Below are 72,089 nucleotides of genomic sequence, written 5' to 3'. Positions count from 1 at the left end.
AGTAAGTGAGGATTATTACCTCAGATGATGATGATGAAGTGTTTCCTGGCCTATCTCAACCACAGCCACAAACACAAGACTCCCCCTCTCCTAAGCATCCTACAAAGTCTAAACCTATGAAGAAATTGACTCCTAAAAAGATGAAGACACCAAAAAATGCTCTCCCAAAACGAACTGAAACCACATCCACCCCAAAAACAACAACACAAACACCTCCACCCCCTCCTGAGTCAAAACAACAAACTGTTAGGTTATGATACATATGACAAAACATAAATCATGCGGAAAAACCTTAATGCCAGGAAACATATTATTTACACATAATCATTTAGCATAATTTAGGAGCATACACTTTGTAGCGTGCCCTCCCTAGCTGCGCCCGAACCGAACAAGAACAAGCCTTTAGGACTCCAAATGTCGTCCCTCCGTAGATAGTCCACAGTACGTCCGGATCCGCCTCAAGTTAGACCAACTAGAATCGCCCTTAAGGTTACTAGGAAATTCGGTTAAGTGTTTGCAAGTGTTTGGCTTATTTTTCTTTCAAAACTTACCCTTAGAATACTTCAATCCCATGTCCATAAATTATGACCCTAAGCCCTTATTTATAGAGGTTTGGAAAGGGAATTGGAATCCTAGTAGGATACGATTTAATTAAACTTAGAATCCTACAAGGACTCTAATTAATTAAATAATCCTTTTAGGAATAGGAATTTTAATCATACACCAAATCCTAATAGATTTAGGAATTGTGCATGGACACAAACACACACACGCACGGAGCCACGAGGGCGCCCACGCGTGCGCGCGCTTGGCCCACGCTACGCAGCCCACGCTACGCAGCCACGCCTTGGCGCGCTGGGCCTGCCTTGCGGTGGGCCTGGCGCTGCCATGGGCTGTGCGTGTTGGCGTGCGTCTTGCTTGCTGGGCGATGGCCCGGCTTCGTGCTGGGCCTTCGTCCGGCAGGCCTCGTCCGATGCTAATTCGTACGATACGCTTCCGATTAAATTCCCGGTTCCGGAATTCATTTCCGATATGAACAATATTTAATATTTCTGATTCCGTAATTAATTTCCGTTTCGAACAAATATTTAATATTTCCGTTTCCGGAATTATTTTCCGATTCCGATAATATTTCTGATTCTGACAATATTTCCGTTTCCGGCAATATTTCCGATTCCGGCAATATTTCCATTTCCGATAATATTTTCCGATACGTACCATGTTTCCGTTTCCGGCAACATCTACGACTTGGATAATATTTATATTTTCGATGCGATCCATATTTCCGTTTCCGGCAATATCATCGTTTCCGGAGTATTCACTTGCTTGTGACGATCTCAGCTCCCACTGAAACCAAGATCCGTCGATTCCGAATATCCATAGATAGAGTATTTAATACCATTAAATACTTGATCCGTTTACGTACTATTTGTGTGACCCTACGGGTCCAGTCAAGAGTAAGCTGTGGATTAATATCATTAATTCCACTTGAACTGCAGCGGCCTCTAGCTAGGCATTCAGCTCACTTGATCTCACTGAATTATTAACTTGTTAATTAATACTGAACCGCATTTATTAGACTTAATATTATATTCATACTTGGACCAAGGGCATTATTTCCTTCACAAACACCTCCACCCCCTCATGAGTCAAGACAACAAACACCTCCATCTCCTCCTCAGTCAACACAACAAACACCTCCACCCCCTCCTCAGTCAACACAACAAACATCTGACCCCCAAACTGAGTCAACACAACAAGAACCTACACAAACTGAAAGTGCAACACCAAATGAACCACAAGCAACAATACCTGAACTTGGTGTTCCATCCAAACCAAAAAAGACAGGGAGAGCTAGACCTAAGGGGTTTAGGGTGGGAAAACCAACACTGGTGAAACTGGGAACATATGTTCCTAAAACCAATGCTAGTAAGGTTAAGAGAGGGATAGGAAGGGCATGTAAAGGCAAGGGTATTGTTGTGTTATCTGATGGTGAGGATGATGAAGACAGTGAGGATGATGATTTTGAGGGGGCTGTGAGTGATGATGATAGTGAGGAAGAAAGTGACACAGGGGATTTCATTATTGACGAGGAAGGGTTAGAGGAATTACAGGATGATATCCCTGAGGAGACATTTGAGGATTGTCTTGATGGTAGTTCTAGGATGGACAGAAATTACAAAAATGGCAAGGTGTATGTTGAGAAACCATTTGGTTCTATTAGGCTAGATCCCTGGATAATGTTTAAAGATAGGGAGTCCTTTATGAATGTCCTTATGGACTACTGCATTCATGAGGGGTTCGACTTGAGTATGGAGAAGTCAGACAACCAAAGATACACTGTTGTTTGTGCAATTGAGGGCTGTGATTAGAGGATTCATGCCTCAAATATGGTAGATAAGTGCAGTTGGGCAATCAAGTTTATGAGTGGTGAGCACAAACTGTGTGGTAGGCTTGAGTTCAACCCAATAGTGACCACCAATTGGTTGGTGAGGAAGTTGTTGTCAGACATTGAGGCAAACTTAGAAATACTTGTGGTCACACTTCAGAGGTATGCTCAGGAGAGGTTCCAAATTGAGGTGAAGAAGAGGCTTTTCTATAAGGTGAAAGCAGTGGATAAGGAGATCATCCATGGTAGTTTTAGTCAGTCATATGCACTCTTACCTAGCTATGCAGGGATGATCAAGGAGACTAACACTACACCATAATAACCTTTCAATAGCGCTTTTTTCAATAAATTACAGCGCTTATTAAGCGCTGTTAATTATAGGCGCTATTAAAAGAATCATAGAGCTTTTAATAAGCGTTGTTAATGTTACCTTATTTAGCAGCATTCAATATATAAGCGCTGTAGATACTCAATGCAAGGGAGGAGGCATTGCGACTCCAAATTAGTGACTTATTTAGTATAAGAAACACCAATGTAATGATTTTATAAGAGACTAGTTATTGATTTAATTTTTTGTTTAACAATTAATACAAACATTTGCAATTTGAAATAAATATCTAATAATAATAATAATAATACAATATTCATATCCCAATTACAATTCTGTATAAACAACAAAAACCATTTCATAGCTCAATTACATCAAACAAACATCTCATATCTTTTAACCACGTACAATATTCATTTGTCACAAATTGGGAAAAAAATACTACACATAAAGCACAAAAGAAAAACATGACACGCCCTGTGAGTCCTCAATTGGCCTTGATCATTACACCATTATTTGAACCTATACATATTCATGAATATGGGTATGCTTGTAATCATGATCTCCTTTCCTGAATCCAGTGCCATACAATCCAAAATCAATGCCATTTTGCCGAGAGGCTCGAGAGCACTATGAAATTAAAAAAAAAGGTCAATTAATAATCAGTTTTTTAAAAAAATACACAAAGCTATTACATTTATATCTGAAGTAGCCAACAATTATTCGAAAGATCAAGTATGGGAAAGACAAGTATGGGATTGAGGTATTTTCTTTCTGATTACCCAAATGTTGAACTAGCAAATACATAATCTGCTGACTACTAACCTGGTCATCATCTTAGAACAAGGACGAAAGCCTAGAGTGAATTGACATCCTATTTTCTGGTCATCTTCTCAGCTGCAATTCACTCTTAGAAAATGCCTTCTGATCACGATCTGCCCTGAACTTTCCTAACTTGACACCACTTCCAGCCCATATTAATCATCCAGCTTTAGGTATGAACTTTCCATTTTCTGTCCAAACAAAAACAATCAGTTATCATAATCTATATTCGGCTCAATTAAAACTAAAGCAATTGGAAGCAAGAGATAATGAGTATCCAACCTGGTGACACCACGGTGCATAGAAGACAAACCTTATGACTCTTCTGTCCTCCAATGTCCCCATGTTTTGTGACTCGATTAGTTCAGCAACCTCCCAATTCTATGCACTACCATTCTGGTTTTGGAATAATCATATTATTTCAAGTTAAGGAACATGAAAATCAAAGCACTCTACTAGAATTTTAGTTATTTTATTGTTTTGAAAGATGTACTTTATGTTGTTTTACCACACTATTAAAGCCTTATATACTCCATATCAAATTAGATCACCAAGTCTTACTCGATATAGAAATGAGACAGAGATCAGAAAACGCGCATAATAAACTGCGAGTAAAAGCTCATAATACACAAAGGCTTATCATCCTAATCAGTTGGCAGATGAATCACTCAGTAAAGTACATAACCCTTTTGTAATGCTACATTCAAATAGCCCAGTCATAATACATAACAGGGGTTCTGATTTTAGAATAAATCAAACCTATAAAATCCATTAACTTCAAATTAGGCCACCAGTAGCATAGTTTTTGGTGTTGACATAAGCATCATAATGATTAAACAATAGAGGCAATACATTTTCTTCAATTTTTCTTTGTTGATTACAACATAATTTCATAAAATATTTAGCAAGTACAGAATACCTGTTACTCTGTTAGAATATCATCTTGCCTTGCTCAGTAGACACATAATTTTACATTTGGCCAAATCTTTTGGTGGCAACGATGGCTAACACCAGATGACCACAAGTCCATAACGCAGTAAACCCGAACCAAAATGTCTCGTCCAGAAAACCATAGTTAAACAGCAGAGTGTTGATTGCAGCGTGAAGCACTTGATCCAGTTATGAAGTGGTAGCTTCCATGCCCACTAAAAACAACTCAAATCTCACAGCATCAACTATAAACAACTTTAGAAATTTAATAGTTTAATATTTAACTCCAAAATACTTTTATTTCACCATGTCTGCATTGATTCATAAGGTTTTGACTCAATTTGGGGAGAAACACAATAGATTGAGAGGAAATGGAAGCCTTTCGGCTTATAGACGAATGAAACACCTGGGTATAACTTGGAGTCATTGTATATCTGCATTCATTCAGTTTTCACTAAATTTCTTATACTTCAAATTAGAATTAAAATCAATAATTACCCGCACGACTATTTTCTATAAACAACGGTTTCATTAGTTATCTTTTTCTCTAACTAATACTGATTACATAAGTTAAACGACAAAAGAAGATTATTGCTGTTACTTGTTAAAAATGTGTTAATAATGCTAAAAGTTACAGGTGTTACAGACTTACAGGTGGTAGTTATTTGTTTGTCGTTATATAACAAAATTCTAATAGTGAACTCCAATCTCACAGCAGATATTTTCAAACCAATATCCAGAAAATAATAATCAGTTTATCATCAATTTCCCCTTCCCTTTTTCTTTAGCTAACTAGAGTAAAGAAACACTAGATGCAACTTTTTCCCCTACACAAGAAGAGAAATACAGGACACAATCATAAACTCACAAGAGTTCACCATGCACCATGAAGAACGCATTCAACAAGTTTTTTATTAATCAAACAAGGAGAGAAACCTCCAAATTGAATATCTAATACACAAGCACTTTTTGTCCTATATTTTTTAAGTTCTCTATGAACTAGCAACTGCTTTGTAATTGTATAACCATCGAAGTATGCAACAACCAACAAGAAAAGAGCTTTAAAACTCAAGGACTATATGTGAGATGCGAGTATATATATCAGCTGCATAGAAGGTAAAAAGATTGGGTAATTAGAACTTGGAAAATATTTGGTGAATTGGAAAGACGTTGGTGTTTTGAAATGTATTGGATTAACACTCTACTTGTTAGTGAAAATCATACATCGAGTGTGATACACCATCAGGATAGTCTGTATATATTGGCAACCATCAGACTCAATTTTAAACATTAGATGCAATTTTCGGAGCATCAAATGGTGCGTGGTAAACTAGTTAATAGCATTAAAGCTACACCAAAACCAAACCACCCAATCTCTCTAAGCAACAAATACGAGTTCATACTTCACTAAACCTTAAGGTGGAGAACACCAGAAAAGTAATTTATTATAAATTTAGTCATTATATATCGGAAAATCCTCAGCAATGCAGGAACGTATCTATTGAAAAATTTAACCAAACAAAGGATGTATATAAAATCATAATCTAATTCAGAATATCAATAATAACGCAATTCAACAATATTAGAATCAAATTATACCGGCATTCAGGAAGATCCTCTTGGAAGACATCCAATTAAAACCTAAAAGATCGATAAAAATTCACTAAATCAAGTCATATCTTCACCTAAAATTATGGAATTAAACTTATCAGAATCACTAAATTTCGGAAAAACATCAAATTCAATAACAGATCTTAAATAAACAACAATTCACATGTGCAAACTTGCAAATCTCAATTGATAAACCTGTAAAACGCAATTAAATTGAAAATTAAAAAGACATGCATACTCACTTAAAAATCGTAATTCATAGTAGGTTTCATCACAAATTAAGAAGAAGAAGAAGTAGGCCTGGCTGATTTCATCACAACCGTCGATAAAGGCTTGTCGGAGAATAAGCCAAATCGCAAATAACTTGGATAAATTTCGAATTGAAGGAATTTGCTCGAAAATATTTGGATTGTTGAAATTTGGGATTCCGTAGAACTGGGATTCAGGGATTGGGAATGAAAACTTTACCGACCTCCAAATCGCAAATGATTGTTTGTTTCCGGTAGAAATTGGGATTGAGGGATTAGGATTGGGATTGAGGTCAATTTGGGATTGGAAATTTTAGTCGATCTTTTAAGCAAATGGGAACGAAGAACTGCAGTATTTCGAAGGGGTAAGAGGGAAAACCGTTCAGGGTTTTCTACTTTTTTTTAGTTGATTTTTTTTATTTAAGTGTAAAGAATTTCCGGATGTTTTGGCAGCACTTTAAGAGTAAACGCTGTATTATCAAAGTGTATTGCAACATTTAAACGTTGTTATTTGGTCATAACGACAGCGTTTTTTCATAAACGCTATTAATTAGGTGTTATTGATATTAATGACAGCGTTTATTAAAAAACGCTATCAACGAGGTGTTGTTAATTGCTTATTTTGGTGTAGTGTAACCCTGGGAGTTATGCACTGATCACATGGCATAGTGATTCTGGGAATGTGCAACCAAGGTTCAAGGCCTGTTTTTTTCTCATTTGCTGCACATTTTAGGGGATTTCTGAAGGGGTGTAGACCCATAGTTGAAATTGATGGATCTCACCTAAGTGGGTATTTCAAGGGGATTCTTCTGGCTGCCTTGGGGATTGATGGAAACAATGAGATATTCCTGCTAGCTTATGGGGTCGTGGACACTGAAAGCTAAGAGAGCTGGAACTACTTCATGAGGATCCTAAGGGCAGTGTTTCAGCAAGAAGGCTGCAACAGGGATGATTGAACCTTCATCAGTGACAGAATGAGGGTAAGTTATTTCACCAAATACCCTTTTACATAAATAATTTTCACCAAATACCCTCATAACATAATTTAATTTCACCAAATACCCCTACACTAAGTATGTTATTTTCACCTAATACCCTTTTATTTCACCGACTTTGTTGTTTCATTCACTGATTAAGGGGTGGATTTAGCTGTACATGAGAACTTCCCAAGGGCCACTAGAAGGTGTTGTAGTCAACATCTGTACATGAACTCCAAGAATGGTGGTTGGAGTGGAGAACTGTTCCACAAGTTGTTCTGGATAACTGCAAATGCTTTCAACCCCTATGTTTTCAACAAGGCAATAGAGAAAATAAATGGCTTTGATCCAAATGCAACAAAGTACTTGGACACATGTACTGAGCAGTGGTCCAGACATCAGTTTGACATAGAGGTGTGTTATGATCATAACACAACTAACTGTTTGGATAAGTAAATCAAAACAAAGCATCACTAGCAACTATAACTGTAATAGCTTGTTTTTAAAGCAGCTCTTAATTAATTGATAATAATATTTATTAGTTTAACTATATAGCTTAAATATGTGTCTTAAAGAATTTGAGAAAATGGGTTTAAGGAATATAAATTTAAGATAAATATTTATTAGTGTTTTAAAGATATTTGGTATTTTATTAAATCTTATTATTTTGGGTTAATGCAAAAGACTAATTTAGCCTTGAGTCTTAGTCATCCTTCCTCCCTCCTCTTGCATATGTGTCAACCAAAGAGGAAGACACACAAACCTTATTGTTGTCAACTCCTCCATGTTCCATTTTTTTTAAGGAGTGAGTTCCTTCATTTGTGAACCCAATTAGAAGACCAAAAAAAAAAAAAACCCATCTCATCTTCTCCTTCTCGAACGTCGTTCTTGTTTGATGAAATTAATCCATCTTTCGCTCATGTTTAGCAAATTCTTTCTGCATGAAAGTTGTAGCCCTTGAAAAACTATCCAGTTTAGGTTCAAGAATCAATCAATTTGGAGCATTATTGTAGGAGATAACCCCTCTTCTTGTCGCTGCTACTGCAGTTGTTGCTTTCAGCACCAGCTTCTATTTTCCATGTTTTGAAGATCTTGTGCTTATTTTCCGCTTCTTGTTTCTGAATAGAAGTTGTAGATCTCTTTTCGTAGATGAATTTAGGCACAAAAATCACTCAATTTGGATCCGTATTCTAGGGTTTTTTTTTATGAGAATTGAAGAATTGAAAACAATATTGGGAACTCTGATATTGACACTTGGGGTAATACGGTAATTCCCGAAAAACACATTCAAGCACCTAATTAATGAAATTAATTTTAATGGGAACTATTTGGGGAATACATGTGACATATTAGGGTATTAATCAAGGTATTCTATCCTCCTAATCACCCATTAAGTAAAGCTTAAACATAGATACTTCCAGCAGTATTCTGCAGCAGACCCACCTTGGGAAATGACCAAATTGACCCCCCTAAGAATGAGAAATTACAAAACTACCTACACCCACCCTTCCTATAAATACAGAGAAACCTCTCATAGTTTTCTCCACCCCAGAAAAGTCCAGAAACCCTCTGCCCAGAGCTCTTCCCTCCTCTCCTTCTGTCTCGCCAGTTCTGGCGTGTTCCAGGTGAGGTTTCACCTCCAATTTTCGTCCCTTTTCCTTCTGAATTTTTGCATGAAACTTTAGGAAATTGTTCTTTACCTATTTGTGCAGATTGGGTAAGCAATCGTTTGTGGAAAAACCAAGGGAAACCAAGCCAACCGAAGCCAAACCCACCAGCTAAGGTAAATCTGCTAGGGCTGTAACTTGGGTTGAATTAGTACCTTATTCTTGGGATATTTCTTGTCAAATTCTTATATTATGTTGGTATTAAATTAAGGGAAAGTGTTAGTGAAGAAATCTCTGATTCGTGAGCCATAGTTGAGGAGATATCACCCCACAATTAAGGTACACATTGTCCATCCACTTTGATGAAAATTTATGGCTTGTGCTAATTATCTTTACTTTAAGAATGTGATTTACGTATAACAATATGAATTTTGATTTAAGTTTTACTTATACTATTGTGATTTGGAAAGCCCAAATATGATGTGAATATGAACATTTTTAGAATTTAAGTGAGTTTAATAATTTGTGTTTTTAATTTATATATCCCAATTGATTTAAACATGTGGATTGTGAAATCTCGATTTTTGAGACTTGAAATTTTGATTGTGAGGTATTTTGATAGATTTGAACATGAGACTTGTGCCAATTCGATTGTGAGACTTGTGAAGATTTGGTAGCAAGATTTATTAAAATTTGGTTACGTATTTGGAGAATGTGACCAATGTGAGATTTGTAAAGATACATATACTTGTTAAGAATGAAATGGGTTGTATTGTGATCGGAATTCCATACTCTAAGTCGGCTTATGTTAGCTTCCTTATATTTAGTACATTTCGAGAAATACAATTGAATATCATTCTGGGTAATCAAGTTATAGATATGACAAATTTTGAAATAAGGTACGGAGTACAGAGAACTATGAGTGTGACTCATATATATATTAACCTTTGTTTGGATTAATAAGGTTTAGCAAGAACTATCGTTTGAATCGTAAGCAACAGACATATTTCCTTTGTATTCTTTTGTTTTTCTTGAACTATTATTTGAGCGATATAATTTTATAATAAGATCTATAAATTATCTTTATGAAATAATTACTTTCTTTATGTTATAGTTAACGTTATCACTAAACGGTAGTTTTACCAACATACTAGTTATTGTATAATTTTAACTCGGATATGACGATAAGGATTGGTTACAACGGAAAAGGGCTTTTTGAAATAAGTTTTATGAATTGGGTAACCATGAAAATAAACTAATTTATTCTTCTAAAAATCAAGTTTTGAGCAACTCAACATATAATGTATTTTGATTTTCCGAATTATGATTTATGGCCTATATTTACCAAGTTATCCTTTATCGAGTTGTGAAGCTCGTCGTTTATTAAATTATTTTATTTGAGATCTTTATATGGTTTCTGTAAAGAGTATGTTTGAATTTAAAAGACCAAGATTATTCTTTGACTAAGATGAAATAATATAAATGATATATATTTTGATACGATTAGAATGTGTATTTATACATCATTTTATACTTTATTCTTAATGAGAATTAATTTTAAGATCTAAATTACAGTGTTGGGTCTGTAACCACGTACGATCAAGAGAAAATTAAGTTCACTAGTCTTAATTGAGCTATTAAGCTAACTTGGGTATAACCTATATGCATCTGGAGTTACTTATAAGGGAGATTTTGGGTTATTATACTTGGAGTTATGAAGGTTACGCATTAAAAGGATATGAGCTTATTATGCTATTGTGATTATAAGCTAATGGTTTGGAGGTGTGATCTTTGTGTCACATATCAAATTGAATGCGCAATTGTGTAATTCAGATTAAGGATTTCGATGGATTAATAGTGAATTGGAAATTTGAGCTGGAGAATATGATTTATGATAAGCTTAAGAAATACGATTTGCCTTGAAGTATCTGTATTCGAGAGTGTCGTTAAGAATATAAACCTTATATATATACTATGTTAAAATTGTTTTTCAAGAATCGTGTGTACGGAATTTGTGAAAAGCTATGAGTAATACATTATGATCTTTAAGCAAATATTTTGGACAAATTTATCACTTTGTATAAGTATGGTTTGTGCCAAGATTTTCAATTGTGTTTATGATTTCAGATGAGGTTTTGTTGTGACACACGACTTTGAGTAAGTGTGATTATATATATTTCCTAAATTTATTGGATAAGTTTTCAAATGTGTTTTAGTGGGGAAGAAGCCGTTAACAACGGCCATGAACAACATTTGTGTATTTGTGTGTGATCTGTGTATATGCACATTTGTGCATCTGTGTAAATGTACATATGTACATCTGTGTGGGGACATGTCCTAAAAGTCTTGCAAGCATATGTAAAAAGGTGGGTGACGACCCCTAAAAGTTTGGAGACAGTGGTTATTCAACCCGTCTCTATTCGTGTTCTCTTCCCCGATTTATATATATGTTTAAAAGATAAAATATGTTTGATTATGCTTTATGCTAGAAGTAGCAAATAATGTGAGACTTGTCATTGTGTGTGATTTGATAATGTAAATGATTTTCTAGGGAAAGCAAATATCTCTTAAATCTTTGCTTTTGTGCAAGCTTTGGATTATCAAGGATTTCTAAGAAATACATTTTTGATATTACTATTTGACTTTATTTCCAAAATATATGATCGAGAGCAAATCGTATTTGAGTTTATTATTTCCAAAGGAATGTATATGTGTGATTTGGATGTGAGGCTCACAACCACAGATTTTCTTCATGTTATATCGAGAAGCGGAGACTTAGTCTTAGTTAAGTTGTGTTAGTTGTTTAAGCTCAGGTAGACTCTGAGATACGAGTTGAGAATTTGTGATGGATTCATTTTCAAAGCATATGAGATTAGTTACGTTGAAAAATGGATTTGAGGACTTCTGAAAATATAAATCTTACGATCTTTGGGAATCACCTGGTGATTAAGTCCAAGCCCTTGCTTGATTTATTTATTAGTTATGAACATCAAAGTTTTGTTCAATGTTTCAAGTCCTTTAAATTATTGCAATTTGATTACTGAGCTTAATTTGAATATGATTTGATTCGTATTGAATCGGTTTTATCTTTGGAATAAATAACTCACGAAATTATGTTTTAAGCCAGTAAAATGAGTTTCTGGTTGGGCAATGTGTACTCAATTTCCCTGACTTTGTTCTTTGAACCTGTCCTGGTGGGGGCAGATTCCTATTCGTGATTTTGCAGGGTTAGTTAATGCTGGAAGTTGAATCAGGGATCGCGAATGCAAAAAGAGATATATGCTAGCTGAATTTCATATAGAAGGTTGTAATAGTTTTTGTGTGAATATTATTAAAGTTAAATATGAAGAGTTATTGAATATTATGGATTAATTCCTTGTGGGTTAAGAGCTAAGTTTGATTAATGCTATTAAGTAATTCTAATTAGCAGCTCGTTAAGAGCGGGCTGTTATAATAACAGTGGAAGTAAAAGCACTTATTGCCTGAGAAGCAATAAAACAGAGTTGTTTATGTCAAAGAGTTATTCACTGAACTTGGGTAGATCACATGTCTTCTGACTTGATGGTTCTTCATTGCAAAATGCGTAGAACCACTATTGAAGCAAGAAAGACTAGATCACAAAATAAACATACTCAAAATATCTTATCATCATATCTCGAAAGACATTCGATGAAAAAGGATATTAAGATTGGCAAAGCATGATAACTAAACCTATGCAATAAATGAAATACAAGACTCACATTGTGGCACTGGCAGTCAAACATAGTTTTGAATTCCATTAATTGTTTTAAATATGAGTTCGAGGCCCATGGCTGTAAAACACTGGGTTGAACATTTATCATATATGAAATGTATTTTCATATTCCATTTAATCTTGGTTTAGTATTAAATGATGAGTCCTTACAATTTGACAATATATTCAAGATAGACTGTCATGACCATTCCTTTGACTAAGAAATGTCTATCAAGTGAACTTGAATGTCAAAAGTTGAAAATGATCCCTGGTCGGAAGTTTTCTACAAAGGTGGACGCATAGAAAACGCTAGACGACTAGAATGCAAGATGACTAGTAGTTCTGTTTCTTGAACTATGTGGACATGGCAATGTCGCAATCATTTGCATAGATACTTACTTGAGAAGATTAGTATCGGAAAGACCTATGAAACTTTACTGTAAGAGATGAAAATCTGTCATAAGTAAATTTCATTACATTATTAGACACTAATCCTCAATACATGAGTGATTTGAGATTACTTGTTTGAGAACTGGTTACTTTGACGGTCAAGCGTCGCACCGTAAAAGGAGCCTATAACGGCAACGCTCAAGAAATCACCTATTAAACGAAGTCTAACCTCAAGATCACAAGATTGAGATTGTCCTCCCATAACGGTTAGAGAGATATTTCCTGAACGGCGGAAGTATGATTTTTTTTAATTAAAAAGTTATTTTAAATAAATTAGTCAGATTAGAGAAAACAAATTATTTAGTCTCATCCGAGCGTTGCACAGGACCTAACCTAGTCTTAAAATTATATATCAGTCAAAATGTATCTCTTTTTTAAATACGGAAAGTATATACGGGAAAATGGGGAAAAAATTACCAAAAGGTGAAAACAGAACAGGCTGAATTCTACGTTTTTCCCCTATTTCTTAAAAGCCCAATGAAAGAAGGCCCGATAAAATAAAGAAGCGTTTAGGGTTTTTTTCTCTGAACTTTGGTAGTCACAGTCGCACATACAAGTAGAGAGGGAGAGAGCGCGCAGCCGAAATCTCAAACCTTCACTCATTCACCATGGCCGTCGGGTATCCTGTCGCTTCTTGTTCTTTCTCCTACATTTCCTCTATCGTTGTACTGAAGCTCACTCTGATAATCTGGTTGTTGATTGTTTTTGCAGGAAGAACAAGAGGATTTCCAAAGGAAAGAAGGGAGGCAAGAAGAAGGCGTAAGTTCAACAAACCCTAATTTTTCAATTCGTCCTCTTTCGATTTTAGATTTTATGTATTTTCGAAATACGATGAATTTTGATTTGGGTATTTTTCTGATATAGGTCCGATCCATTTGCCAAGAAGGATTGGTATGACGTCAAGGCACCTTCAATCTTCAACACCAGGAGTGTTTGCAAAACCCTAGTTACCCGTACTCAGGGTACCAAGGTTCGCCCTTTCTCTCTCTTCCTGTTGCAATATAATATTGATTAGGTATTAAAAGTTAATTAATTTGTAATTAGCAATGACGATGCTTGACCATTCTAAATGAACAATGATATATCTGTTAGGTATCTGTTTTTCTATGTCGAGTTGTTTGCTTAAGTTCAATTTGTTGTATGATTGTGAGCGCCGAAAATATGTAAAGGTAGTTTATTATAAAATATATTATATGTAGCTAACCCAGTGGGCTGTAATTGGAATGATTTTTTACCTTGTAATCGATGCTGTTGGTAACTATAGTTTCAATTTAGATTATTAATCAGTTTCAATGTAGTACAACACTGAGTTATTCAAATACTCAAATTCACATTAAGTCTTTGATTGGCTCGGTTCTTCATGTGTTATTATGTAATTCCAATGTCAAAACTAATATAGGGTTAATTTGATTTGGTGTATAAATTTAGGGTTAATTTGATTTTGTGTATAAATTTAGGGTAAGGAATGTTGGTTAACATATGTTAATTGATAATTTATTTGCATCAGTTGTACTTTGTCATATGGGGAGATAATAATAATTTTGTTTTTTCTGCTTTTATTTGTGTTTGGTACATTGTGTGAGATGCGGTGTAGAATTCTGTCACATATGTATATGTTATCTGGGTTGTTCAGTGACAATGCTTTTCTAGTTGTATAGGTTTGTAGGTAGTAGTGTATTGATTTTATGGTGAACTAACTGTTTTTGTTTGTTGGTAGTATTTGATTGATTTTGTGATGAATTAACTGTGATTTTTGTAATTTTAGATTGCATCTGAGGGACTTAAGCATAGAGTTTTTGAGATCTCATTGGCTGATCTTCAAAACGACGAGGATCAATTCTTCAGGAAGATCCGTCTGAGAGCAGAGGATGTTCAGGGCCGTAATGTGCTCACTAACTTCTGGGTATGTTTGTACCATCTAATTCTGTTAACCTGTAAATTTATTTTTATTGTAGCGGATGCTAATGTGAAATGATTACTTTGTTATTTAGGGTATGGACTTCACAACCGATAAGTTGAGGTCCTTGGTTAGAAAGTGGCAGACTTTGATCGAAGCTCATGTTGACGTCAAGACCACTGACAACTTTACCCTACGTATGTTTTGCATTGCATTCACCAAGAGGCGTCCCAACCAGGTGAAGAGGACCACCTATGCTCAGTCGAGCCAGATCCGCCAGGTTTGTGCTCCTCTCTGATTGTGGCACCATTTTGTACAATTCTGTTATTTAGCTGGAGATTCAAGAACGGAGTTGTGCATTCTTCTTCGCAGATCCGCCGTAAGATGCGTGAGATCATGGTCAACCAGGCTAGCTCTTGTGATCTTAAGGAACTTGTTGCAAAGTTCATCCCGGAATCTATTGGAAAGGAGATTGAGAAGGCCACCATGGGCATCTACCCACTTCAAAATGTGTACATCAGGAAGGTCAAGATCCTCAAGGCACCGAAGTTTGATCTTGGAAAATTGATGGAGGTAAATTATTGGAGTAATGGTTTTATCTGTCTACTTAGTCAAGTTAATCATTGGTTTGTATTTAGGTTGGTTACTTTAATTCTCATTCCAAAATTGATTCGTCTGATTTCCTTAATGTAGGTTCACGGTGACTACTCTGAGGATGTAGGTGTAAAATTAGACAGGCCAGCTGAGGAAGCCGTTGTTGAGGGTGAGGCCACAGAAGTTGTTGGTGCCTAAGCAAAATCTGCTTCATGTTGTCAGTGTTCTAGTTAAATATACTCTGTTTAGCAAACTTTTTTTGATGTTGAGATTGAATTAATAGCAGTTTTGCAGTGATTACTTTCTGTTAAAAGGAGTTGTAAGTTGATATTTTGCTGGAGAAACTTAATTGTGTCTGATTGCTTTCTTTTCCTACTGATATCATCCCACCACTATCTCAAATATTTACTGAAATTGATTTCCCCTGATAATTTCTTGTTATTATAAATTTATTAGTTATTAATTATTGATAAACTTTTATTAATTATTAGTATTATTTTACTATTGATGAGCAATCCTAGGGATATCAGTGTAGTTTAAATCCATTATTTAGAATTAGACCTGAGAGAGAAGTTGAGGGTTTCATGTTGGCAAAAGAAACAGAAGAATTGAGTTTAGTGGGCTGTTGGTAGGTCTGAAGGCGTAGAATACTGTCAGATATGAGCCAAATGAGTCATAGTCCGGCCCTCGGTCGATCTCATGATCTCATTCTTTTATTACTCTTTTGTTTTTGTAAACATGTAATATTCCCAAAGGGTTATTCTCATTTATCATAATTAGCCTAAAATCCTCTTGGACTTTGCTATTCAAATCATATACTACACTTACAAGTTTCAGTCTCAGTACACTTAATTGGTAGCTGATTTTGAACCTAATGTTATGAACTTACGATTGATGTGAATGTGATTGTCTAGCATCCGTTTAGTAGATAACTCCAATTCCCTTAGACGTATACCTGCCTTTCTGATTAAGCATTTGTATCAGATTAATGACTAGCTTAATGTCTCATCACATGTTTTGATCATGTTAATTAATTGTCTCATGTAGATAGCTTTTGTAATTAGTTTCACGCAGTTATCTCATATACTTGCATGAAGCCATGAAGTTATGTTGTTAATACCCCTTTCCATAACAAATATGTCTGCAAGTTAGCTTTAGATCATGTTCTTTATGATATACTGGTTACACTTTTTCATTTCCTTCAACTGTAGCTTTGATCTGTTAAAAGATAATCTCGGTCATTATAGGATAAAAATTGGAAACTGCATTTACAAAATGTGTTTACGTATCATATATTGTTAAACTTCTTATGTCCCTTTACCTTGGTGTAACCTTTTAAGAGATGGAATTTTCACTGAGTAAAACTATCGAATATTTCAGCATGTCTGTTATTAAATTTTGGAGTTCTTTTTAAAGTTGGCCTTAGTATGATGTTGAAGTTATCTGAGCTGCTCACGTAACAACAACCCAACCCCTGGAACATACTACAACCCCAGGTGGCGAAAAGCCGACATCGAGGTGTCAAACCTTCCCGTCGATGTGAACTCTTGGAAAAGATCAGCCTGTTATCCCTAGAGTAACTTTTATCCGTTGAGTGACGACCCTTCTACTCGGCACCGTCGGATCTCTAAGGTTGACTTTCGTCCCTGCTCGACGGGTGGGTTTTGCAGTCAAGCTCCCTTCTGCCTTTGCACTCGAGGGCCAATCTTCACCCGACCCGAGAAAACCTTTGCACGCCTCCGGCCCGAGGAAACCTTTGCGTACAGTGACCACTTAAATGACATGAAGGATTATAATGGTGGTGGCTTTTTTTTTTTTTTTAATTTGTATTAGTTAAGGTGGTTGATTTTAAAACGTGTTGATAATGCTTTGTAGATATATTTGATATACTAGATTTTCTTTGCACATTATCGGTGATTATTTGAGTGGAAATCAAGAAATCAACAAGTTATCTTGAAGCATGTGCTATTTGTATGTAGTTAGTAAGTTGTTTTTATTTTTGTTTTGGACTATCTTATACTCCTTCAGTCCCGGAATACTCGCAACGGTTTGACCGGACACGCTTGCCAATGCACAACTTTGACCATCAATATCTTCAACTATATATTATAAAAACTTATAAAATATTAATATTATGAAAATATATATTAAGATGAAGCCAACAATATATTATATGCTAACACTTATTTTCATATACTATTAATAAAATAGGGTCAAAGTGAATTATGTGAATAGTGCAAATAGTCAAACCGTTGCGAGTATTCCGGGACAGAGGGAGTACACAAATGATGCTAGAAAATTGTTTTTGTTTTAAAATATTGTTTTTATTTCAGTTGGATTAGAAAATGCAAATTAATGTACATGATAATGTAGTAAATTAATAATTAATGTACATGACGATTTATGTTAGCCGACCCCAAATCATTTTGGGACTAGAGTTTGTTGTTGTTGTTGTGATAATGTAGTAAATTAATATTTAAATTTGATTGTGATCATCTATGCTTATATACTGTATATTTTTAGAGACGGTTCATGGTTTTAGATTAATTACAATATTATTTTATACAAAAAATGAAAAAAAAAATTACTGTGAAATATTTGTGACGCCCAAAATGTCTAAATTTGTTTGGCGGTCGAAAGTAGCTGGAAAAGTGCATGAAATCGAGTAAATAGTGACGTTATAAAACGTCAAAATATTTCAACTACATACAACGTCTTTATATGACGACAATTTTGACCCACAACTCGTGCGCAACAAAGCGTCAGCATATATCGGCTATGCTAATAGCGACGCTTTCCTCGACGCTTTATTGCATCGATATCTTACCAAAAACGCGCCACTTAGTGTCGTTTTTTTTGTAGTGTCCTATTCTATTTCCCTTCTTTGCTTGTTTTATACGGTGAGCTATTTTTAGGCCAAGCCAAAACGACACAAGGAATATGTATGTCACGAGGAACATATGTAGCTTCTTGGCCTCCTCATTTCTCCACCTCGTCACCATTATTAAACACTCACATGAAGGAAGAGGAGTAAGAGCAAAAAGCTTCCACCAAGTTGAGTATAAGGGCTAAGTAATCTATTTATGCACAGTAGAAGAGAAGAAGAGAAGTGGAGTATTTAGGGGCACATTCCACGCCAGACCGTGCAACCCGTGTACCCCCGTGTCACCAGCAACTTTGGAGAGCATTTGCACGGACTGTGTGAAATTGGCACGGACAGTGCAACTGATCACTTGCATGGTGCGCCGCACAGACCGTGCAACCAATGCTCTCCAACATACGCAAAGCAGCACGACCTACCCACATGGACCGTGCAGACCTGCTAAGGCTTCGTGCATACTTAACGGTTACCCCAACTTCTTAGGCACATGTTTCCCCTTGTATTGATAGAATGTTACCCTATAACCAACATGTGTAGAGTCTACTTTTCCGACTTTTGGATAATCCTAGGTTTCTAAGGGTTTCTCTGGCTATCACCACTTTAAATTTCTTTCGTAGTTCAACTAAAAAGCTTTAGCTTAGCTTAATTTGCTTTCTAGTTATTTCAATTCTGAATTTTTGGAGCAAGATATTCACTTTCAGTTCAATTCAAGTCAAGTATATTTCTTTAACTTTATCTCTATATAGCTTTCATATATTATTTTATTAGTATTTTCTGGATTTTTAATTCATGATTTGTTGTTGATTTATTTTTACCCAAATTGATAAGTTCTAAGTGTTTATCTTCAAGTTCATCCTCTAGGTTGAGTTTCTTCACCCGAAATAGAAAGTCATGTTTTCATGTATGTTTTTCTTAGATCTTCTAGGTTTAAGTTCTACCATGTGTTAGTAGCAATGAAAGATATAGGAATTTCGAGACTTGGGTGCGAAATTACTAACAAATACAACTTCGAATATACTCGTAACCAAAAAAAATTGTGGCCACATTTAATTTAAATCAAAATTTGGCACCAAATTTAATATAATCAGAAATTCATCCATTACTGTATTAATCATGGATGTACACAAATATTTGATATTGATGTCTAGGGTTGTACGAAGAAATAGTAACCTTTTTGTGTTATGATCCATTTTTTAGATTTTTTTAGATTGATCAACCAAATTGTTACGTTGAAACATTTTAATTGATTTTACCCGCTCGATAATTAATGATTACACTTTTTACAATAACTTTGCAAGTTATTGTTGTACATATACACTACTACGTACGAAATAAACATATCCACAATCCATGAGTCACAAAACATAGTCTCTTTATGTATTACTAGATTTAAAGCCCGTGCGATGCACGGGTTAAATTTATTTATTTTTGCTTGTGAGATTTTTTTTTTCCAACTTTACCCAGATGAATTTATATGAGAATTAAATACGTGTAGCATTTTAATCACAATAAATAACTTAACATATGATTGATTTGATAACTAGATTTTGGGCTCGGGCGATGCCCCGAAAGCCGAGTCATCAACTCATCACTTGAATAATTGTAACTATGCCTATTTTTCTGTAAAAAAAATAAAAACAAATCATAATTAACTCCTATTTTTATTAAAATCAATTTTCTTTCTTTACTATCACTTTATTATACATCGTTTGCAAAATATAACACGTAAATTTGCATAGCCAAGTGGATAAGTCATTAGTGGTTTCAATCACCACGTCATGGGTTCGAATCTTGTATTTGTAATTTTTGAATAGTATTGGATGACACGTAATGACATGTGTCAAATTGAAAGAGGGGGGAGCCACATGGCATTGTATACTTTCTTACAAACGCCTTTTAATATATTAGTATAGATATATGTAATTCTATTTTATTATTTTAAACGGGATAAGTAACTTTTTCTCTTATTGTGCTGGTGTCTTTCTACATGTAGGCTTAACGTTTATAATTGTATATTTTATGTTGGTTTAATTTTTAGTCTTCTATAATTTGTTGCATCAGTCTCAGTGAATTGAAGTTTATGCTTCACTTTTTCTTGTGCAACGTATATGTGTAATACTCCACTATAACTTCAGCAAGATGAAGTCAAGCATAATGAAGCACAACAAAAATTTAAATACAAATATATCAATATTCAGTATCTTGAGATTGTTTAATCATTGAGAATGTTTAATCATTGAGATTGTTTAATCTAGTAAATAATAAAAAAGATAAGAAAAGGAGTAATTCTAGACCCTTCCTTTTTTTCTCCAAAATCACCAAGATCATCGCAGCATCAACGACCCCAAAACCTTCCTTCCCACCCTCCTTCTCAATCATCACCGTCCAAAAACACTGGAATATTAAAAAAAATCCCTCATATATATATATATATATATATATATATATATATATATATATATATATATATATATATATATATATATATATATATATATATATATATATATATATATATATATATATATATATATATATATATATATATATATATATATATATATATATATATATATATAAAATTCTAAATTTACAGGTTCTCTACAAAATTGAGCACTCGTTCATTCTATGTTGATACAAACAATGTCAACAACTAATATTTGAAATTCTCAAGAAACTTGTTTGAATTGCAACTCCTCAAAGGCTGAAGCATATACTTGTTAAATTCCTGGAATTGCCCAAGAAATGTCAAAATGATTAGCAAAGAGTATTACAACTTCAGCTTATCCTTATAAATAATGGCTTCTTTAGGAAGATAGAGATCGAGTACAAAAAGAATCCAAGTGATCTTAAAGAACAAAAAATAACCAAGTGTTGTTTGCATTCAAGAGTGAGGAAAATGGAAAACGGAGGAAATAGGCCTGTAAAGAAAGATGATATACCAGATTCGTCAAAGCTTACGCCAAATAAGGCATTGGATAAGGCATTGAAGACTATATTCACCGGAACATAGATATCTCCATCAGCAGGAAGTCAGGGGGGTTCTTCAAATGGTGCAAGAGTTGACTTGAGTAATTTCAATAACTTGTAATACGGAGTATACTGGAATGAAAGAAGACAATCAATCAGCAAAAGTTTTACAAAGCTCAATACCGTAATATATAATCAGGGAGTTGAAATATGAGAAAATTTAAACAATTAAAAGAAGCAAAAGAACGTCTAATTAATTTTGTGTGGAGGGATTTGAAGTTGTTTTTATAGGGGTAAAAACATTTTTTCCTTTTGCTTAAAAACGATAAAATTCATCTTTAAATATGATAAAAATTTCAAAGTCTATTTGCATGATGATAAACTTATAATGTTTTATCTTTGGAAGAAGTTATACTTTATGCGGCTACTGTTTTTTTTTTAAAAAAAGAATAATAAGTTATCATCTATATTTTAAAATAAAACTAAAATATTAGTTATACTCGATGACGTGGAAATCTTACATGGCGCTCCGAAATCTCTTGAAAAAACTCCCCTTTATATATATATATACATATATATATATATATATATATATATATATATATATATATATATATTAGATTTTCAAAATTGGTGAATCAAGAATCAACAAAATTTTAAATATCTTATTTTATCTATACTCATTAGGCGAACCTAAATTTTTGAAAACTATAACAAATTAAAATTGACAAAAATAATAATAATAGAAGTATAACCCATGTAGGCATGTAGCCAAAGAATGATTAAAAATAAAGTTAAAATAAAAGTACAAATATACTCCACAAACCAGTGAACCACAACTCCTAGTAAAGCAAAAAAGAAACACAAGTAACAGAGTTAAACCTTCGAGCTTCCCAGCCTTGGAAAACATAAGGTTTCCCTTCAGTTGCCACTGAGACAAAAACATTAATAAGTGATTCATTTTGACAAATTTAGCTTTTATATATAATTATGTCAATGACCTGTTTTTTTTCTTCCTCTTTCTCTGATGGGGATCCCAGGAATGGGGTATCCCCTGTCCCGCCCTTGGATCCGCCACTGGTGAGTAGTTAGGCATTCCGACACTTAATCTTACTGAATATAATTAACTATGTAATTAATCTGAAACACATTTATTAGTCTTACATATAAATATTAAACGCGTACTTGGATCAATAACATATTTCCTTCACCACATTCCCCAAGAGTAATGTTTTTTTTTAACGCAAAAGAGAAGATTAATATTATAGATAGATTAGTAGTTCGTTACATGTTAATTTCAAAATAAATCACCTTAGGAAATAAACTAGGGTTAAAAGATCATGAGTACACCCAAAACCTTCATTTTGAACCCGTCAAGAACTGATTCGTTTCGCACAAAACATCCAAAACCTAGTGATAAACATCAAGCAGAAGAAGTAGAGAGAAAGTGTATATCAATATCCAAAGCCACTTTCGTACATGGAGGAATTAACGTTAAAATGAGTTTTCTGACCAACAACCATGATAGAACATAACTAGCCAACTGATGATCCCAAGAGTAATGTTAAACAACTACTTTAAAGATTATCAACCAATTTCCTCGATAAAAAGAACAACTAATTTTTAAACACAAACACTTTAGAGCATCAATAGTGAGAAATTTCTCATCTATTAGCCCCCTCTTAAATTTTACTCCGTAGAAAATAAAAGGGAGTTTAGGTGGAGGTATGTGCATGCTTATTTATTTAATTTTTTTTAAAGCATGAAAAGTATTTAAGAGTCCATTTGTAGTTTTTTTTTTTTTTTTTTTTTTTTTTTTTTTTTTTTTTTTTTTTATAATAAGAAACTCTTATTAAGAGATGGTAATGTGTGGGTGAGGAGAGAGAATAAGAAATAAGAGTTAACACCACTGTTGAACTAAATTAGCACTACTGGTAGCACTCGTACTTCTGTCTAAATTTAATGGTCACACGTAGACCTGTTAAAAGGGTAAGTCGGGTCGGGTTATAAAAAATTACTTTCAGGTTCAGATTAATTCAAGTCGGCCACTTTCAGGTTCGGGTTTACAAATGTTTGTTTAATACCCAAGACCTTTGAATTCGTGTCGACCCAACGGTTCAGAGATTTTAAAACGAGTATTATATTTTCATTATTTTGGGTAATAAATATACAAAATATGCGCACAAATTAACAAATCTTCATACACAAGTTTATATTTAGGCAAATTCAATAATAAAATGACGCATAATTCAAATCGAAATCATGTTACACCCAACAATAGTAACAACAACGTGTGTATTGTGCTTAAAATTCTTCATAACTTAATTTATTATTATAAATATAACAATTTTCAATCGGTCGGGTAAAAAAATGGGTTCCATCGAATTTTGACCAATTAATGTTTGTGTTGTTCGGGTTCAGATAAAGTTGGATTACGACGGGTCACAAAATCTTGTTCAAGACCCTATTTTTCCGGGTCGTGTAAATTTTTGAGTTGTAGTGACGCGGGGCTCACGCCCCATCTGACACTAGTGAAGAAAACACTAGACCGCAAGAGTTAGTGTTGCCGATGAGGCGGTATGTTTTGCTTAGATTGAAAGAGATCTAAGATTGTAGTACAAACAATTTGAAAAAGCACCCAAAAACATCTGAGTGATGACAGCCTCTCTTTGGTCTTTCACTCTCACAGGTTTCTTGTTGCATTTTTTTGGGTCTTCCCCCGCTTTGCTTTTACTCTTTTGCACTTATGAGAATTGAAATTATACACAACATTTTCAACTATTTCTCGTGATTCCTCTCCATTTTAACCTTCAACCTTCACATTTTTCTCTCTCATATTTCACATCTTCTTTAATTCAACTCTTTCAATACCTTTTCTTTCATTTCTTATAAACCCTAATTTCCCTGTTTCTTCAACTCCCATCTATAAATAAAGATTTCTACTTTCTGTTGTTGGGGTCTGTATATCTGGCGATTTTTGATGTTGGGTAAGTTTTATTTTACTATTTTTATGCTGATTTTTGGTGTTTTTTTTGTTTTGAATTATTATTGCTAGCTCTGTTCTTTCAGTAGAGCTTAAATGGTGTGATTTTGACTTGGATTTTCTCTTCGTGGTGTTAATTGATTAATTTTTGGTCCTATTTTTCGGGGAATTTAATCTAATGTCAATTTATGCTGAACAGTGAATAGTTTGCTTGAAAACTACTCTTTTCCAATTCACTTTTTGCTTATTTTGTTGTGATGCTTAGTTTCAACATTTATTTACCAATTTTGGAACTTGGAAGGTGCTTTGTTACAAGAAAAAAGCTTGTGTTTTGGAATAAAACACTAGATAGTGGAGCTTACATTTGAATGACCCACTAAAACATGATCTTAATGTTTAATATGTTGGTGGAAATCAATTTTTGAACTTTATAAGTGAGTGTTAGGCTCGCTGCTGAAGCCATTTAGCTTCATTTATATCAGATTATGTGTGTTATTATTCCTAGAGTAGACGTTCGACATCAGATGGTTCCTTCTGGTGCTTTTGAGTGTGCAGGAATGGCGGTTTTGGTTGTATTTGAGGGTTCATCGGGGTTGGGTTGCATATCCGACTCTTGTTTGTTGTTTGTTTGACCTTTATCATTTGGGGATCCCATCTATTTTGGTGTAGTTGTTGGCTTACTAAATGTGTAGCTTAGATTGATTACTTTTCCAGAGTTTATGTTTCTGTTTTCCCTTGCATAGTTTATTTATAATGGGAAGATGGAGGCCAAAAGTTTCTGTTAAGTATATTATGTGCAAGGTAAAACTTTGAAGGTGCAAATTATTAATTGCTTCTTGTTAGATTGCCTCTTGTTTGACATAATGGAATATTTGAAATGGAAACAATAGCGTTATTGATCAAAAGTTATTGCTTTAGATCTTGGCTTTTTGTTGATTTTAACATGGGATGGATGAGAACAGTGTTCAGGATTAAGAAACAAGTAATATGAGTCTGACAGTCTGCAATACTTGCAGGTTCGTATACATGTTCCTGAACCGCTGGATGTTCCCTGTGTCTCCGTTTGAATTGATAGAATTAGCTGTTGTTGCAGTTCTATCTAAGAGACACAGCTATTTGTTCTAGCAATCCTGAGTTCAATATGATGGAAGAACTTGCTGGATTTCATTTTGCATTACTCTTGCTTCTTGTACCTAGTTATCTTCAAGGTACTTCATCTGAGCTGGGTTAGTTTTGAGAAATCTTGCTGTAGTTTCTTGCCATTTTTGTAGACGTGGATGATTGCATCAAAGATGGATACTTTGGCTGGCAATTGCGAAATTGTAGAGGTCGAGGAAGAATTTAATTTGAATGACAAAGTGAAAAAGCATTACATGTCTAGGCAAGGACGTGTTTATTCCATTGAAGATGACATCAATCAGCTATTCGACTCTGTCAATATTAAGACTTCAATAAAAGGGAAAGCTTTACAAAGGAGTTCTATGAAACGGCCCATGAGGACTAATTCTCCGCAAGCATTGGGTATTGGAATTTCAGAAACAGTAAATCTGAAGAAGGCACTGAGAGGATTAAGTCTCTCACAAGCATCGGAGATGGCTGCCTTGAAAAAACGGACTCAGAAACCAAGAGGTTCATCTGGGATTTCAGATGTGGGACAAAGTAACCGGTTACATAAGACAGTAGTAGTCCAAGCAAAGGAATCTAGTCTACCAACAAGCGAAGGCAAAAGAAGTCTTGTCGAGATCTCTTTTCCTGGTAAAGTTATGGCCAATCTCTCTGAGACAATACCTGAATTCGTCGAAGTAACTTCTCCGGGTTCATCAAATCAGACTCGCAACCCTTCCACTCTGTTTACTCAGACAGAAGTGACAAAGATGAAGATGGTCAAAGTACCATCACAGGATAAGATTGTTCCTTTGGCATCAGAAGCCATAAGTGAAAAGTCTAGTACAGAGCAGGTTCAGAAAAATAAGCCTAAGTTGCTGGGATCTTTACAGGGAATGCGTACTATTAAGAATGTTTTAGAGGTAGATGAATTAGGTATTGCTGGTTCAGATAAGGATCAGAGTCAGACAGACGTGTTGGATAGAGAGTCGTGTCGAGGTAGTGGTGGCATTGGTGAGAAATTTAAGAATACAAGAAGTAGCAGACCGCGATTAAAGCAAGTATTTTGGAACAAGACTTTAGTTAAGAGGAAAGTAAAGGCAGAATCTGAATTTATCTCTTGCAAATCTCATGCAACTACAGGAATTGTTAATACAGACGACCCCAGGACTAGGGAGCTGATTGGTAAAGCAAGCAACATTTGTTTGAAGGATGAGGCTAAAACAAATGTGAAAATAACTCCAGCGTCTAATAGTGAAAGTGGTCTTGATACAAGAGTGAATCAGGTATTTGTTGCAAAAGTTAATGACGTTCCGGGTGATGAAATTGGTAAAGCTGGTGGAAGATCAAGATCCGGGGAGAAGGGGGAGTTCTCTCAAAGTTCGAAAAGTAGTATCGGTGAGTTTAGCAGTAGCACAAGTGAAGAGAGCAGTACAAGCGGGTCTAGCCGTTGTTGTAGCAGGCCACATATGTCAAAAGACACAAGATGGGAAGCTGTTCACTGTGTCCAGAAGCAGCATGGATTCTTGAGTTTGAGACATTTTAAGCTGCTGAAGCGGCTTGGTTCTGGGGACATTGGAACTGTCTATCTTGCAGAGCTAGTGGGCACAAAGTGCCTGTTTGCTTTGAAAGTGATGGATAATGAATTTTTATCTCGGAGGAAAAAGTTGGTTCGAGCCGAAACAGAAAGAGATATCCTGCAAATGTTGGATCACCCTTTTCTTCCTACATTGTATGCCCATTTTACAACAGATAAGCTTTCATGCTTGGTTATTGAGTATTGTTCTGGTGGGGATTTACATGCTATCCGGCAGAAGCAACAGAAGAGGTGTTTCTCAGAACATGCGGCTAGGTATATCTTCTTGTTTATTCTAACTGTCTTTAAGATGATGTTTCTGTTTTTAATTTATTTTAGCAAAGTGAAAATGTGATACTTGGAACCAGTAATTCACACCCAAATTGGGTTTGTTTACTTTTGTAGAGACTGTTTAGCTAATCCTATGATAAACTTCACAGTTCACACATACTGACATATATATCCTTGATTCATGTCCTGGTTGTGTCATTTATGCTGCATTTTTCTCCTACATTCATATTAACTCAAACATATCTCCTGTCATTTGTTGGAATATAGTCACCTATTTTTGTTCCTCGTGTTTATTATTTAGTTTTATTCACTAGTTTTGTCTCATATTGTCAAATCATGACCAGGTTTTATGTCGCGGAAGTTCTCCTGGCATTGGAGTACCTTCACATGCTTGGAATTGTGTATCGGGACTTAAAGCCTGAAAATATCCTGGTTCGAGAAGATGGGCATATAATGCTATCTGATTTTGACTTGTCTCTCAGATGTGTTGTCAACCCAATGCTCTTCAAATCCTCTTCACCCATTATTGAGCCTGCAAAGAAGATATCTTCGGGTATGTGCTCTGAATCTAGCTGCATTGATCCATTTTGCCTCCAACCATCTTGGCAGATGTCATGCTTTACCCCGAGGCTTTTAACTGCTACATCTAAAACCCGGAAGCTCAAATCCGACCAAGCTCTTCAGTTTAGTCCATTGCCACAGCTTGTAGCAGAACCAACTGAAGCTCGCTCCAATTCCTTTGTTGGGACTCATGAATACTTGGCTCCCGAGATTGTCAAAGGAGATGGTCATGGGAGTGCTGTTGATTGGTGGACATATGGGATATTCTTATACGAGCTTTTATACGGTAAGACACCATTCAAAGGATCAAGTAATGAAGAGACGTTAGCCCATGTGGTATCACAGCCCCTCAAATTCCCAGACACCCCTTTAGTTAGCTTCCATGCCAAGGATTTGATTAGAGGGCTGTTAAATAAACAACCACAGAATCGTCTGGGATTTGTCAGAGGGGCTGCTGAAATAAAGCAACACCCTTTTTTCGAAGGCTTAAACTGGGCTTTGATACGCTGTGCTGTACCACCAGAACGACCTAGGTTCCGTGATGTTGGTAAGGGTCTCTTTTCAAGCAAGAAAGATTCTAAAAACTCTTTGGGAGTTGAGAGCAGCGAGCTTATTGAGTTTGAGCTATTTTAGCTATTATCCTACTGTGAGGTAGTTAGGTATCTCATATATGTAACACATGCATAGCTCCTAATGTAAATGTAAGAAATTAGCTTAAAATGATCTTCCTTGTTTCATGCACATCAGCGGATACAAAAAGCTCATCATATTGATTAGCCGGCATACTCGAAGATGTTTCTTTCATCATAAGTTATTAGGTGAATAAACTAATTATGGTAGGTAATTTAGGGGCTAAATAATAATGTTGAAAGTATAATTAGGATAGGCATGAGCATCTCATGATGCAAGGCGTCGGGCTGCGTTAAAGCGTTCACAAAAAAGCAGAACATATAGTCAAGAATGGCAAGCTTAAGGGGTGGTTTTGAAAGAATGGTCTTGCTTTATGCAAATGATGGCAACGCTTAACAACTAAAAAAGGGCTGAATTGTGATGATGGACAAACTTTTCCTGTATCACAAGTTTCCTTTGCCCTTTTTACTGCTATTTGTAGATGAATTGTCGTTCAAATTTAAAATGGTAAACCTCACAAGTCACAATTCACCACAATTTCTAAAGCAAGATTTAAGGCAAATGTCATTTTTCTTCGTGATAGAGTATAAAACTAATCTTGGAGCTTCAACCATCACATTAAGCTTTTGATGGAGTTGGGTTAAAGCCCCAAGATTAGTTTTATACTCTATCACTTCGGATCATGAAATAACTTAGGGAGTTGGGAGCTGGGACTAGGGGTGTTAATGTGACGAGGCGAGATCGAGAATTCCTAAGCTTAGCTCAAGCTTGATAATGAGCTTGAGCTCGTCGAGCTTGGAAAACTAAGGTCGAGTTCGACAACGATGACTTCCTATTGATTTCAAGCACTACGTTTTTTTTGTTCTTCAAATTAGACGTTGTTATGTTAGTTTTTAATGAGTATCAGATTATTTTAACTTCATTTAGACTTGGTAAATACTAAACACATAAGAAGAAACAAAAGTGGGATATGCATTTGTTTACAACTAGACAAAGGGTTTCAATGTTGTAATTGATGGCGGGCCACTTTATACTAAAGTTAGATAACAAGCAAATATTTTTAAATGTTTATGGAGTATCAATTATTTTTTGAGAAAATACTCATAATTCGAAAATATTTAAGTTTGGTCACGAGCTTTTGATTCAAGTCAAGGATAGTTTGGACTTGGTTCGTTAAGATCTCGAGTTCGAATTTAGCCCGTTCGAACCAAGTTTTGACCAAGCTTAAGCGAGTCGAGTATCGATAGTTAACGAGTAGGCTCGGTTCATTAACACCTCTAAGTCTTGGGACATTGCGATCCTTTTGGAGACATATTTGGTTGGCGACATTAGTTGGGCAAAGTTTCTAATACAACAATGAAAAAAAAGTAAATTGGTTAATTTAATTGACAATCAATGTTTTTCTTATTACTTGATAAGGGAGTATGTGATAAGATAGTGTGAGCTTAACTAGTAGTTATGCCATGTTCTTTAGAGCTGAACTGATTTGAACTGAATTGAATGTTCTTGAATTTAACTGAACTGAACTAAACTATATTGAATGCTCCTTAACTTAACTGAACTTAATATTACTGATTAGAAATAATTAATTAATAATTAATAATTACTCCCTCCGTCCCATATTTGTAGGCATGTTTGACCAAAAACACGGGTTTTAAGAAAAATAGAATATAGTACATGGAAAAGTGGAATAAAGGACAAATGATAATTGAGTTGCATGGAAAAGTGGAATAAAGTACACGGGAAAGATAATATAGTGCATAGGAAAGTGGAACATAGTACATGGGTGGAGTTTTCAATGCATTTTTAATTAATATAGTACATGAGAAAATGAGGACCTTAATAGCCAAAATTAAAAAACATGACTATAATTTTGGGACGAGGAAATAATAATTAATAATTAATTGCTAAATAATAATAATAAATGATAAATAATAAATTAATAATAAATAATAAGTTACATAATAATAATAATAATAATAATAATAATAATAATAATAATAAATTGAAGTGAATTGGATTAAATTAAACTTAACTGAATTTAACTGAACTGCAATTAATCCAAAAAGAACAAGGTCTTAGCTCACTTGACTTATGTTTAGGAGATGTTTGAATACGGCGTAGTCAACTTTTGTTGATTATGTTTTAAATAACCAACTTTTGAGAAAACCCATATAACAATGAGAAAGAACCATACAAGTTTTTTTTTTTGGCTTGTAGGATCAAAGAATTCAATTGAATTGAGTATAACTGGCAGTTTGCTATGCCTATAATAAGACAACTTTAGTTAGAATTCAATTGAATTGGGTATAATTGAATTCAGTTTACATGAGGTTTTAATGAAACTTTTTTTTTAAAAACCAAAAACTCCAAATTTTCCTTCTTTGACTACAAGAAAAGGTTCAGTCCACTTATTAGTCCGATGAAAATTTCACAATAAAACAAATTAGTAACAATGAGAGTAACTCCTCGCGTTTATAACTTGTATGTTCTCTCATCTTTCTCAAGCGTGGGACAACTCAATGTAGATCATATCGGATTTCAACATGAATCAAGTAGTTGCATAATAAGTTAACATATACGAAGTATATTCTAGCCAACTTTTACCGTTCAAGTCATGAGTTGAGCTCGAACTTGTGTCAAACCAACTCGAGCTGATGACCCAACCAAATCTAACAAACATAAAACAAACCAAAGTATAAGATGGTGATATACCATCGTGTTTTGAGTACCACTATATTGACTTTACCGACTAAACTAGTTGACATTCTTAGTAATTCTACATTCCTACACGACTATACGACCAGTATAAAAATATGTTCCATTGAACCAATTGTAGTGTTAATTACTTCATTATTATGGGTACTATTGATTAATGAGCATCATATCCCTGGCCAGACTCGATAACTCAACTCAAACCCGACCTGAAGTTATTGAGAGAAATTCAAACCCGACATAAATTGAACCTGAACAACATGCATTTACCCAATTTGACCAATTTATCGTATTTCGTACTAATATCAAATTTTACTCTATTTCTGATATATTTAAACACAGCTCGAAATGGGCCTGAAACAAATCCAAATCTAACCCATTGACCCAATTGCCGCCCCATTCCTCCTCCAACTATATACACAAACCCTTTCTTAAACCCAAGATTGTAAGAACAAGGAAAAGCCCAATGCAATCACTACTTCTTCCATGTTTTTGGCTCGGCTTCGAACTTCCAATAATTCCATTCTTAAAGATTCATATATTATGCTAAATATTCTCTCCTAAACCTAAAAAGTTGATTATATGTTATTTAATTGAAAAAATATCCATGTCATTATATTATTTTGACTTAGCAGAATATTATGCAAAATATATGGACATATATTTATGCACGTAATAAGAGGCTTAGCTAAGTAATGCACGAATGTTTCGATAATCTACGCTATTATATAATAAATTATGGCAAATTAACATGCAAAGATGAAAATGCTAATATGTTTCTTGATTATTTAAGGCATGAAATTGAAGTTTACATAATTTATATACTCCGTGTATATATATTATCATGAATGTCACAATCAAAGAGTTTTTATATTGGCGGACAATTTTTTTATTAATGTCGTTTATCATACTCCAATATTATAAGATAAAGGAATTGTCTCCAGTATAATTAATAAAAGTGATACGGGTGCAATATTAGAAGTATGTCATAGTCATATATACATAGTAGCTTTTCGGTGTAGTATTCGTATATGGCGAATTATGATTAAAGTTAATCATCTACTATTGACCATCTAAGTATGCATATTCAGAAAGACATTTATACGGGTAATTTGCAATCACGACATATATTACTAATAATTAATATTTTTTTTACATAATCTAAGTGTGTAATTAATATCAAACTATATAAAAAGTAATATATGTTCAAAAATGATAATTCATATTGCCGTCAATAATCATGATCATCTTAAAGTATTTGAACGACTATTTTCTAAAATCTGCTTAGCTTGCCCATATAACTGTCTAAAGATATTTGAATTACCAAATATTACTTATCTACAACATTTAACAAAATCACCAAATATGACCTCTATTCTATAAGGGAAGATGGGATGATTTGATGTCCATGTAAAAAGATTAAAAATGTACTCATTAAGTAATACATATCACATTCAATATAATATTCATTTCAAACAAAATCATATTGTTAAGAAAGTAATTATTTATTTAAGGAATAGACTTAAATTAAGCAAAGTAAATAAGCTGAGTTAAAAATTTAGAAAAATAGGAAAGGAAGGAAATTATCAATAAATATAACTTATGTTAATTTTTTTAAAAAAAATTTAAATTAAAATTAATGTTGAGATTCCTCTGAAACTAAAAGAAAAATTAGTCAAAATTGTGCAACTACTAAAAAACGTTGGTAGTATTATAAAATTATTATATTATTAATATGTTTCCAACAACATAAATATTTTAAATATGTTAATGCAAAGGATTGTCATATAACTTATATATAAACTTTCATGCAAATTTAACCTTTTGATATGTAAACCGTGCATCACACTTTATGATCGAACGAGTTTGGTTTTAGGTTGGGATGACGAAGAAGATAGACATAGATACATGAATGACTAATATTCACTTATCTAACAAATTATGAATATTTTAAATTTTTTTTACTACTAATCTACATAAGATAATGTTTGGTATATTTACTTGATTACTTTAATCTAACAAATTGACAAATACTCTAGAATAGAGTTTTAAAATTAAAAATTCTCTTACCATAAAAATCGGGTCTAGGCAACGATGGGTCCAAACAAATATTGTAGTGTATAAAAATTAAACAAAAAACCTTGGTTTTAGTGGGTGAAAATAGCCAAAACTGATTTTATTATTGAAAACCTACAAATTTTTGGATTTTATAAAAAAATTAGGGAAATTCTATTTGATAGCATTATACTTTTACAAATTCTCATTGGTAACAAAATTTTTATCACTTATTCTCAAATAGCATTAGTAATCTAAGTTTTCTGTAATATAACATTATTCCACTAATATTAACCTAATTAACCAATGTTCTCCTAACTATGGTTACGTATTAGTAAAAGTACTAAATTAATCTTTGTTTACTATATTAAATTCGATCTCCCAAGTCCCAACCAACCTTCACTGATCATTCATTTCATTGAAAAACCATGGACCTTCAATAATTTGTGACTCCTTATTCCTTAAAATAAATGGACCTAATAATGCCGAAAGAAAAAAGTTATTTTACATCAGTAGCCTTCGATCTGTTGCATCAATTATAAGAGACTATGTTCATCAAATCTACTTTAAACTTTTGTTTGCATAATTGTACTAGAAGAAGTTTCCACCATGATAAATTTTGGGACATATAGAGGTGGCGCAACGATGGTCTTCAATCTTCGGATCAATGTGCGTCCCTTTCTGTTGCAGATCAATGGAACACTGAGGACAACTCTAAATGGTCAGGGATGGCGACGACGCCAAGAGACCAAACATAAGACGACAGCGTGAACCTCTCGCCAGAGATGAATGCGAAAATCAGAGCAAGCTAGAGTGGTGATAAATGTTAATTCAATCTCAAATTGTATTTCGTATTGCTCAATATAGAAATTGAATTTGTCCAGAACCAATGAAAAACGTTTTGAATTGAACGAAATTGAATACAAAATAAAACTCAGGAAAAACTTAGATGAATATGCGGAAGGAGATGAAGGGGGTGAAAGGGAAAACACGAAAAAGATAAAGGGGAAATGAGTTAACTATGGTTAATTATAATTATATTAATTAGGTCGAAATTAGTGAAATCTAATCTAATCTAATCTAATCTAATCTAATCTAATCTAATTACATATATAAAGAAGGCATATTTGCTAAATTATTAGAGCGCCACCTAGGATTACTAATGGTTCCGGCCAATGAAAAATAAGATTTCTAATTTATTTTTGAATTAAAAAAATCAAGTGCCACATAGATAAATAATTAGGTGTCAAGTAGATATTTTAATTAATTGATAATATATACAATTCCATCCAAAATCAAATATTCTAATAATTAAAATAAATCTATAATAAAATTTAATCCAAAATCTACAATAAAAATTTGTCCAACGTAAACACTAAATAATAATAAAATGTAAATTACATTATAATTAATAGTAATACTTATATAATAAATAAAGTAGATCATTAAAGAATAAAAATGAACACAATGTCGTTCTTGTGATTGAATCGAATGGAGCTGGAAAACTTTTGGTTCGGGTTTGGTCATACCAACTATCGGGATCTATACGTACTTAGGCTATACGAAGGGGAAAAGTACCCAAAGCAAAGAACTTAAACCCAATATATTAAGGTTATAAATAAGTGGGAGTATCTCATTATTGTTATTCACATCAAATAAAATCATGACAAATATCTCAATAATAACTAGAGTTATACTTTTCTAATATTGTCTATTTTCTAATACGAAGTATACTATACATGCTATAGTGTTTACAATATAATGCTCTAAATAAAGCGTTAATTAAGCACACCAATAATAATAGTACTCCGTAGTTGATTAAAACTTCACTGAATAAGTAAAAATCAATCATGATAAATAATTGACTATGATATGCTAAAGTACAAACAGACTTCCCAATTTTTATCTTATTACTGGCTAATTGCATAGTAAATAAGCCGTAGGAGATTTTACTAATTACTCTACTACTAGAATTATGAATAGATACATTCTTCATAGTTACATTCCTTTTCATACTAAAATACATACTCTACTAATAAACAATCATCTCCGATTGTAATTATTAGGAAAATTTGTAAATATTAATCCAACATTTGCCCGATTTTCTTTAATTAAGCCAACCTATGCAATATTTCTGAATAATCCAACATTTATGACCCAAATACTATTATTAAGCCTGTGTGACCGGTTACCTGTTACAAAGTCAACATTAAAAACGTTGACAACCTGAAGTTGATTTTCCTCCTAAAATTTTGGACACGTCACATCACGTGCCACCTAAACAGGATTTTCTATTTTTTTTTCCAAAAAACCCTTAACCTTCTCTCCTCTTAACCCTTAACCCTTAACCCCGATCCAACAGTTGATTGGTTTAACCCAGTCATAGCAATTGCTGATTATTTTTGACGAACTTCGAATGGAGAGGTATGAGGGATCAACAATGGTGGAGAAGAGGTAGAAGAGAAATGATGAACAGAGGAGAGAGGAACGAAAATTGCAGAGATGAAGCAATTAAATCGCAGAGGAGAGAGGAACGAACATTAGAATAACAATTAAAAAAAAGGAGGGAAAAAAAATTGTAACGGTTATATTGCCACGTAAGGGTGAATACCGGTTACAGCAGGTTATTAACTTGCTAGGCTTAATAATAGTAGTTGGGTCATAAAGGTTGGATTATTTAGAAATATTGCATAGGTAGGCTTAATTAAAGAAAATCGGGCAAAGGTTGGATTAATAATTACAAATTTTCCTAATTATTATAAGTTACCAAATATTTAAATAATAAATCAGTCTTATATTAGAAAAAAATGTTTCCAATTTAAAATATATTATAATTTAATATTTTACCTTTTAAGTAAAATTCCTCACCGACTGCGTAGAGTTTTCGTAGAACTCAACCTCTCATTCCAACCTAAATACTAATTTAATCTATTATATAAAATATAGCAGTTATAATAGGAGTTTTATTTTAACTTAACGATTTAACAAAATCCGTGCATCGCACGGGCTAAAATTTAGTATATATATATAAAGGGGAGTTTTTTCAAGAGATTTCGGAGCGTCCACGTAGGATTTTCACGTCATCGCATATAATTAAATTATTAACTAATTAAATAAATAATATTAGATAAATATATTAGAGTCTTCACATAATTGACTACTTAATATGATAAACATAGATTTCACAAACTTCTACCCTTTTGTATATATATATATATATATATATATATATATATATATATATATATATATATATATATATATATATATATATATATATATATATATATATATATATATATATATATATATATATATATATATATATATATATATATATAAACTTCACGAAACAAAATAAAATAATTCCGGTGTGATAGGTAGTCTTCGAATTTTTTATATTACGCTAATATTTCGCTGTTGTTAGCATGTACGGAGTACTATAATTTCATTGAATTTGGCTGCTTTGTTTAATTGTTTGTTAATCAATTGATATGTGATTATGATTAGTATGAGGATTAGTATTGATGCAGTTGCTATTTGGTATTCTCTTATATGATATGATACCGGTTTGGATGATGATTGTGAATATTGTTTGTTTTCCTAACTTGGAATGGTACGTCGTTAACTTTTATCCGATGTTAACGACGTATACCACGTTTATACCATTTCGAAAATTGAGCAGGGCTGATGATGGATTGTTTCGAGCCCGTATATCTTCAAGATCTGTATGTGGCTATGCCATGTTTGGATCATCAGACCAAGCAGTATGTACACGTCAACAAGGCTACTAACGATTCTATTTTCATTGACGATTACACTTCTTATTGTAAGATGATGAAGATGATGATGGAGAAAGAGGCCACGAAACAAGAACTGAATAATAATGCTGTAATTAGGGTTAATGATCATGATGATGATCATGCCGATGAAAGCGATCAGCTGGATTTATATTACGACGACAATATTGATGATGATGATATTCGATATGGATGCGAAGATTATTGCCAATTAAGACGAGGAAAAACAAGCTCGGTTACAAAGAAGAATAGGATGATTCGCAAGAATTATAGGGCCCGGAAATATTGAAAGAACAACCTCAATACTACATGTTATAAGACGAGCGAGGAATTGAGATCAATGGAAGTCAAACGATGAACTATTGAACTAATTAGGCAGATTCAAGTCAATTATGATCTTATTTGGTTTAATAATTAAGTTGATGTTTTATTACAACTTTGTTTTATGTTTCCTCTCAATACCCATGACAAACATGTACATTTAGTATATAAAACCTTTTACCAAACTTTGATTTAGAGATAGATCATAAAACCAAAACAAAAACCCTACAATTAATTAATATGAAAGCAATAATGCAATCGTTGCAAGCTAAAGATGGTGAACGAGTTTCTTGGATAGTCTAATTCGTAGTGATCCCTAAACAACACTAAATAATACTTCGCTTCTAATGTTCTATGTTTCATTAAAAAAAATTGTGGAATAAAAAAAAAATTGATTTTCGAAATTAGTAATGAAATGTCATCGTATATAATTAAATTATTAACTAATTAAATAAATAATATTAGAGTCGACATGATTGACTACTTAATGATAAACATAGATTCCACAAATTAACATAGAATTATTATTATCTTTAAAACACTCCATACATATATAGATTTTAACGTAAATTTATCCTACTTTTACTTTTCTCATATTAAGATAAATATTTTAAAAAATGATAACGAATAAAAAAATAGAAGATTTCAACGTAAATTTATCATACTTTTACTTTTCCCATATTTTGTACATATCGTTTTCATTATGCGATAAGGATTAAGGGCCATGGGTTTAATTGCTACAAAATAACATGGAATGATGGAAAATATCAATACGTACACAAAAAGATCCTTGAGATTGTTATACTCCGTACCAAATAGTCAAACACATTATTCTAATTTATTTTATTCTTTTTTGCAAATTTTTACTGAAATATATAGTAGATTTTATTTCATTAAACCTTTGATATTTGGATTAATTTATATTATTAATAGAATTCTACTTGCATTATTTCATATTCTATATCTTCCATGTTTTATAATCTATAATATATTACCCATAATGATAAAATAAATTTTTAAAAAGATGATAATTAACATAGAATTATTATTACTTTAAAACACTCCATACGAATATCTCTACCATGTTTTATACTCCGTGTATATTACACATAGTGATAAGATAAATATTTAAAAAGCTGATAACAAATAAAAAGATAGTAGATTTCAACGTAAATTTATCCTACTTTTACTTTTTCCATATTTTTTTAACGTTATATTAAAGGAAACTTAATACAAAGTAAATGGGGTTTATAGGGTAAATTTAATACAGCATACAAAAATGAAGCAATCGAATGGACTAAACAGAATATGGGGCGACAAATATAAGGACAGAGTGAGTCTATACGACTATACTTATACAAAGTATATGTAATAATTTTGTAGAGAACACATGAATAACTAACTCGAGTTTTACCATTATTGAACTAACCATTTGATTTGTATTATACGTATGCTTTATAAAACAACTATTTGTATACGATGATATAATAAGACAAATATGTACGAAAATTGATAAACCCGTGCATCGCACGGGCTTCAATACTAGTAATGTTATATTTGAGAGAATTTAGATGACTAATGTTATTATGGAGAAATCGTCGAAAGTTTTGTTTACAATGAGAATTTACAAAAGTATAATGTTACCATAGAGAATTTTCCAAAAATTTATCATACATCTACATTCAAGTGGGGTCAAATGACCTCACATCCTAAACACTAGCTCCGCCCCTAGGTCTAAAGGGGTACACAGATGGTAATGAAACGGGGATAACATTATTTTTCACCCGCGGGGCGGGGATTAGAACGGATGAGTACTGTACCTATTGTGGTAGCGGCAGGGGATGCGAATTTTAGGCAGGTATAGGTGTTAGGGACCAGCCCCACCCCGATTGGAAGTTATCTTTGGCTAACTAAAGTACATGGTGGAGTTAGGTGTCAAATGATCGTGTAATGACGTAGATGGTGGGGGAGTATTAAGTAGGTATTACCAATGAAATAAAGAGCGGGTGAGAATAACTTTATGTTTGAAACATGTGATGAAAGGGGAAGAAAGTAAATTTATTGGAAAATTTGTGATTATTAATCCAACCTTTGCCCGATTTTCTTTTATTAAGCCTACCTATGTGATATTTCTAAATAATCCAACCTTTATGACCCAACTACTATTATTAAGCCTAACAAGTTACTAACCTGCTATAGGCGGTATTCACCCTTACGTGGCATATAACAATTATAATTTTTTTTCCCCTTATTTTCTTTATTTGCTATTTTAATTTTCGTTCCTCTCTCCTCTGCTATTTTCTGCTTCATCTCTACACTCCTCTCCATTATTTCTCTTCTACCTCTTTTCCACCGTTATCGATCCCTCATACCTCTCCATTCGAAGTTCATCAAAAATAATCAGCAATTGCTATGGTAGGGGTAAAGCAATTGCCTGTTGGATCTGGATCTTCTTCAAATTCAAGGTTCTTTTTTTCTTTCTAAAATTTTCAACAAGACCACAATAACCAACATCTCACAACATAAAAAAAAAAAAACTATATTATTGCAACAGCTCGGGTTTTTACGAACCGACCATCAAGGAAGCCCAAAATTCAAAATTTACCAAAAAAGGAACAAAAACGCTAAGGTTCGTAAGTTCACCTTCAATTGTACGATTTTGGAGACGAAATTTGAATGCGCGTGGATGAAATCACCTATTTCCACAAGAAAATCGCTGATGATGTCATGAACCAGTACAATTGTGGTTGAAGCAGCAGTAATAGAGGAGAGAGGAATTGAAACACGGTACAGAGAAGAGAAGGGTTAAGGGTTTTTTGAAAAAAAATAAATGAAATCCTTGTTTAGGTGGCAAGTGATGATGACGTGTCCAATATTTTAGGAGGGAAACCAACTTTAGGTTGTCAACGTTTTTAACGTTGACTTTGTAGCAGGTAACCGGTCATCCAGGCTTAATAATAGTAGTTGGGTCATAAAAGTTGGATTATTTAGAAATATCGCATAGGTAGGATTAATTAAAGCAAATCGGGCAAAGGTTGGATTAATAATTACAAATTTTCCTTGACTTTGTAGCAGGTAACCGGTCATCCAGGCTTAATAATAGTAGTTGGGTCATAAAGGTTGGATTATTTAGAAATATTGCATAGGTAGGCTTAATTAAAGAATACCGGGCAAAGGTTGGATTAATAATTACAAATTTTCCAAATTTATTTTCATACCCTTATTTTTTTCTCAAACTTTTAAATAAATAACGCGTGGAATGGGGCAGTAACATATCTATTCATTATTAATTTTAATAAGAAGATTATTTATAAGCTATATGTTAATGATAAGTTCTATAACTGTAATTTAAATATGCAGTTTTAATATTCATATCATAAACTGTGCATCGCACGGGTACTATACTAGTTTTACTCTATTTCTGATATATTTCAACACAGCTCGAAATGGGCCTGAAACAAATCCAAACCTAACCCATTGACCCAATTGCCGCCTCATTCCTCCTCCAACTATATACACAAACCTAATCGCTAACTGTTGTACCCGGGTACAGCCAGCTCTGGTTGTACCCCAAAAACGACGCGCTCATATTGTTTGTTCATTCTTGTCGACTGTTTGTTCTTTTTTATTGTACTGTTTGTTCATTCTTATTGTACTGTTTGTTAATTTTTATTGTACTGTTTGTTCTTTCTTGTTGTATTGTTTGTTCTTTCATTTTGTTTTTTAAATTCATCATCAAATTTTCATAATTGTTGTATTTTTTGTTATTTCTTCTGGAATTTTATGTTCTTTTTTATATTGTTTGTTCTTTCTTGTTTATTTGTTTGTTTATAATAATCATATGATTAATGTTCATAATTAAATTCTTCATTAATCTTTTATTCTTTCTTTTTGTATTGTTTGTTCTTTCTTGTTGTACTGTTTGTTCTTTCTTGTTGTTTTTTAAATTCATTCATCAAACTTATTGTTGTATTGTTTGTTCTTTCATGTTGGCTTTAAAATTCATCATAAAATTGTTCATAATTGTTGTATTGTTTGTTCTTTTTTTTTTCTGGAATTTTATGTTCTTTTTTATATTGTTTGTTCTTTTTTGTTGAATTATGTGATCTTTCTTGTTTATTTGTTTGTTCACAATAAATATACGGTTAATTTTCATAATGAAATTGTTGACTTCATTGGTCTTTTATGTTTTTACAAGCGCCTATATTGTTTATTTCCAAATAAATACATAAATTTTCATATCCAAAATAGTAAATGTTCATTCCAAATAAATAAATAAATGTTCATTTTCGAAATAGTAATTGCTCATTTTTGTAGTTTATTTCCAAATAAATAAATAAATGTTCATTTCCAAAATAGTAAATGTTCATTCCAAATAAATAAATAAATGTTCATTTTCGAAATAGTAAATGTTCATTTTTGTACCAGTATATTAATGTTCATTTTAAACAACACAAAACGACATCATTTTGGATGGGGGTACAACCAACTTTGACTGTACCCGGGTATAGCCAAAAATTTGCGCACAAACCCTTTCTTAAACCCAAGATTGTAAGAACAAGGAAAAGCCCAATGCAATCAACATTGTATTAGTCAATTGTCAAATACTCATATTGAGTGGTCCCACAAATCAATCCACAAGCCACAAGCCACAAAGTAAACCTCAAAACCCCAAAAAGATCATCAAATTAAACCAACACCATTTTCCAAACCCAGAAAAAATGCAGGCCTTGTACAGTAACACAAGAGTACCATTAGCACCAACTGTAAATTCCCATCTTTGCCATTCCACTCATTTTCTCTCTCCTAAACAAAACTACCCTTTTGCACAAACTTCATTCCCATCTCCATTTTCTCCTCAAAATCTCAACTTTACCAAAAATTCTTCACTTAGAATTGTAATACCCATAATCAAAGCTTCTTCTTCAGCATCTTCACCAATGGCGTCCTCTGCAACTCCTTCATCGCCAGAAACCAAGCCATTCTCTGTCCTCTTTGTTTGTTTGGGGAATATTTGCAGAAGCCCAGCTGCTGAAGGGGTTTTCAGAGATTTGATTAAGAAAAGAGGGCTTGATTCTGATTTCAACATTGATTCTGCTGGTACAATTGGTTATCATGAGGTAATTTTGATGATTATTTATGGGGTTTTTTCCAGAAACTTTGTGGGTTTTTGTGTTTGATTTTTTGGGTTGTTGTTTGTGAATGTGAAGGGTAATCCAGCTGACTCAAGAATGCGGTCAACTGCAAAGAGGCGTGGGATTGAGATTACTTCAATATCTAGGCCGATTCGGCCTTCTGATTTTAGGGATTTTGATCTTATTCTTGCAATGGATAAGTCTAATAGAGGTGTGTATTATTACTACTTACTGGTACTACCTAGGTTCGAATTTAGTTGTCACATTATGAGTTCAATTACACTATCCACTCGACAATTTAGGATGGAGGGAGTATTTATTTGATTGATGTTTTTTGTGTGTTCGATGATGGTTTAATTGGTTTATGTGTGATTTTATTGATGATTGTTTTAGCTGACATACTGGAGGCACTTGATAAATGGAAACAAAGGAATAACCTCCCACCCGATGCTGATAAAAAGGTTGAATGTTTGTTGGTCATAAACTCATAATTGATGTTTCTGAATGATTTAGCACAAATGTTACTATATAATGAATGCTTAAATTTTGGAATTTGTGTTTTTATGGCAATGTAGGTTAAGCTAATGTGCTCTTATTGCAAGAAACACGACGAAACAGAAGTTCCGGACCCCTATTATGGTGGACAGCAAGGCTTTGAAAAGGTTATGCTTGCTCACTTTACTTCTAGTTTGATAATGCATTATAATTTCATGTTTGCCGGTTTTCTGAATGTTTAAACTGTAACATTGAAGTGACTTTGAAAATTAGAACTCCTGTTTCTGAAACAATGGCTGTACAAGACAGGGAAAATCATAACCTATGATCAATGATGATTGAATATGAACTTGCGGTATATAAATTGTTTTATTTAGTGTATGCCCTTTGCAATCTACTGTGCTGGATAGTGAGCCAGGTTATGGAGAAATTGCTCTAGCAAGTTTGCTAATCTTCTTTCTCAGAACTGTAACTTAACCCTTGCGCCTTAGCCTCTTACTTTGATCATACTTGATGAGAATTTCAGTTTGCAGCGTCTTCTGACTTTTTAACTGCATTTCCCTTCATCTTGGTGTCTTGTATGCGTTTCATTGTGGTATATCGTATTTTCTTCAATTTAACAAACCGAGCTTCAGAAAAGTACTTTATGTTATGAGTACATTTCTGTTTTTATTCATCCAAAAATAACGGACTACTTTCTCTAATTAGTAAATTAAACTTTGAACAGTCCTCTATGGTTAATGATATTCGTAACTAAATTCCAAAGATTCACTACATTGGTGGTGAAGGTATGAAATTTTCAATTGTTAAAGGTAGCTATGAAATTTTAATTCTTTGCTTCTTAAAACTGATCCGAATCAAAAGTGGTGTATCATTTAGGGACGGAAGGGTTAGCCATTAATGTCACCAAGTGTAGAAAGAATGGCAGGACAAAGTTTGGAGCGTGTAGTAGCCAAGATATTATCTAACTTTACTCGTGGGAGAGTCTTAGGATTGTTAGAACTGCTAGATTTGATGATTCTTGGTGTGGATGGTTGTGGCCTTGAAACCATCCACGTGTAAGAGTTTTCATATGAATTTCGCTGCCTTGATGAGGCTAGCCTCAGTTTACTACTCCTATCTTGGTCCTTGGATCTAGTGCTTATTGAGATCACAAATCCCTGACTGACAGCCACACCTGTATTTAAAATTGATTGCTACCTTGTGTTTGAGTTACAATTTCTAAATTGCGAAGCTATAATTTGTTCTTTATAGACTTTATAGCCTTCATTTAGTTTCCTTGCAACTCCCTTATCATGTGAAGTTGCATGCGAATGGCCATATGCGGTATAAATCGCAGGACCATGCTTCCTCTCTCTCACAGCACCACCTCAGCTTCCCTTTTCAATCTTAACCCATTTTTGAGTCAAGATATTGATTTAAGTAGACACATCTCACTCTAGTAGAAATTTCACTGATCATGAGCAACTCTTGTGATTGAAGATCAAGAAGTGACTTATTCATGTAAACATTCTTCTCAATTGGAATATTCCGGAGGATTAAAGTGGGAAATTTTTTCTTATCACCCCAACTCCTGATTATTGGTTGGAAGATGTTGCCTCTAATACACATAAAATTCGGAAGAGTTTGATTGGCTGATGTACTAATGATCATTTGCCAATTTTTACCCACTTCTGCAGGTTATAGATCTTCTTGAAGATGCTTGCGAGTCCCTGTTGGAAACCATACTAACAGAGAGCCGCCCGGCTTGATAATCTATTTCCTGCCTTTCGCCTGATTATACTTCTGTGAATTCAAACGAGAATGAATCGTAATATTTATTACCCCCTTCATGTTCACAGCCCACGTGATGTGCAAGGAGCTTATTGTCAAGGGTTTGAGTATGTCTGTGTATTCAATTAGGAACTATGTATATGGAAAATGAACTTGTAAATCATTCGGATTTGGAGATTGTAAAGATATTGATAGTAGACATCTGATTCGGACATGAATGAAATGTTAAAACTTCCTGACCGAGCTCCTGCTGCCACTCGATCGTAAAGTCACCTCTAGAGGTTTCGGTAGAGTTATGGTCTGCATTAGTATAGACGGGAACAAATACCTGCCACTCATAAGTCATAATGCAATATCCTATTCCTAGGTTGAAAAGGTTTTAAGCTTTAATTAACCTTATACTGTTACTAACACGGCTTGATGCCAGTATGCCACAGTTGTAAGATATTGTAACTTGTAAGTTTGTGACTTTTTTTCTTTTTCTCTGAAATGTATGTGCCGTGGAATAAACGACTTGAAACTGACGTACAAGGATGTTGTATCTTGGAGCTGGTGGATTCAGGGAATCGAAATGCTAGAATGTGTCAATTATGCTGGTAATGCATCCTACACCTGGATATGCTTTTCGCTCTATCCCTTTACTGATTTGGAGTCTCGCTTTCCTCCGCAAAGCAGGTTAAGGCTCCGTTTGGTAGGGTGTAAAACGTTTTCATGGAAAACGATTTTTCCATTTTTAATCATTTTACGTTGTTTGGTTGGGTAAGAGATGTAAAACAATTTTCCATTGCTCTCTCAAATATGGAAAACCCTTTTCCATTTGAAAGGGAGGGAAACCACTTTTCCTTCTTTCCTCCTTACCTCCCTCTCCTTTCTTCCCCTCAATCTTCGCCATCTTCTCCCATTTTCCTTTAAGTTACCAAACAAAAGAAAACTAGTTTGAAATTGTGTTTTCCCTTGAAAACTGTTTTCCATGGAAAATCGTTTTACAATGAAAACGTTTTACACCTTACCAAACGGAGCTGTTAGACTAAGGCAATAAAAGGTTAGTTAATGCCAGTAGTAGCTGTTAGACTAAGGCAACAACTTTATAGAATTTTAAGGGGGAAATGTTAGAGACTAATTTAGTGTATCCTTGTTTTGCAGCATTATACTATAAATAAGAAACAAAATCTGCCTTAAAAAATACTCGGAATGTCAAGTTTGGTATTCTGAAATCTTGTTGCATTCCTCTCCCTCGAAACCTGATAAATAAACGCAAGTCTGTAAACTTGGTGTCTAACATCATTTCCATTAGCATGAGACAAAATGTATTGAAACTCCGTTTTCCAACCACCATGAGTTCTAACTTCTAACATAGCCCATCAAGCGCAACATCTCCCAAATACGTGCACAGAAACTACAGGTAAAGAATAAATGTTCCGAATTCTCCAAACTCAGACAGACTGCAAAAGATCAGGGATATATCCATTCATGTCCTGCAGTCCCTTTTTAGAGGAACTTGCTTCATATCTGACGGTTTACGCTCAATACACAGCTTTATGACTAATTTCTTGTGCCAGCTTTTTGGACTTTAATTTGGAGAGAAAAATGTTCAGAATTTGTTGTATTCGTGGTTAGGTTGAGTTGAACTTAATGAGGAAGTAACACAATTAGGTAAGAAAGACCTAACTGTGCTAATGATTGTACATACGATGATTTTTTTAAATTACTACTCCTTACGTATTATTTTTATGGATCAAGTAAGAAAGACGCGACTATTACTAACTTGTATGAGTACTTAGTATTATTTTTGAACAAAATCTTGACCAGAGAAATTTGAAACATCAACTGGTTTTCTTTTGTTTGGGTCTAAGTTGGGAAATATATCGGCACTTTTATTACAACTACAGGGATTTCCGATTTCGAGTTCTGCCACCTACATTGTATATACAACAGAGGCATGAATCTGTAAGAGTGAGTTGAACCGACTGGTAGATGGCTACTTAATAGAGTGAAAGGTGTCTTGAATTGCAACTCAGATAATGTAACTCTTTTTAAATCCTTTTCTGGATCGTTTCCTACCCCGTGAGTTAGCACTAAGAGAAGAGAACGCATCAACAAGCTCCGAGTCCTCTTCATTGATTAGGATCTTTGCCTTGTTAGGTTGGTCAAGGAGTAGTTTGGCCACCAGATAACCTGCTATAGACCATGTCTGAAACAATCGTGCCTGTTTACCTATAAATCTTGCTCCCTTTGTGTCGTAATATTCAGGCCATCTGTCTCTTGATATACGTTGCTCTGCAATTTTCACTGCTTTCTCTGCAATCTCCGGTCTGTCCATCTTTATGCATGCCACTGTCAGCTGAAACAACATTCTACTACAATTAGCTGTTTCTCTTATTACAACATTCCTAAGTTACTTTATAGTGTTTAACTAACCTGCCAGAGCAACGTAGGCCATGAACCTGCATTGTGATATGACCAAGGACTGCAAGAGAAACAATATGAAAGTAAGAAGAAGCCAAATTGTAAAAATAAATTCAGGAAATAATAAGAGCACATTACGTGTTCTTTGGATCACCGCCTGTTACAATTCGCCACTCTTGGTCTTCAAGGGCAGGGTAACAAATTTTGAAGGGCATATCTGCCACTAAATCAACCCACTTTGCTTCAATAAAATCTAAAATGGCATGTGATTCATTTGATGTTGCCAGACTGCTTACTATAGACCACAAGTTTCCGAGTGAGAAGAATCTGAAATCCATGTGAGCAGGTTGCAGGTTTCCTATCAGATACCCACCTTTTTCAGGCATCCACTCTGCTAACCACGGTGGTATTTGATCAGGGTAGATATTAAACTTGTTTACTGCATCAAAGGAATACTCTTCCGTTTTGTAACGGTAAATTTCATTCAGTTTCCTCATATCAATCCAGTAGTACTCCCTGATGTGGAATGATAGCGCAAACAGCCTACTGTTAAGCGCTCTTACAAGGTCAGCTGATCCATCTTCAGTAGTCAGCATCTCACGTGCACCCAGCAATGCTGAATAAAACAGTGCCTACAAATACAGGTACATCATTAAAGCTTATCAACACTGGTGGACTAATCCAAATGACTGAGTGAAAAATGAAATCCACCTGAATTTCAAGGGGGTGGCCGTGAATTCCCATACGACGATCTATCATGCATGAGCCATCAGTGACCAGTAGAGTTGGAAACATGTCAAAACCATCAGCAAGACATAGTTTCAAAATCATTTTCATCCCAGTCTGAACATCAACCCTTTCTTGTAATGAAAGATCTCCGGAGCATTTCCCATACGCTCGCAACAGTATAATCCACCAAAGTCCTGATTGGAAGTCACAGCAATAAACATACAAGTAAGAACCAGCTCATAAACCAGCCCTAGCTTACTTTAAAAAAAATGGAGTATTAGTTTTGGAGAACCAGAGTCAACTGGAGCAACACGGCCAATTGCTGCCTCGCCAAAATCAGGATCTAGTACTTCTTCAGTTGCAGAATCATCGCTATCCAGGATAATAGTTCGCACTTTAAAGCTGGCCGGCATCAACCCTTGTCCTGGACTGTGGCAATCAATGGTTTTCTCCCAGCTCTCGGATCACACAAGTCACAAATATCTCACATCAATAAGCCAATACAAGGAAACATCAAAACTCACTAATAAGCATATTTGTCACAGATTTACAAGATATTCCTTATAAATTTGCTGGAGATCCAGGCTCTCCTATCTTCATCATACATAATGCCAAATCAACGAATCATGACATGAATTATCATTGAGGTCGGATCATTTTGTGGCAAAAACATGTCGTGTCTAACACTTGTAGCAGAGTTTGGGTAACATAGTCCACATATATTCAGCAAAAAGAAGGAGCAAGGCAATGCCTGAACAATCTTCCGAATACTTCTCATGATATGTTTCCAATAGATGTAAGAAATCCCCAAAAGACCAAGCATGCCAAGAGTTTTGGTTGCTTACTTTATTGATGACAGAACATAAGAACTTTTTCTTTAAAAACCATAATAAACAAGTTTGTCCCTTTCATTAGACAACAAATTTCATAGGAGATGTATAAAACTATTAAGATGAACCATGTAAGATATCCAAAGGAAATAGTATATTAGTATAATGGCAGAAATACCATACATACCTGCAATTGAAGGGTGTGAAGGATGAAGTTTCGAACAATCTCAAACTCGCCTTTCAAAAGGAATGCTATTGCAGAAGGTACAAAATCACGGATGAAGACATGGTCATAGTTCAGAATACTAGTGGAGGTCGGATCATTAGCGGCAATTGTTCCCACTGGGGTACCACAATAGTAAACAATAGACTCTCTAAGCAACTCCCACGCTTCATCCTCTAGTGAATCCGCTTTAACCCTCAAAACTTTCTCACTTTTTGCTGATGCAGCAGCCAATTTTTCACTGGATATGAATTCACTAGCATGTGGAATGGCATTTATATCAGCCAAATTTGGTTTTAACTTATCACCCTCACCGGAAAACAAGGGTCCATTTAAACCATCCGAGCTCAAACAATTAACATTACAACTTCTCCTAGGAGGAACATTAACATAGTTTATCCTCCTATAATAACCGTCCATTTCCCATAGATTTCTCTTCCCCCTTAAACCCTTTAACCTTTTAGTACATGCTGAATAGCTCAAATGGGGTTTAAGAACAAAATCAGATTGAAGAGTAGGATGCCAAAGTGTTGGCCCAGAAAGTAGATGCAGAAACCCTTCTGCAGTACCCATTCCTGATCTTGTTCACTCAATTTGTACTTCTAACAAATACTTACCTACAAAAACAAATCCCATTACCACATAAAAACCCCATATGCAATAATTCCAAGTAAATGGAACCAAAAAACTATCAAAACTAAAGAGATTAAAGTTTATAAAAATTGAAAAATAAAGCCTCACTTCGGATGAACATAATTGCAAATGTTAAAGAAACCCAACTTATATATAATATACAGACACAAGTCTTCTAATCACGTCTACACGGCTATTGATACAACAACAACAACAACAACAACAACAACAACAAAAATACTTCGTATACATATCCTCCGTTTTTATATTATTGCAGCTTTTGATGCTCACATTCAAAAGTTTAGCCATTAATATCTCTTGCCTTAGCTAAAATTATTAAATTATCGAAATGAATCTAACAAGATCAGTGCGTTCTCCGTAATTCTTTATGTATAAATTCACAAAAATCGATAAAGGAGTGAGGGTGTGAATAATGTAAAATTGCAAAGGAGGCAATAATAAAAAATAAAAAAAGGGAGGAAGTAATTTGCAGAAATCACAGATAATGAACCATATATTATGGAAAATGAGAGATTAAACAGTGACCCCAATGCAAAAATTGGACATCATCGCATAAAATAAAGCATGTAATTTCCCCAATACATTAAATCACTAATAAAGTTTCAAAATTTTACAAATAAAATCACGAATCCTCCCCCCTTTTCCCCTAAAAATGGTAATACATCCATGGAAATTTTTGATATTAATGAATTACATTAAAATTACCTGAATCATTAGTGGTAAAAAAAAAAAAGAGATTTTGATAATCTTTCTCGATTTGTATATGTGTATGAAGAATTTGTAGAGGTTAAAAATGTGTAGTGCAGCGAAATAGAGTATTTTTAGAGATTGGAATTTGTAAAAATGGCGGTCATGCCCTCTGGACTCTGGTTCGTTACTTGGTTTGCACTTTGCAGGAAAAAGTGAGGAGAAACAGAGAGACTACTAGAATATTGCCACGACGTCTTTATGTCGTTCTTTTTTAATGCAAACGTTAGATAATGATATTACTAATCTTATACTCCCTCCAAACCTAAATGTTATTCTCGTTTGTCATTTTACGCGGATATTAAGGAAAAAGAAACATTATAGGATTAACTATTATTAATGTAGTTTTATGGGGAATTGTTGCTTTTTTATTCCATTTTCACAAGAAAACAAAATAGTTGAACCAATAGAATTTAAGGAATAAAAATGCCAACTCATTAATCCATCCAAACTTAAACCAACCAATGAGACTACAAGGTTTTTTTATTGATAAACCAATAGAATTACAAAGTTAAAATTACAAGGAAGAGATTAGAAAGGAAATAAAAGAAATGGGAAGATTATTTTGGGACACTAAAAAAGGAAACGGGAATAACATTTAGATTCGGAGAGAGTATGAACTTTTTTTTTTTTAATAGGTAAGAAGAAGGGACCCTAACTGAACCAACAACTAGCATAGGTGAACCAGCCCAGCTCCGCAGGTTATCGCTTGAGCCACTCCCAAGCATTTCGCAGTTGATGGGGCTCGGACTTGTGACCTCCAAGTCACAAGGTGAGTTCCCCACCAACTCCACCAACTTATGTTGGTTATCTTATATGAACTTATTACACATAAACTTAAGAGGTTCTTAAGAGAGATAAAATAAGAGTTACTCTCTCCGTATTTATTTAAGAGATACACTTGATCGGGCACGGGAATTAAAAAAAATGAATGAAATAAAATAATAAAGCAAGTGGGATTGTTTAGATAATTTAATAAGTAAATAAGTAGGGACCATATCATTTCGGGGGTGGGAGGTGGGTGAGTTTTTGAAATTATTTGTTTAATAGGATGGTGGATCATAGGGTAAATTAGATGTATTATTTAATTAGATGGTGTGGTTGATAAGTTACTAAATATGACAAGTGTATCTCTTAAATAAATATGGCCGGAAAAAGCAAGTGTATCCCTTAAATAAGGATTATTCTTGCGTGGACCTGGTCCACAATAATATTAGTGTGGACCCAAAATTAATAGTTTTCTCTAGCACCCTTTTGACACTCATAGTGACCTTTATTGTTCATATAGTAACTATAATAAACTAAACACCAAAATTCTTAGACATAGTAACCATTTTTTGAAGCATAGTAACCCTATATTTTTAAAAGCGAATCCTGACTTAAAATCACATTATTCAAGCACAAAACATGTATCAACGATACTAATTTATATTTTTATCATAATAATCTTAATAAAATGCCAAAATAAATTGGGAACAAGTTTTTGACTTTATTTTAAGACATGGTTCACAATAAATTTAGTGTGGACCAAGTCCATTTAAGAATTGGTGCTTAAATAAATTAAGACGGAGTAGCTCTTAGGTGAAATTGTGAAAAATGAAACGCTCTTAATTAAAGTTTGTAAGATAAAATTCTGAAATAATAGCTAGTGTCACGTCATTTTTTTTGCATGAAAATAAATTAAAAATATAAGGTAAGAGAGAATAAGAGCTAGTGTTAAGAGTTACTCCCTCTGTATTTATTTAAGAGATACACTTGTCTTTTCTGACCGTATTTATTTAAGAGATACACTTGCCATTTTTAGTAACTTATCAACCCACTCCCCACCATCTAATTAAATAATCTATTTACACCCCACCTCTACCCCCACTCCCTACAAAGACATGGTCCCCACTTATTTTTCTTATTAAAATATCTACTCACCCCCACTTGTTTTATTAATTTATTTCATTTAATTCTTTTTCTTAAAATCCGTGCCCGCGCAAGTGTATCTCTTAAATAAATACGGAGGGAGTAGTCCATTGCCACAATTTTTTGAAAGACACTTTTGTTTTGAGTTGGTGCTAAGGTGACATAAGTGGAATTAAGAGTCATTTAAATAAGAATCTCCCCTTATTTTTGCTCTTATTAGTATTAATCTTATCTTACACAAAATAGGATTACAATTATAAATTTAATAAATTTGTAATAAGTGAGCATATCAACCAGATTAGTTAGAATTATTGTCCTCAAGAAATCTCTCCTTATGTACTCATGGACGCTTTATTCCTAAATTAATGAATTAACTCGCATTTTCCCTTAAAAAAAAGTTAATAACTTAAGACTTATGATCAAATTACGTCTACATCATTTCAGCTTATCCCACATAACTCTCTAGTTTATACATCCAAAAAAAATTAACTTGAAATAAGTAAAGGGAGGAGAACGGATCATTAAGATCATATAATCGCATCCATAGTAAGCTTGCAGCACGTCCATCTAGCCATTCTTCATCCACGTGTAAAACTATGTCCCCTCATATATATTTTACAAATCCTTCTTTAATGATTGGATCCTAAAATTGTAGGCAAGAATCATTTTTTAATAGGTGATATCGTATACACTTAATACAACCATTTTCCCATAAAATACAAACCCCGTCCGACTCTAATTGACATTTTTATTTGGTGAAAAATAAAGTATTAAAATATTGCATATGTTCGTGTAAAAAAAAGAAAAAGTGTTTACTTTTATACGGAATAAAAGAAAATATAAGATTATTTAGTGGAAAAAAATAGAGATAAAAAGCAAGTGTGTATAACAAAATCAATCATGTTTTATGCAAAAATGGTAAAAATTTATACCTTATAGAAACAAGAAATATTTTACTTTGTATAAAATTTTCGATTAGGAAAGCAGGACATGGGAAAGAAGTAGTTTTATACTCCGTATCTCAATGATAATATCCTGATTAAAAAATACTTAATTGGAATTTAAAAATTAGTGAAAAATGATGTTTAAATGATGTTTTTTATAGGACATTTAACAACATATTCACAGTTTTTCACACAATTAGGATACAACTCTTGGCCTGTTCAAGTAGCTTGAGTTCCTTGGCCCATCTGTTCAATATTAATACCAAACCTTGTAGTAACCATAAAAGTGGATATAAATATGCTGATAGAAGCTTGAGAGAGGGGTTCATTAAACAAAGTAAAGAGAGCATCTATATATATGTGTGTGCCAATCGGGAACGATCAACAAAAGAAACATCATTCATCCACAGTTTCGGCACCCCAAAAATTGATCTTGACACTCTAGTTCAACATATCAACTAAGTAGCAGTCTACGACTCATATAGTAACTAACTGGATCAAAAAAAAAAACATGCTTTTGACACCGGGTATGAGAAAGAGGATTGCAATGTTGTTGCAGATTCGATTCGTGAGACTTTACATTTGAGCTGCAACTAAGCATACTTAACCAAAACACCAAAACAAAGTCATCCATCCAGTTAGTTTTAGTTGTAGTTGTGATATGCTGCAGCTAAGTATCAGTATCCATGGAAGCAAGGATCTCCTTCTTACTCTTTGCTACACAATGTCGTCTTATATCATAATTCAGTTTGTCAAAGTCTTCCACAATCCCGAGATAGCCATATAGTGCATCTTTTATCTTGTCTTCTGGCCTTTGAACAACTACCTTATTGCCCCCAATTCCACGTTTCTTTTTAGTCAACACATTATGAGGTTTTTCAGCTTCTTGCAACCCGGAATGCGTTACATTGAACTTCACTAATGCATCTTCCATCTTATCTTCTGGTTTTTGAGCAACTTCCTCATTGCACCCACTTCCAGCATTTGTCTCTTGAAGCTCGGCCCTTCCATGTTTCTTCTCAGAAAACACATTATGAGGCCTTTCTGCATCTTCCAAGCCCGGCAGAGTTCCATTGGACTTCATGAGTGCATCTTCTATCTTATCTGCTGGCTTTTGAGAAACTTCCTCATTGCACTTAATTCCAGCACCCGTCACTTGAAGCTCGGCCCTTCCATGCTTATTCTCAGGAAACACACTAGAAAGCCTTTCAGCATCTGGCAAGCCACAAAGACTTCCATTGAACTTCACCAGTGCATCTTCTATCTTCTCTTCTGAGTTTTGAACAACAACCTCATTGCACCCAATTCCAGCATGATCTATCTCTTGAAGCTCGGCCCTTCCACGTTTCTTCTCAGAAAACACATTATGAAGTCTTTCTGCTTCTTGCAACCCGGAAAGAGTCCCACTGAACTTCACCAACATTATGTTTGGATTTCCAGGTTTTCCATAGCGCACCGAGGTCTTTCCTTCACTTAAACCCATATCTGTAAAGCACATGCCAGAAACCCACCACCAAAGAAGCAAGACAAGGATCAAGCCACATGATCCACCACGAAGTAGATAATGAGAAATTGCATTAAAACATCAAAAAAAAAAAATGAAAATAAATGTGCATGATAGAACAAAATTAAGTTACACCAACTTCATCAGACTAAAAAAGTAAAAAGGATATCCATTATACCAACTAAAAAGGAAGTAATACGTCCAGCATAGTTCTCAGGGTGATATACAAATTAAACCATCAGGGACTTGTTTGTTTGATTGAACATAGACACTAAAGTTGGAAGGGCAGATAACAGGAAAAAAAAGGATTGATGCTAATAGGAAAGACAAAGGGAAAAAACGGAGTGAAAGCTAACTCACCTCTCAAGATATTCTCAAGCTGTTCAATAGAAATCTTCACCTGTTTGTTGCTATAGATGTCTCTAGCAGAACCATTGTGAATGATTACAACAGGAGGCCACACAATTATATCCTCCTTTAAAGCCCAAGCCTCAATATCAGGCAAAGATTTGCAAACCCAACGGCCATTAGATGAAAATGCTAGATCCCATCCCATCAAGACACATAAAGCTTTGTGGAACCCTAGGTGTGCTGCTCTAAGCCCAACCTTGAGAGATGTGACTGCATGAGTTGCAACATCTTTTGCTTGGATAAACTCTTTAGAGCTGTTTAACAAAAAGATACATACAAAAAATAAATTGAACAGAAGAAAAACAGTTAGTAGCATCCAGGAGACGCTGAAAAGTGCAGTGTCGGAGCTTTTATTCAACTAAACATACTTAGTATCAAACTATCAACCCCTTACCCTTGGGGGTGGGGGGTGGTGTGGAGTGAAGTTAAGTGTTATCAGAAAGACTCAATTCCTAAAAGCAGAATACTCCGGTAACAACTGTTAATATTTGCTACAACTACTACTACAACCCAGTTTGGTAACATGAAAAAGTTAATACTAACATGACAAGTAATGCTAACATGAACTAATTACCTCAGTATGAACAAAGAATGAAAACAATAGATGAACAAGCCTTTTCAAGCTCACACAAGAACGAGAGAAGAAACCCAGCCTTACAAGTGATACAAATAATGCGCAGAGCGGGTGGAGTAAGTCCTTGCATGAGGTATTCAAACAGCTATGGCTCAGAATAAGTTCTTTAAAGATAGGATTAAACTAAACAGTCCACATAGATTTCATATTTTTCATCGACATTAGATACATGCTATTCCAATGTCTAATCCTACCGATATACTTTGAGATCAGGAAAGCTTACAAATTGGAAAATACAGAGTGTTGTTTTGCATTCAGTACAATACAACTCGATTAGTCCTCCTTAAGAAAAAAGTTAAAGGGGAATGAGAGCTCCACATCTAGAGCTGACTTCACTTCTTAACATAAGTTTTTTCCATAAAGGCATCCAGCGCTTGGTATCAATCATATACCGTTATTGTTCATCTTAACACAGATCCGAAAAACCAGACATAGGACCCACGACAGTTTTTACATTGCTTTAAATCATATTGAATATGCAATTTGCACAAAAAATTGTATTAGTCAAATGATTCTCTTAATTAAATTAAAGGTTTAGGAATCTAAAAACTGATCAGCAATTACTTAATCAGTATAACCTACACTAAAACGTACAAGCTATAATGAGATATTTAAGAAAACTTCTAATTAGGCTGTGCTACTTTAAATCAGAAGGTGTTATTACTTATTAGTAAATGCAATCAATTTTAATATAATCCCTCAATCACCAAGTCAACAATAGAGCTGCAGAGCAAATAACATCTAATCAATGTGAAAGACGTACCTGGAACAAATGATGCACTTCAATGTACCAGCTTTTCCTTGCTCCTTAAATTTTTTCTGTCGGCCTGGGTTTGTATTCAAGTAAAGCATGCATTTTATAAACCACTGGTCCACCAGACACTTAAGTTCTTCAGAGTTTTCTGGCGGGTCTTTCTCTGTAGGCTTCACCTTTAGTATTGAATGATCTGGATCAGCTTCTTGCTGAAGATCTGCTTCTTTAGTGTCCCCAGACTTTTTAGTGACTAGCTTTGGCTGCGACTCTATATCAGGTCCGGGATGTGAGTCTTGAAGATCAGATGGACAAACATCCATATAATGTGCTGACTTGAGCCTCTTTTTAGTACTGGTGTGTTTTGTTTTGCCAAAAGGTTGTGGATCAATGCGGTTATCATTTAGAGAAGACTTGACAGAGCTTTTGACATTTCCCCTCGAGAATTTTGAAGCTTGAGGTCCCTGAAGACGAGTAAAACGAGGGTACTTCAGCCGAGTTTTAACATCACTGCTGCCAGAATCATAAGGTTTGCTTAAACGGCTTTGCAATGCCTTGGACAAACCACCAAATTGCTCTCTAGAGTCAGTTTTAGATATTCCTGCATGTTCCTTCGAATGAAAATGATGACTTGAGCACCTAGTTGAATGAGCCAATTCATTCTCACGCTCATCAGTTGGGAACCTATCATCATAACTCAAATCACCTCTACCACCTAAGGTAGAAGTTCTGTGCTTTGACCAACTCGTCTTTCCAACAAACTCACGCTTTCTTTTAGGCATCCTCTTCGGTTGGTCATGCAGATCAATATCTTCTGATCTCAACATCTGATGCTCATCTTCATCCACATTTAGAGCTTTCTCCTCTAGTATTGGATAGTAACATGTTTGGTTTTCATATACTACACCATGTGTATGAGTTTCATAAGGACACTCTTCTTCCCGAGTTGTGGTTTCATAACTAGCTTGTGGTTGGTATTCAACATACCTGCTCATATTCAAATTAACCCCACCATACCTGTCTATTTCTTGAGCAGTCCTTATGACATCTGTATCAAAAGGTGCCTCTTGCAGGATGTGATTGGAACTATGTAGTCCATCCTCTTCATGGTCATTGTAATCCTGCACATTCTCACATTTCTCATAGGTATCTTCTGATAATGCCCTTCTATAGACCTTTCTGGACCTTTGACTCTCTGGATGCATATAGTCAACATGCCTACCCATGTTCGAATTATGCTCTGCTCTTGAAATAGTGCCCTTACTCGAGATAGCACAAGCACTTGTACCAGGTTTAGAGTATACCCTTCCATGGGAGCTGTAGCAACTTGAAGATGGAATATTCCTATCAGCAGGGTGATGGAAAACTCTTTGATGCGGACCTTCCAGATTTGAAGATGGAATTCCTCGCAATGGGGTATGTTGACCACTAGACTGTGAACGTGGAGTCAAACTACGAGAGCTATCCTCATTCAGAAACCTAAAACGGTCTCTCTCATAAGTTTTCGATGAATTTTCCCTATCCATAAGCTGTGTTCGGTCCCTTACCAGAAACCTCCCACCATCTTGAACTGGATGACTAGCCCTTGCACATCTATGATATTCAGCATCATCAACTGGTGGACCTGTCTCTTTCCTAGAAAATCCATTATATTCAGCATCTTCAGTCATATTCCTAGTATTTCTATTGTAATCAGAATCTTGAATCTGAACACCACTACAATTCCTAGTGTGTCCATTATATTCAGCTTCTTCTATCCGAGGACCAGTCACATTCCTATTTTGTCTATGATATTCAGCACGTTCACTAGGAAGATCAGTCATAACATTCCTATTACGTCCATGATAGTTGGAATCTTCAGCTAAGAGACCAGTCACAGTATTCCTATTACGTCCATGATAGTTGGAACCTTCAACTGAAAGACCAGTCACATTCCTAGTATGTCCAAGATATTCAGCACTAGCATTATATGCATTTGGGGGTAAATTCCTTTCGCCTTCAACGGGTATTGAGTTCCTGCCATAATTGACATGTCTGTTATCTTGAAGATCGCTTTCAACACCAACAACCATTGAATTCCTTGATTCTCTCAACAAATTTGTCCATTGAAACTTCGAAGACGTATCATTAAACCTCGAAAATGCCCTCATTTGTCCATCACCGTTCCGGCTTATCATAACCATGCCAACTCCTCCTTCTTCAGCAGGCACCTGCTGAGTACTACCGCGTTCTCTTTCTTCACTTCTCTCTCGACGAAAACCCGGATCACGTCTACCACCATTACCTTGTCTATCTCCCATATCTCTTCCTTCCCTCGTCATTCTACCTCAAATACTCAAACCCAGAAATTTCAACTAGTATAAACCTATTTTCCTCAAGTAATACGATAAACTAAACCAACATGTATCTACGCAAAACCTAACCAGTTCTTCGCAAAAACAAAGTGAAAACTCGGATTGTATTTTGACATTAAAAAACGAAAAACGTTGCGCAAAACAAAAGCCTAATTAAAACCTGCAGCAAAATTCGAAAACAAGAACAAAAATTGCGAAATTCAAGAAAAAGGAAAAGGATATTACTTTGATTTTTGCGAAGAACGGGTCACAGAAACAAGCCCTAAGCGCATTTCATCTCGGCGGGAAAACGAAAAATGTCAAAATTTAACCACGGAAACAACGGGAAATCAGAGAGCGACGATATCAATAGGGGAGAGAGATTGAATCTCTTGAAAAAGATGTCGAATTTCGTGAATTTTGCGGAAGAAGGAACTCATCTGAGGTGAAGTTATTTGGGGTTTTGAGGAAGTTTCTGGAATTGCTGCAGAACAGAGGAGAGAGAAAATATGAAGATGAATGTTCGCGTTTTTATAATTTTCGCTAGGTGAATTTTCCCTTTTTTTTGTTACAATATGGGGTATTTGAAGGGTTTTTGACAATGGGTCATGGATGGGCCACTTGTGTTTTACTTTTGGAGATATTTGAGGACCATCTTTGAGTTTTTCTTGACTATGAGTCAAATTTTGGCTTAATTTTTCACTATTTGATCACGAGCATGGTCGATTGATCGATATTCAAAGTCAATATCATGGTTTGAACCTAAAATTTTACGAGTACATAATAATAAATTGATGTTTAGGTCTTGTTTAGTTCACCTTACTTTTTCTAATTTGATCTGATATGGTCTGGTCCGATCTGATCTGATCTGATCTGATCTTAACTGATCTGGTCTGATCTGATATGATTTGATTTGATTCTTCAGAATTAAGTTTAAACAAAAATCTACATTTATTAATATTAAACGACTTACGTGTAAAATAAATATTACACAAATTTATAATATTGTTATTATTTATTTGACTTTGCTCATGATTTAACTATTCCTTATATTAGATAGACCTATACATGGTCTAGATAGATCGTTTATGATCTAGACATATAAGTTCTGATCTGTATATGATCTGTACAGATCGGTTCTAATTTGGACATGATTTGTACATATCAGTTCTGATCAGGACATGATCAGTTCTAATCTGGATATGATTTGTACAAATCAATTCTAATTTGGACATGATCTGTACAGATCAGTTTTGATCTGGATATGATATATACAATTCATGATCTATACAGTTCAGTTCTGATCTGGACATGATCTGTACATATTAGTTCTGATCTCAACATGATCTGTGCAGATTAGTTCTGATCTGGTCATGATCTGTACAGACCAGTTCCGATCTGGTCATGATCTGTACAGACCAGTTCTGATCTGGTCATAATCTGTACAAATCAATTCTGATATTGACATGATCTTTGCAAGTCAATTCTGATCTGAACATAATCTGCACATAGTCGATATCTATACCAATTATAATTTGGACGTATCGATTCTGATTTGGACATGATCTGTATAAATCGGTTTTGATCTAAACATATTGGTTTTGTAAGGATCGGTTCTGATGTGGACAAGATCTTTGCATATTTGAACATTATCTGCGCATGATCTGTACAGATCAGTTATGATCTGGATATTATCTGATCCTATCAGTTCTGGTCTGGATACATAATGATTTTGATCTATAAAAATCAGTTCTAATATGGACATGACCTGATCATATCGTTTCTGATTTGGACTTAATGGTTTTAATTTGGACATGATGAATTTGAATGTTTTGTTAATGTTTTTTTATGCCTTAAATAATAGATTTTAATTGCACCGGCAACAACATTATTTTTTATTAAACCAATAATAGTAATAAAATATTAAATATAATAACAATGATATAAACATATACCAATAATAATAATAATAATAATAATAATAATAATAATAACAACAATAATAATAATAATAATAATAATAATAATAATAATAATAATAATAATAATAATAATAATAGTAATAGTAATCTGGTGTGATCTGATCATGTTAGCGATCATAATGCATGTGTTGGATTGAAAGTGTTAAGAACCGACCATAGAATTAACATATACTTTAATTACTAGGCCTAGTTTATTCATATCGGATTGATTTGCGTTCTTGGATTAGTATAAGCATGGTGGACCGTACATACGCCCTAGACTTTTAATTCATTGATAATTATACATTTATATTACTGTATAAGTTTTATTAGTTTATAAACCAAAAATTTACACTCCGTTTATTGAAATAGTTTATAATGATTGGGAAAAAACTAATAGAGAACTTGTCTCCTTGTGGGATCTACCCGTATTTGCTATGTATCTGCTAACAACAGACGTTGTGCACTTGCGGTATCACTTTTTAATTCATTAAGTGTGCTAGTAGCTATATGTGTCTTGTTAGTATGGAAAACACTTGATCCCCAAGAGTTCGACCCCTTGTTTACTATACTTGTTGTAGTGTCATAGGATTTAGTCAATTGAACCAAATATCTATACCTAGTATTTAAAAAGGAAAACCACAAACGATTGGATGACACGTGTCACCCCAACTTTCATCCACAGTTCTTTTTTTTTTTTCAATTTGTCATTTTGTTGGTTGTTATACGAACCAATTTACAGTTTTTATACCTCTCTCACTTCATCTTCCTCATTCAATACCAATTCACCATTTACTTTATGTATTCATTAAACCTCTTTCACTTCATCTCCCTCTTCAACACTCAAAATTAATTAACCATCTATTTTATATATTTTTTCAACTTTTAAATTTCAATCCTTTATAAATCATATATTACCAATAGAATCACAACCCCTCAATAGAATTAGTACTTTAAAAGATGGCTTAACAATCATTATATAATTGTCCGTTCATTGAACGGGCTTAAAAGCTAGTTATCATTTGTGTGGATAACCCTTGGTGGTAATGACTACCTTTGGGCCCATCATCAAGTCTAATATTTTTCCCAAAATAAGTGTAAGACATCAGACAATAGGCAGAGTCTTAACTCTTTGTCTCCAATACTTCTCCATATGTATTAAAACAACTAGTTTTTGGGGCCCGTTCATAGAACGGACGGTTGTATAGTGGTTGTTCATATGTCTTTTGAAGTTTTAATTAGTGAGTACTTGTGATTTTTTGTAATATATATATATATATATATATATATAAAATCAGGATCCGGTGAGAACCACCCCTTAAGATGAGAACTGAGAACTACTATCAACCGTCAGATCTTTCAATCGAACGACTCATATCTCGCCCGACCAAATCAAAAAAGTAAGGACAATATAGTAAATTTAGATTGTTGAATGACCTCCCTCTCTCAACCCAATTTTCAAGTTTTCTTTCTCTCTCTTCCATCCGTTTTCTCTCTCCTCCTCCGAATCCTCTCTACTGCTCCTCTCTCTTTGGAACGCTCTTGGAAAATTTCGCACCCCTCAGTCCTCTCACATCTTCAATCGAAGCTTCAGCTCAAATTTTAATTCATTAATGGCGTGTTCGAGTTTGTAAGTCTTATCTCTCTCCTTCTACATTTTCTCTTCACAACCTTAAAATTAGGGTTTTAAAATCCCTATTTTTTGCCCTCAATTGACGATGATGCTTTATGTTGAAGAATATGGGAATCAGAATTTAAGAAACTATTTTGTTGTTAATCTCCGATTAATTTCGTCCTCGAAATTTCTGATAGGTGAATTCGATTCTACCTTTGTTACTAATTTTCTTTAATTAGGTTTTCAATTGAATTTTATGCCTTTTATTTGATTTTTTTCCTTCTAGTTTTACTAGAATTAGGGTTTTGTTTTGTTTTGTTGGGCTTGTGATAGGTGTTTTGGTATGGTCTTTAGGATTCAGTTCTGGTTCTGGTCTTAGTTTAATTTGAATTTAGTCTTGGCTCTGTTGGTTATCTCAGTTTAGTGGTGAATTATGGGTTATGTTTTTGTGGTTATGCTGCTTGGTCTGGTCTGATAGGTTCAGTCATGGGCATAAGGTTGGGTAAGGGTGTTGCTGCAATGGTTGGCTACACAGCCTTGTGTAACACTTGAATTCGGACAAAGATGAGATGAAACTCCCCTATAAGGATAGCTGAGACAACCAACCATTTAGGTCTTTTATCTACCTTATGAAGTTATGTGTAGCCAAATAAATGCCCTTGATACAGATGAAAGACAGATAGATAGAATTCAGTAACTGAAAGATTTCAACATTTAGACGTGCTCCTATAACTGATGCTGCAAGCCATAGGAACCTTGATCAGTTTAATGGTTCATTACAGTATTACACACAAGAAAGTGCTTAAGAATCCAACAAGATATAGATATTGGCTCCTGTCTCTTTTTCCATTTTCTAATTAATCACCGATGTGTAATCCTAAGTCTCGTATTACCTGGTTTAGTCATTATGATTACAATGAAGTTATTTTATGTCCTGCAACTGTAGTGTCTGATTATGCTTGTGTACTAGAACGACATCAGATCTAGTGTAGCCAAATCAACAACCATATCCTAGAATGATGACCATCCTTGTATCTCTAGGCCCTAGGGTCTGACCGTCTGACCATTAAACCCTACGCGCAACTAAAATGGTGTACAATCAGTACACTAATACACCTTTATTGTTAATTGATGCCTGCTTTTTCAGCCTCGGCAATCAGTACACTAAGAAACCACCATCTTTAGGATATTTCTACCAGGTTTCTAGATTCCGGCCACACCTCTTTGTTATGGTGCATATAATAAATTATCTTTTTCGATGATCTTTACTTTTTAATCTATTCTATTTACTTTTACGGATTTTCTATCTACTTTTAAATTACACAAAAGGAAAAATATGTGAATGCATTCTAATTACCCGACTATGTGTTTAGATAGTAGCCTACAAGCTCAATTGGTAGAGCATTGTGCAAATGCAGAAAAGATGTGGGTTCGAATCCCACGTAGGTTCATTTACTTTTGAGTTTCCTTTATTTACTTTTGAGTCTATATTGTTTACTTTTGAGTATATATTTTCTACTTTTGAGTTTATATATGCCAGGCTTCACGATGTGGTGATCCACAGGGCTTGGGCCCCTAGACGAGAAGGCAACCACCACCAGAGATCTAGCTCCATGTCGTACCATAAAATGAAATAGAGGCTGTTAAGTTTTTGTCTCGTGTCAGGTAACCTTTGATGGCCATGGCAATTGAAGCTCCCAACAAGGTGGCTGGTAGAACATGAGGGTCGGCCACAAGCTCTTCCCCGTAACTGGGAGTGCTAAGTAGTATCATCCCAGCTCCTTCCTGCTGATTTTACTACTAAGCCCTTTGCAGTTTTGTCATTGATCAGCTACTGCATGGTTTATGGCAGCCAATATGTCAGACTTAGCACAATTCCCTTCCCAACAGGCCTTGTATGCTGCTACATATATCTTTGCTAGTGTTATTATCAAGCTTATTTCTTTGTCGGGAGTTCGATCTTCTTGGCACGAATAGCTGCATACCATGTTTACACTCTCCATCGCTTGTATTCACTTCAGATTCAGGCATTGGCAGCTGTTATGGCGCGTTTTCAAGTAAATAGTTTAATATTACTCAAGTTGTGCGCTTAATTAGGTTTCTACAATTTTTATTTACCTTCTGTATTATTTTATTTACTTTTAATATGAAATCGTTTACTTTCACATATGCACGTAAACTTCTATTTTATAATTTATATCATCTTGTAGAGAGATGAAAGTCAATGACCGAGAGTTTTGTATAATTTAGCACATCATGTAGATCTTTTCTGTTACAAGTTTCATATACTTGTTGTACATATGCTTTGAACATATTTTATTTACTTTTGAGTTTATTTTATTTACTTTGGAAATCCTTGTATTTACTTTTGAGATTATTTTTAAAAAAAAATAACTTTTAGAGACAACCTATGTAGGAATCGAACCTACATCCCTATGCATCTGCATAGTGCTCTACCATTTGAGCTAATAGGTTTAAGGAGAATTGAGATAAGGTGTGTGAAACTAAAAGCCCTACTAGAAGCACTTGCAAAAGAGCTACCAAATGACACAATAAGGTATTCAGCTAAGGTGGTTTCTATTGAAGAATCAGGCTCCTTAAAATTTGTGCACCTTGCTGATGGGTCCACCCTTAAGGCCAATGTATTAATGCAGATAATTCTACCTGACCAAGATTAGCTCAACTGCTGCACTTGATGTCATTTTACAGGCTTCTGGTGTAATTTTACTGAAACCAGGTATTGTTGGGGTGTGATGGAGTGACTTCAGTGGTGTCAAAGTGGCTCGAATTCAAGAAACCGTCATTGACAGGAAGATCAGCTACAAGGGGTTGTGCATACTACAAGGATGGCCATGGTTTTGAGTCAAAATTTTAGCAGTTTGTTGGGAATGGTGTTAGATATGGTATCGTTCCCTGTGATGACACTGTTGTTTATTGGTTTTTGACCTAGTGTCCATCAGTTCAGGGTACACAAAATACAAATCATGATCAGCATTCAGCAACAAGCTAAGCTAATTAGTTAAATGTCCTACTTGATTCAACTTTTGAAGCCAAAAGTACCTTTTATTCTAAATTTCTTTGGATAAATTTGAGTAAGAAAACTTTGAATCTTAAATGTTTAAATGTTAAATAGAAAACAACACTTTACAAGATGTTGATCAACTGAAGCTGAAACAGTTTGTGCTAAGAAAACTAGGGAAGGTACCTGAACAAGAAAATCTGTGACATGCTCTACTCTTCTTGTATAGTTTTGTATGCTGAATTATCAGGTGTTGTGTGTAATGAGTGTGCACAGGCATTAGGCATGAAACGAGCCTAGGCAGCTAGTCGTTGAGCCTAACCTGTGAGATGGTTAGTTCCCAAGTCTTTACTAGTCTTTGCAATCAGAGCTGTCATTCGGACATGCTGATGCCGGTAGTATTGCTAACCATGAAATAAGAAGCACGACTAACATGAAAGACTCTAGTCTTTGCACTGGCTGTGCACCATCCCTAGTCAACTAAGGTCAACAAACAACAATCAGCCTGACTGGAATAGAAACTAATAGCCTAAAGTAAACCTCATCAATTTTCTTCACGTGATCTACAGTACCTACCAAACAGAACCTGGCCATATTTTGTTTACTTTAGATCATTTCTAATTTACTTTTTTCAGTTTTTGCTTTACTTTTGAGTTAGATAAATCACTTAGTGCAAGAAAACCTCAAATTGCATCACATTTTCAAAAGTAGATGAATAACTAAGAAAAGTAAATGAAACTAATTAAAAAGTAAATCTCGTAAACAAAATTCTAAGTTGCATCACATTTTAAAACGTAGATAAAAAAACTCCGAAAAGTAAATGGAACTAATTTTAAAGTCAATTTAAATCATAGATGATATCAACTGCCCTTATTTCTTTCTATTTCCTAGGACCATAGCGTTTGCAGACCTGGTAGTTTACCATAAAAAATAAAAATAAAAAAAAAACCATAAAAGAACCATCTAACAGACTAGATATACTAACAAGGTAGTTTACCTCCAACAAACATATTAAATCATCAGATAGCAGTAAAAGAATACCACTCCAACAAGCAATTATACAAACAATACCAGCTAACTTGAAAATCCTAACATGAAGTTCAGATGGCACAATGCAGACGTTCATAACAAAGATGGCACAATGCAGACATTCATAACAAACTATGTAGTCTAAATCAACCAAGAAGCAAGAAGAAAAAACTCGGCGAGACTGAAGATGATTATCTGACACTGCCTACTGTCCTGCCTCGATAACAAGCCGAAAACACAGAAATCCCTGCCCCAGCTACATTAATAAAAGAAACCCCTAACTGACTAACAACCGGCAACAACAACAACAACCTAAGAGCAACACCCTAAGACAGACTGCAAACTTAGAATCTGAACCATGCAGTCAGACCCAGCCAAACCAACTACAAAAATGCAGCAACATATTGTAATCAACAACAACATCTGAGCTGCATCACTCTCAAATGACTACACAAGCCGGAGCTAGAACAAGCCTCTGTAACAGTTTTGCATGAATTTACTTCTTGACTTAAGTGATTTACTTCTAAGCCTCAATGATTTACTTCTAAGCCTCAATGATTTACTTCTGAGCCTAAATTATTTACTTCAAGAACCAATAGTATCATGAGACAATTTGAAATAGACCGGTTTAGTGTACTTTAAGAGAGATTTAGTTTACTTTAAGAGATATTTAGTTTACTTTTAGGACTTAGGAGTGATTTAGTTACTTATCAGATTGTGTCATCACATGAACATGTTCATAAGCTTCCAGGTTTATGCGTGGGAATTTCACAGAAAAAGTCAAGCTGAAAATCGATTGAAAATGAAATCCTATCATCGTAGAGGTATATAATTATAAAAATCCAGCAGTTTAGCTTGAAGCTCAAAGCAAATTCACAACAACAAATAACGAAATTATAAGCCTAAAACATTCACTCAAATTAGGCTTAATTTGTTCGCAAAGCCACCAAAATTCACAAAAGCACAAAAAACCTCAGCAAAATTGAGTAATATCAAATGATTCTGAATTAGGCTACGCATACCAGCGAATTGCATAAGAACAACATAAAATTTTAGCTGATACCTGATTCTGAGCTCGAACTTGCAGGCTAGTGGGAGAAGAAATTTGAAGTAAAACCACCAGATTAAACAAGAAATCCTGAATAATACCTGATTTACTAATTGATTTGCAGATTTTTGTGAAGAATTTGAGCGTCGCACGAGAAAATTCGTTGTGGAGTGAGAAGAGTGCGTTTGAAATCGAATGAGGAGTGAGAAATTAACGCGAGGGAGTGTTGGTTGTAGAGAGAGAATGTCAGTTGAATCAAGAGGGAGAAAATGAATCTTCTGTTTCAATTCGCGAGATATAATCTCAGCCGTCGGTTTTATTTTAATCCAACGGATATTAGAGGTTCTCATATTAAGGGTGGTACATATATATATATATATATATATATATATATATATATATATATATATATATATATATATATATATATATGTACTAGGAAAGTTTGGTATTTACTACCTTAAAATACACCACTTTTGTATCAACTAACTTGTGAAATTTTTATTTTAATTTACTACCTTAAATATGTTTTTGTTTTGGAATCACTACCACTTGACCGTTTTCTCGTTTTAAAATTAAGATATCCCTTCCGTTTCTTAATCTTTTTAAGTGATTCAAAACTCGTTTTTCTCCTTTTTCTACAAGGATTTCGTAGAGAACGATATTTCAAAACAACTCGTTTGATAATTCACAAATATTTTTTAAGTCATTTTATCTTTTACAAAATTTCAAAAGCACGACCTTTATGGAATCCTTACACATAAAAGAGGAGAATGAGTTTTGAATCAATTTAAGATTAGGATACGAAAGATATATATTATTTTTAAAACTATAAAACCGTAAAGTGGTAGTGATTCCAAAACAAATACACTTTAAGGTAGTAAATAACTATAATTTTTTCACAAAGTAGTAAATACAAAATTGGTGTATTTTTAAGGCAGTAAAAAAAACTATGAACTAGTATGAAACTCGGCGCAATCAACGATACATTATTCCCTCTGATGCCTATTTATAATTTACGCTTATCCGAATTAAAGGTTTTAAAATGTTACAACAAGTTACAAAAAAACAACTCAAAAGTATTGTAGAAACAAAACAAGTCATATTTAGCTTTTGTTTATTATAATAACGTTAAGTTGTTCAACATGTTTCAATTTTTTAAATGAGGTAATAAAGATACTCCCTTCGTTCTTAATACTCGTCCCGCTTACCATATAGAGTCGTACCATAATACTCGTCTCGTTTTCAAAAATGACAAACTTTTACTAATATACATTATGTTATTTCTCACATTTATGCATGGACCCACCTACAACCCTACTCCCTAAAAAAACATTAAAAAATTCAATCCCCCAACCCGATTTATTTATAAGGTTTACATTTCCCCACTTTCCACCTATCTTTATCTCTCCTCTTCACTAGAAGCATCTTCAACTTCCCAGAAAAAACATGAACAACACTGCTCATCTTCTTCCCCCATTTCTCCTCCATATTCCCGTTCAATGATATTCGCATTTTTCCACAAAATTCGTCCAAAATTACAGATCTAGGGTTTTCGGCCACAAATTTCATTCAATTATCTAGGGTTCTCGTCCACAAATTTTGTTCAATGATCTAGGGTTTTCGTCCATAAATTTCTCAATTATTTCGATCTCTTTAATCACCTTTTTCAATCTCTTTAATATCTCCGAAGTTTTTTGATTGGTCGGTAAAGCTTATTTGGTGAGTTCTTTTTTCAACTCATTTATTTTTGTAATTTTTCTTGACTCGTTTGGTTTTGATGAATTGGTGCCTATGATGCGATATTTCTAGCACTTCCAACATCTGTTCATTTGTTGTTTTTAACAATTTTGTACAAAGTAATTTGTATGAGAATAAGTGGAATATTGCTTATGTAAACTTCAGCAACTAAAACAATGTAGAAATGAGGCAGAACCGAGGTTGCAATTTTTTGTTCTTCAATTGTTGCAGTTCGTTCATGGATAAATTGAGAAAAGCTTCCATAATGGTTCAAGAACCAGTTCAGAAAAAGGAGGAAGAAACATTCAATTTTTCTGATTCTAAATATTTTGGGGTATGGGCTGATGATTCTGTCGAGCCATTTCTCCTTGTTCCTGAAAATCCAATGGATGATTTAATCGATCCAATGGTTGTTGTTCGTGAACCTCCAATTGAATCCCAAAGTTCTTATTATTCTAAAGAATTCGGGGATTGTGTTGTTCCCGACACTCCCGACCTTGAGATAGCAGCACTCCAGCTCTTTCCCACAAGCGTAAAGGTAATGGTGATGGTAAGGATAAGGTGAAGTCTCGCGAGCGAGGTAAGGTATCAAACGATGATGTTTTTGAGATATTGAAAGGTTATATACCTTCTATTGAACGTCATATGATGGGTAATAGTTCTAAAAGCGAATGATTCTGGGTGTTGTTGTTCCTGAAAGTGAATGATTGTGGATGTTGGTATTCTGTAATTGTGTATGTTCTATAACTGTGGCTATTGTGGTTGTTTTGTAATTGTGGTTGTTCTGTACTCTGTTGGTGCTATTATGGCTTTGTAATTTGTAAGCAACGAAATGCTATTGTGTTCCTGTTTAATGAAATGTTTATTCAATGAAGTGTTTGGACATACGAGTAATAATGTGAAACTATGGAAATGTTAGTTACAGATCATTTTCATCAATAATTGGTCATTACAGTATGTTAAGGAATGTAAAAAAATTACAAAATAATTTGATGAACCTGTGATGGTTGCAAAATGTTTGCAAAGTACTCCTTGACACTAGATATTCTTTGCTTTCAAAAGGTGGCTTGTTGTATTAGACTCCCTGTTGCATTGCTTCAACATATGCTAGACAATCTTGTACTAGAGTAGGAGGTGGAGGGAATTAAGATGACAGGGAGTATCCTTTGTCTCTCTAAATATTATTTGCCAACATGTTTTTGCAAATAGTTGTTGCTTCCCTTGACTCTCATAACCACTATTAGTACCAATTGCAAACTAAGCAAGACTCTATTTTCTTTGATTGGACAAAATTCCCTAAATATAGTTTTGACATTCTTAACCAACTCCTTAGTGTTTTTAGGAGACGTATGGTCTTTTAGGGATTGTATTACTTGAAAAAAAAATGGAGGTCTAGCACATTCATATCCGGACTGTTAGGAGGTTGGAATATCAACCTTAACTGTTAATTTGCTTGAAAGTTGAACTCCTTCCATCCATTCTCTGTCATTTGTATACGAGGTCGTGCATTGTCTTGTTGCAAATAGAAGGGACCTTGATGATCTTTTGACCACTTTTGCATTATTGTTGGTATCACTTATCTGGTTAACATATTTCTGTAAGTTTCCTTTGTGACAGAAGTCACTAGTTTGAGCACCAAAGTGCCTACTGACGTATTTCTACTTCTCTTTGCTGAAACCCACTTAACAAATGGAACCATGCCTATTTTACCATTGAAAATGCATTCTTCGTTTGCATAGAAACGTGGTCTTGCCACAGGACAAAGGAACATGACTTTTCTGATGAATCTCTTGCTCTTACATGATCCGTAAGGCCCGAGTTCACACGGGAGTAGAAAATACCTTTTTGTCCCTTTTGTCATATAAAACCACTTCTCATCTAATAGAATTATGTTGTACATGTCAATAAACCCACCATTATTCTAATCAATTGCTCCAAGGCACTAATCTTTTAGGTTTTCAAGTGACGGTTTCATTGCATTGTTATGTGGCTTAATAAGCCCCACTTTTTTCCCACCTATGAACTGTTTGAAATCTCTAATGCTTTTGCAAGTGTCCTAACATTTAATCATCTGTGATATAGAATTCGAGCAATTAGAGAAATTTTTCTTAAGTGAAGATTATCTTTTTTGCCGCACTTTTTGGGGTTTTGTGATTGAATAATTTTTGGTTGTTCGTTGTCATATTGTGCTTTAGCCACTTTCCAGATTCGTTTTACTTTGGAACGGTTGACATGAGAAAGATGTGTTGCTTCTGTGATAATTCCCCTTTGCTTCTTCTGCCCATCATTTCTATATCCAAGTAACCAGTTAGCAATTCTGGTTTTTGCTGCATCTGTGAGTTCTCTCTTGGCCCTTCTCATTTTTCCTCAGTACACTAGTTGCAACCAAGTGAGAATGGAAGAGGCAAACTTCAACCAAGTTCAGACACTCTTTTCACTTAAGGATGCAATTTTTGTGTTGAGTTTATGGTTAACTATACTAATTGCAACCAAGTCGGACTTGAAGAGTTTAAGTTTAAATTCTCGTTTGACTTAGGACGACAATAGTGTAAGTTAACCACCTCAATGATGAAATTGTTCTGAGAGGTTTTTGAAAAATCAGATTTACACTATCAACCCCCCCCCCCCCTCCCCAAAAAAAATTTAATTTCTAGTTTGTGCTTTCCCTTTTCAAAATAAAAAAGTCAGTTTTAAATTACCCAAACCCCTCTCCCCCTCGTAACT

The 72,089-nt window shown here is 34.3% G+C and overlaps 5 protein-coding genes and 2 long non-coding RNA genes across 11 annotated transcripts; 4 read left to right on the top strand and 3 right to left on the bottom strand.

Moving 5' to 3' along the window:
* Nucleotides 1–2,985: 2,985 nt before the first annotated feature.
* Nucleotides 2,986–6,770, bottom strand: LOC130462661 (uncharacterized). 5 transcript variants are annotated; one of them, XR_008923289.1, is made up of 6 exons: nucleotides 6,323–6,760; nucleotides 6,069–6,110; nucleotides 4,459–4,684; nucleotides 3,822–3,935; nucleotides 3,543–3,730; nucleotides 2,986–3,347 (listed from the first exon to the last, which is right to left on the bottom strand). It is a non-coding gene; the product is annotated as an uncharacterized lncRNA (long non-coding RNA). The 5 variants fall into 5 exon arrangements; XR_008923286.1 differs by having other exon boundaries at nucleotides 4,459–6,110; nucleotides 6,323–6,770; XR_008923288.1 differs by having other exon boundaries at nucleotides 6,069–6,759.
* A 2,086-nt stretch (nucleotides 6,771–8,856) lies between these two features.
* LOC110794141 (uncharacterized) lies at nucleotides 8,857–12,278 on the top strand. Its single transcript, XR_002534943.2, has 4 exons — nucleotides 8,857–8,930; nucleotides 9,018–9,088; nucleotides 9,184–9,251; nucleotides 12,117–12,278. It is a non-coding gene; the product is annotated as an uncharacterized lncRNA (long non-coding RNA).
* A 1,302-nt stretch (nucleotides 12,279–13,580) lies between these two features.
* Nucleotides 13,581–15,961, top strand: LOC110785878 (40S ribosomal protein S3a). The gene is made up of 7 exons (XM_021990394.2): nucleotides 13,581–13,714; nucleotides 13,807–13,854; nucleotides 13,960–14,065; nucleotides 14,861–14,998; nucleotides 15,087–15,272; nucleotides 15,365–15,565; nucleotides 15,686–15,961. The coding sequence occupies exons 1-7, from the start codon at nucleotides 13,704–13,706 to the stop codon at nucleotides 15,782–15,784; spliced, it is 789 nt and encodes a 262-aa protein (XP_021846086.1). The 5' UTR covers nucleotides 13,581–13,703; the 3' UTR covers nucleotides 15,785–15,961.
* An 8,018-nt stretch (nucleotides 15,962–23,979) lies between these two features.
* Nucleotides 23,980–28,693, top strand: LOC110785876 (serine/threonine-protein kinase D6PKL2). Its single transcript, XM_021990393.2, has 3 exons — nucleotides 23,980–24,424; nucleotides 25,437–27,376; nucleotides 27,736–28,693. Exons 2-3 carry the CDS (start codon nucleotides 25,698–25,700, stop codon nucleotides 28,583–28,585), a joined length of 2,529 nt encoding a protein of 842 aa, XP_021846085.1. The 5' UTR covers nucleotides 23,980–24,424; nucleotides 25,437–25,697; the 3' UTR covers nucleotides 28,586–28,693.
* A 13,464-nt stretch (nucleotides 28,694–42,157) lies between these two features.
* On the top strand, nucleotides 42,158–45,119 carry LOC110785875 (uncharacterized). Its single transcript, XM_021990392.2, has 5 exons — nucleotides 42,158–42,593; nucleotides 42,684–42,819; nucleotides 43,002–43,069; nucleotides 43,184–43,270; nucleotides 44,783–45,119. The coding sequence occupies exons 1-5, from the start codon at nucleotides 42,195–42,197 to the stop codon at nucleotides 44,852–44,854; spliced, it is 762 nt and encodes a 253-aa protein (XP_021846084.1). The 5' UTR covers nucleotides 42,158–42,194; the 3' UTR covers nucleotides 44,855–45,119.
* Nucleotides 45,120–46,631: 1,512 nt separating this feature from the next.
* LOC110785874 (neutral/alkaline invertase 3, chloroplastic) lies at nucleotides 46,632–50,654 on the bottom strand. Its single transcript, XM_021990391.2, has 7 exons — nucleotides 50,424–50,654; nucleotides 49,029–49,681; nucleotides 48,304–48,469; nucleotides 47,994–48,205; nucleotides 47,421–47,914; nucleotides 47,295–47,343; nucleotides 46,632–47,217 (listed from the first exon to the last, which is right to left on the bottom strand). Exons 2-7 carry the CDS (start codon nucleotides 49,635–49,637, stop codon nucleotides 46,891–46,893), a joined length of 1,857 nt encoding a protein of 618 aa, XP_021846083.1. The 5' UTR covers nucleotides 49,638–49,681; nucleotides 50,424–50,654; the 3' UTR covers nucleotides 46,632–46,890.
* A 2,994-nt stretch (nucleotides 50,655–53,648) lies between these two features.
* On the bottom strand, nucleotides 53,649–59,516 carry LOC110785873 (uncharacterized). The gene is made up of 3 exons (XM_021990390.2): nucleotides 56,633–59,516; nucleotides 55,185–55,489; nucleotides 53,649–54,805 (listed from the first exon to the last, which is right to left on the bottom strand). The coding sequence occupies exons 1-3, from the start codon at nucleotides 58,939–58,941 to the stop codon at nucleotides 53,991–53,993; spliced, it is 3,429 nt and encodes a 1,142-aa protein (XP_021846082.2). The 5' UTR covers nucleotides 58,942–59,516; the 3' UTR covers nucleotides 53,649–53,990.
* Between the last annotated feature and the right edge of the window lie 12,573 nt (nucleotides 59,517–72,089).

Source organism: Spinacia oleracea, chromosome 6 (genome assembly GCF_020520425.1).
Source record: "Spinacia oleracea cultivar Varoflay chromosome 6, BTI_SOV_V1, whole genome shotgun sequence".
NCBI lineage: Eukaryota > Viridiplantae > Streptophyta > Magnoliopsida > Caryophyllales > Amaranthaceae > Spinacia > Spinacia oleracea.
This window is presented reverse-complemented; position numbering and strand designations above follow the sequence as displayed.

Coding starts and splice junctions, on each gene's coding strand:
- LOC110785878 (XM_021990394.2), top strand. Junction 14,066..14,860: donor CCCGTACTCAGGGTACCAAG/GTTCGCCCTTTC, acceptor TTGTAATTTTAG/ATTGCATCTGAGGGACTTAA. Junction 15,273..15,364: donor AGTCGAGCCAGATCCGCCAG/GTTTGTGCTCCT, acceptor TCTTCTTCGCAG/ATCCGCCGTAAGATGCGTGA.
- LOC110785876 (XM_021990393.2), top strand. CDS start 25,698: ATGATTGCATCAAAGATGGATACTTTGGCTGGCAATTGCGAAATTGTA. Junction 27,377..27,735: donor TTCTCAGAACATGCGGCTAG/GTATATCTTCTT, acceptor AATCATGACCAG/GTTTTATGTCGCGGAAGTTC.
- LOC110785875 (XM_021990392.2), top strand. CDS start 42,195: ATGCAGGCCTTGTACAGTAACACAAGAGTACCATTAGCACCAACTGTA. Junction 43,070..43,183: donor CACCCGATGCTGATAAAAAG/GTTGAATGTTTG, acceptor ATGGCAATGTAG/GTTAAGCTAATGTGCTCTTA. Junction 43,271..44,782: donor GACAGCAAGGCTTTGAAAAG/GTTATGCTTGCT, acceptor CCACTTCTGCAG/GTTATAGATCTTCTTGAAGA.
- LOC110785874 (XM_021990391.2), bottom strand. CDS start 49,637: ATGGGTACTGCAGAAGGGTTTCTGCATCTACTTTCTGGGCCAACACTT. Junction 47,344..47,420: donor GGCGGTGATCCAAAGAACAC/GTAATGTGCTCT, acceptor TTTCTCTTGCAG/TCCTTGGTCATATCACAATG. Junction 47,218..47,294: donor GGCCTACGTTGCTCTGGCAG/GTTAGTTAAACA, acceptor ATGTTGTTTCAG/CTGACAGTGGCATGCATAAA.
- LOC110785873 (XM_021990390.2), bottom strand. CDS start 58,941: ATGACGAGGGAAGGAAGAGATATGGGAGATAGACAAGGTAATGGTGGT. Junction 55,490..56,632: donor AAGTGCATCATTTGTTCCAG/GTACGTCTTTCA, acceptor TTTGTTAAACAG/CTCTAAAGAGTTTATCCAAG. Junction 54,806..55,184: donor GCTTGAGAATATCTTGAGAG/GTGAGTTAGCTT, acceptor TGTGCTTTACAG/ATATGGGTTTAAGTGAAGGA.